Source organism: Phascolarctos cinereus, unplaced genomic scaffold (assembly GCF_003287225.1).
Source record: "Phascolarctos cinereus isolate Bilbo 61053 unplaced genomic scaffold, phaCin_HiC Scaffold_4;HRSCAF=312, whole genome shotgun sequence".
In the NCBI taxonomy this organism is placed as follows: domain Eukaryota; kingdom Metazoa; phylum Chordata; class Mammalia; order Diprotodontia; family Phascolarctidae; genus Phascolarctos; species Phascolarctos cinereus.
Genome location: NW_027555847.1, coordinates 142,557,516 through 142,629,604, shown reverse-complemented (window position 1 = coordinate 142,629,604; position 72,089 = coordinate 142,557,516). Strand labels below are relative to the sequence as shown.

Genomic DNA, 72,089 nt, shown 5'->3' with positions numbered 1-72,089 from the left:
CTGTGACCAGGGCTCCTGCTCCCTTGTGACCAACCACAAGCATTCTTCTCCCTGCAAATGCAGCCCAGAAGTATATGTGACCAGTAGAGTTGCTAATAAGTGCCAGGTGTACCTAGTACTAGCAATGGGTCCACTGTAATATCTTTCTGGCCCCCTTACTGCCTCTGGGCTGAGAACTACCAAAGTTACTGCTGCTGCAGCCACACGATGTGTGTCACATCTGTACATGCTTTCACTGAGGTGTCACAGACTTCTCCTTCATACCATCTGAATTTTCTCAAGCCACAGAAATGCCACATTCTGACCATCTGTTGGCTATGGCACTCTAAAATTTGATTTGAGGTGTTATTTTAAAGTTGTTTGGAGGTGAATGTTGAGAGAGGTCATCTGAGTTGCTGCATCTAATCCACCACCTTGCCTCTGCCCCCAAAGAGTCCTTCTTTACCTTTTACTTCCAAATCATTGCCAAGACTAGCAGAATGGTTAGATTTTTATTAACATACATGAAAGAGTGCTAATTGAATTATGATCCCAGAGCAGACATCAGTCAGTCAACAAGCATTTACTAAGTACTTAAATATGCCAGAACTATGTTAAGTCTTAGGGATAAAAAGAAAGGCAAAAATATACTCTCTGCTATCAAGGAGCTTACATTCTAATGAGGGAAGACAGCATGTAATTTGCTATGGATACGTAAGATATACACAGTGTAAATGGAAGATAATCTCATAGTGAAGGCTGTAGCGGTTAGCTAGGAACTGGGAAAACCAGGAAAGGACTTCTATAGAAGGCAAGATTTTAGTTCAGTCTTGAAGGAAGCCAGAGAAGCTTGGTGTCAGAGGTGAGGAGGGAGAGTGTGGCATCAGGGCCAGCCAGCAAAAATGACCAGACTTGAGAGACGGAGTATTGTCTGTGAAGAAAAGCAAGTAGGTCAGCGTTGCTAGATTATAGAGAGGAGTAATGTGTAAGATGCCTGAAAAAGCAAAAAGGGCCAATTTGTGAAGGACTTTAAATGCTAAACAGATAGTTTTATATTTGATATTAGAGGTAACAGGGAGCTGTTATAATTTAGTATGTTGAGGGGCAAGAGGGAATATGATTAGACCTGAGCTTTAGGAAGATCACTTTGGTAGCTAAGTGGAAAATAGCTGGAATAGAAAGACACTTGAGACAGGGAAACCTGTGAGATGGTTATTGAAATAGTCAAGGCATGAAGTAATAAGGTGATGTGAGGATGGTATGAATGGAGAGAAGGAGATGTATAAGAGAGATTTTGTGAATGTAGAACTGACAAGCCTTGTTAGCAATTTGGATATGTGACATTAGCGTGGGAGAAGAGTTAAATATGATGCTGTGGTTGTAATTCTGGGTGATTGGGAGGATAGTGGTGACCTTGAGGCTAAAAAGGAAAGTTGGGAAGAAGGGCAGGATTGAGGTGAAAGATAATGAATTGTGCTTTGTACATATTGAGTCAGAGATGCCTATGGGATGCACAATTTGAGATGTCCAAAAGATAATAATAAACAAAGGAGTAAATAACACCAAGACGATTAAAGTGTGAGACACCCAAAAGATGACTGATCTGGATTTAGAATTTATGGGGTTGAATACCAGCTCTGTTGCTTATAACATGTATGATGTTGGGTAAATCATACTTCCACTCTAAGAATCTCTGTTTCTTCACTTCTAGGGCTAAGTGCTCTTTGAGTTCCCCTCTCACAAAATTCCTATAATTCTGCTATGAATCATAGAATGAGTTACAGGGTGGCTCTAAAGAACTGATTCTTTGATTTCAGCCGGTCAGTCAATAAACATTCATTAAACACCTACTATATTTCTGGCACTACACTAAGCACTGGGGATGGCTTTTTCATTTTTTCTTTTTCCTGGAGAAGAGAAAACTTAGTCCAGACATAACATCCGTCTTGAAGCATTTGAAGGAAAATATTAGACTTTGCTTGATGACAGAACAATGCTTGGAAATGGCAGAGTGGCAGAGTTCAGCTTGATGTAAGCAGAATATAAGTTTCCTAATAATTGGACCTATTTAAAAGGTAAATAGGATTCCTCAAGGGTCAGTGTGTTCCTTCTCAATGAGATCTTCAAGGAAAGAGTGTATGATCACCACCAGATATGTTATAGAAGGGATTTTAGCAGTATAATACTTGCAATATGAATTTACTTCTAATCTCTTCTCACAACCCAGTTCTTTTTGTTAAAATATTTTTTTTGTGGCATAGGGTTAAGTTTCTTGTCCAGGGTCACACAGCTAGTAAGTATTTGAGATTGGATTTGAACTCAGATCCTCCTGACTTCAAGTCTGTTGTTCTATCCACTCACCACTTAGCTTCTCCTGCAACCAGTTCTTTTGACTCCATTTTAAAGATTCTATTTCATCTGTCATTGGGCAAAGATTCAATTATTTTTGACAAATATGAATTAAAAATTACTTTATACAAGGTAGCATACTAGGGACTTGAGATCCAAAGACAGAAATGAAAAGCAGTCCTTATGCTCAAGAGATTACTTCCTCTTGGAGGATATGAGCAAGTAAATAAATAAGAAAAAGAAACAAAATTTGAAGAAAAGGAGAATACTTACAACTAGGGGCATCAGGAAAGGCTTCCCATAGGACCTGGCGTACAACCTGAGCCTTGAAGGATGTAAGGGATTTTAAGAAGCAGAGGTGAGAAGGAAGACAAGAAGATTAACTTATTTAGAGACGTGGAAGCAAGAGTTGGGATGCCAAGATGCATCAGATTAAGGAATGAGAAACTCTGGAGAAGCAGATTTTACCATCAGGAGATTCTACCATTAAGGATCCCAGAACTGTTAGTTGTGTGATAGCGATGGGGAAGCAGTCTAGACTGTGAAGATAAGGGTCATCATCACTGTGTAGATGCTTCATGCCACCTGTGCAGTCACCCACATCTGGTTGGAGAGTCTTATTGTATAGAACAAGGAAGTTATTGTTTTTGTTGCTGATTTGCTTTTTAGGGTTAAGAATTTGGTCTGTGCTAATCTGGAAAACTTCATGAGATTTTGTTGTGTTGGTCATTTAGCTTGAAGGGCTTGGAAACTTCCCCTTGGGGAGAGTTCTCAAATCCCTAAATATCAGTCAATCCCTATGTCATGCATCTATAACATAAATTTAATTCTAAAATAAATAAATAAAATAATTTTTATTTAACAAATTTTGCCTCAGTTTTCAGCAATTCATATTGACTTGAGACTTTATTACTGTGTATAAGGCCAATTTTACTTTGGACATAAATATTTGCATAACCAACCATTTTCTTGGTATTCTTAAATGCTGCCTCCAAATTGTGCAGACTCATGACAGATATAGGGAAAAGGGTCTTTCCTTCAAGGCGCTACTAGCATGCAGGGTGATCCAGTTAGTCACGCAGTCAACAGAATTCTGTGTATTGAAAAGTGGAAAGATATTTTCCTGGAATAAAGGATTTTCTGCAGCAGCCAATGATGTAGAAAGAAATGAAAATTGTGGTCTTATGGAAAAATGCTTAGTGACTTTAGTCATTTAAAATATTTTCTGTCAGACTTTGGATAGTAGAAAAATAATCTTGCATATCTTCAAATGTTTAGTTTGTTCAGGTTTCTGGAAAATCAAAGGCAGATCTGAGAACCTGCAGACTAATGACACTTTTTAGTGGGCAAGTATTTCTTCTCAAACATACCTTTTTCATTCCATCAGATTGAGGATATATATAAAGTAGTGCCAAAATGTTTGAAGTTTATGAATGGTCAGAAAGTAGTGGGAGCCCTTCTGGACTGGCATATAGTGATGGATAAGTAAGAAAAGACTAGTGTGCATGGAAGGAAGCAGCAGAGTGGGGAGGATCACTTTCAGGTAATCCTTTTTTCTGGAAAAGGGGGCTTTATCCAAATGAAAAACTCCTTCATGGGCAGAAGTACAGGAGTCAGACTATTGTTGGGTTAAAGGCAACAGTTGGAGAGTCTGAGGGGCACATGGGGACATACTCCCAAGATATTAAAAATATGGAGAAGGCTTTTAATCCATTGTGTAAATACTCTATATTGGACTTTGGGGAAAATAGGGAAAAGAATCAATCAGTGAGCATTTATCAAGCACCTTCTATGTGCCAATTAGTGTACTGGATTCTGGGGATAAAATTACCAAAGATCCTACTCACAATGAATTAACCATCTATTATAAAGAATCTTTCTAAAGATTCTAAGCATTCTATTTAATAATAACATAGGACAACAGAGATATCATGGTGGGGCTGGAATGGACATGGGTGGAGGGATGGATATCAACACTGATTATGATGTCAATGATTTCTGAGTAAAGAATTTTCACAGTTAGCTAACTCACTAGATGTGAGATTCAGTTGTGTGTATCTACTGAAGTACTATGAGCTCTGACAATATTCTCTAAATTTTAGAAAATTAGAGCAAAGCACTGACCACTCAAGCCTAGTTACTGGTCCTTAAAAACTCTTGATTCACAGATTTCAGTCTTTCTCTTCTACATGAATGTCATTCCCAACTTATCCTCTGCTTGTCAGGGCACACATGTTATGTTGGGCTCAATCATCTTATAAAGAATTTTGCATTCTGAAATCACATTTATTTCTTTTCTCAAGCTCCCAGTTCTCTACCCATATTCTGATATTTATATAGAACTTTCAATTTTTCAGACAGCTTGACATACAGTGCCTAATTTGAATGTCACAGCAATACTGTAGAAAAGGTACTACAGGTATTATTATCCATAAAAATCACAATAATGAAACCAAGGCTTAGAGAAGTTAAATGACTTGCCTATGGACATAGAGCTAGTAAGTGTCAAAACCAGTATTTGGAGGCAGGCCTTTCTGACTGCAAGTCCAATGTTATTCATGAAACCATGTTTCTTCTCTTTTAGTGGTACCCCATTGCTTCCTTATTAAAGTCAGATATTCATGATTGTCAACAACATGGACCTAACCCTATCTCTCTGCTTTCATCCTTCGCTACTCATTCTTATATGTCTGAAGCTTTAGCCCACCAAAATACCATCATCCTGGGTTTCAGGGAACATGCCCTAAGCCTTTCTGCCTTTCTGCTCTTCTGCACTCTTTTGCCTCCTCCTCCACTTATTCCTCAACTTCTCTCTGGCATCAACCAGGCCTATATCATCTTTGCCTTCTAAATAATGTGAGTGCCAATCTACCAAGTGATATAGCCTCAAATCAGATGCTCCTTTCTTTGTGAAGTCTTCCTTGATCCACTCAGACTCCTATAGGACTTGATTTTCATTTTTCCTTTATGATAATACATTCTATTTTCCATTATTGTTATGTGTATGCATTTTTATTTTCACGTACTAGAACATAAGTGCCTCAACATCACATTCATCCTTCTATCCTTAATGGTGCCTAGCACAATGCCTTGGTCAATGACTATTGAGTGAATGAGTGAAAAGTGGTATAGGGCTGTGGAAAAAGGCACGGTCTTACAGCAAGAAGACCCAGGTTCAAGTCATTTCAAGTCATAGTTATATGATCGTGAGCAAATCATTTCTATTTCCTGAGACTGTTTCTTCATCTATAAAATGAGAATTATGCTCTTTTATTAGCTACCTCATATTGTCTGAGGAAAGAACTTTGTAAGCCCGACAGTACTATGCAGATGTGATTTGTTATCATAACTGTAGTCATCAGTGAAACTTTTCAGTAACAAACACAAATATGACCTGACATAAAGTCTTAGCCCTACCACTCACTAGCTATGTGTTTTTGATAAAGTCACTTCACTCTCTGAGTCTCAGTTTCACCCTCTATGGAAAGAGGAAGTTGGATGAGATCAGATTTAGGAGTTTTTATGAAATGTCCAATTTCATTTTTTGAATTAATTACTTTTCTCCCTCTTACTCCCTTATATCAAAAAAAAGGGAAAAGATTAAGAAATACAAAACCTTTGTGACTCAAATGAACAGTCAAGCAAACAAATTCCAGCCCTGGTAATCATGCAAACCCAAATCTGTGTCTCTTTCTGCATATTTAGTTCATCACCTGTCTGTCTGCAGGTGGGTAGCATTCTCTACCAATCATGTTGGTTCACTGGAGATGTAGGATCTACACGTCTCTAAGTTCCTTTCTAGCTTTGGCAGAGAATGAGCTTATGAAATGCAGAGTTGACTTTCTTAGTTTTAGCAAGCATTTGGAAAGAACTTTGTTTATATTTAACTTAACCCTTACTCCCTGTGTAAAATGTTAAGTAGAAAAAAAAGCCTGTAGTCCAGAGCAACCAGTGAATATCTTTTGAAACAGCAGAGGGAATTGGAAAATACTTGAACGTAAGTTTATTTTCATCCCCCACATGATATTAGATATGGAGAAGAAGCAATTAATGTCTAATCAGTTGACAGTTCTGAGGCTGATGCTTCTATTTTTCGGTTTGAACATTTAAGTTCTTTTTTGCCACTTTTTTGTGGGGATCTTTGTGTCTTCAAAGCACTTACCCTGTTTATTTCTTCTTAACTGCTGAGAAGGAAGGTCTTTGAATTAAATTACAATGACTTCTAGTAATAAATTTAGTCACACTCTTTTAAAATAACTCATTTATATAGCACTTTACCAAGTATATTACTTGCACGATCTCTGTGAGGTAAATAGGTAACTAGTATTATCTTTTTATAGATGAAGAAACTGAGGCCCATAGAAGTTAAGTGATTTCTAAAATACTTTCTTCAAAACACTGTACAAATATAATCCCTGCCTCATAGATGAGTAAATTCAGGCACCAGGAGATTAAATGATTTTTCCAAGGTCACACAGGTAGTACATAAAGAGTCAGAATTAAGACTGAGGTCCTCTGACTCAAGAACAGTACACTTTGCAACACGGGACAATGCCTATTAATGCAAGAAAGCAAGATGTTTTTCGTATTGCCACCTACAAGATCAAATATAAAGTCCTGTGTTGGGCTTTCAAAACCCTTCATAGTCTGTTACTGTTCCCTAGTTCCCAAAATACACCTTTCCTTCTTCTTACACCTTAACCCCCCTCCCCCATACTCTGCAATCCAGTGACACCGGTCTCATTGATGATCCTTGATTAAGACATTCTGACTTCCAAACAAGTACATTTTCCTTGCCTGTCTCTCATGCCTAGAATGCTCTCCCACTTTATCTCTTTCTTTTGGTTTCCTTGACTTCCTTCAAGCCTCAGGTAAAATCTTACCTTTTACACAAAGTTTTTCAAGATCCTCCCTTAATTATAGTGCCTTTCTTCTGTTGATTATTTCCAATATAACCCATTATGTATCTTGTTTGTCCATAGTTGTTTGGTTGTTTTCTCCTCCATTAGACTATGAGCAACCTGAGAGCAGAGACTGTCTTTTGCCTTCTTTATATCCCTTGTGTTTAGCACAATGCCTGGCACATAGTAGGCACTTAAGAAATGTTTATTGACTTTTGTAATAAGTGAAAAGCATGCTTCCTTTAAATCTTATTTCCCTTAGGATCACTGGTGCATATTTTCAAGATGGCAGGCTAGAGTTCAGGGTACAGACTGTGACCATGGAATAGAAAGTTTTTTTCTCTGTGCTGAGTTGGCTGAGCCTGGTGGCACTCAAACCCACAGGGTTTATCTGACCATATATCATCACCATATATGGACTGAGCCCCATTAATAAGTCATTCACATAGCTCACACTTATATGGTGCCTCATGGTTTTTAAAGAACTTAATCTTAGGGAAGACAAATGACCTATCTATGGATGTGTAATAAGTGCCAGAGGAAGGACCTTAGTGAGAATCTAAAGAGCCTTTGCTGAAAAAGGATTCCTTTGTTGTCATTCATTCATTCATTAGCTTATTCATTCAACAAACTTTTATTCAGGGCCCACCAAAATGCAAGACATAAGTATTAAGAAGTGTGGGAAATATGAAAATGAATAATGAATAAATTAAATTTTTTTTCAAATTCTCATTTCAAAAGAAATGAAAAACAAAAATAAATAAGCCATGACCCTTGACCTCATGGAGCTTATGGTCAAATAAAAGTCATGTGGCAATGTGGTGTTATGGAAAGAGCACAGGCCCAGGAGTAAGAAAAACTACAAGCATCTTTAATAGTAGTGACACTAAACAGCTGAGTGATCATGAGCAAGTTACTTCACTTTTCTTGGATTCAGTTTCCTCATCTGTAATATGAAGGGCTTGGACAAGAGAATCTCTAAGGCAACTTCCAGGTGTGAAATTATAGCACACGGAAGACATAAAGCAGGAGAAAGATCACTTCCATCTGAAAAATATCTCTAGTAGTTAACTCAAAGGATGGATGAAAATTCTCCTTCCTGAATGCATAACCTATTTCATGTGCTCCTATTTGGTCACTTACTTTAAGAGAGAAAAGAACAAAAGGGCTGATGATGATGGAGATGCTCTGTGAGATGCTCTGTCCTCAGCTTTCTTACCTTGAGAGATTCCCAAATCATCAGAGACCAAGAACTACACTTTTAGGAAGAACCCATGTCTTCTATTTGTGATCGCAGCTGCTTTGCCTGATGAGCTGGAATAGGAGAAGACATTTACTGAGGATGATCCTGTCAGACAGCATAGCCATGCCCATAAGCACAAAGGCCATGAGCTCACTGGCATGACGTCCACAAGAAATAAGGCTGAGCCTAGAAACTACCAACCTCCAGAGAAGTAAATTTAGTAAAAGTCAACAATATAAGCCATGGTATTGCAGTACTTTCATCAGATATGACATTACTAGAAGAACAATTGCTATGGGATAACATTTTTCGTTACTTTCTTAGATAGATCTAGAGGAATTATTTAAATATCCGAAAAGTCTCTGTGAATAGGCACTTTCCATAAAAATTAAATTGAAACACTAATATGAAAGAAATGATCTTGGAAAATAGTCCTGATTATGCTTAAACTACCTTCCTTGCCTTCAAATAAACCACTATCTTCTACCCTCCAAAATTACTTATTATTTATAACTTCTCATACATGTAGGGACTCCTTTAATCCTTAAAAAATTTAGTGTTCAAGAGCTGCAGAAAATAGTTTTTTGAAACCTCAGGGACAATGTCTCAGGAACTCAATTATATTCAATATTTTTATTTGGGTCTTTTTTCTTAATATCTATGTTGTTGTTTTTTTTAAATTTGGGTCAGAAATTACTACTCTCAGATATTAAGTTGGTAGTGTATAAGGTATTTTGTCACATAAATTCAAGGGCACTAAGGGGAAAAGTTATCTTCTTTTCTTTTTAGAGATTTTTTTGGATGCCTTTTTTTTTTAACACTGAAATATCTCCCACTATAACTCCCATTTTCCATGAAATCTCACTGTAGTACTTTACTTTATAACAAAGGCAAATAGTTAACCAAAAGTAACTGACAATATTATGAAATACTTATAATCTGTAGTCCCATTACAGCCCCTCATGAATATGTCATTTAAATTTTCTTTCTATTTTATTTGAAGATTCGGAATTTTCCAAAATTGAAATTTTCCAAATTTGTTGTTTATCATTGAAATTGTTCAGTTTAACCATTGTGCATCTCAGAGTTGAAAGCAACACTTTTTTTCCCCCTGAGAGTTAATTTATGGATTCCTTCATCTGCTGTTTTGTTGTCTATATTCAGAAGTTCTGGGAAGCTTTCTTATATCTTTTTCTGCAATATAGTAGTCAGTGTTTTCAATTTTTTGAAATTTTATTAATTTATTTTGATTTATCAACAATCACTTCCATATGCTTTTTGGGTTTAAAATTTTTCTCCCCCTTCCTCCCCAGCACACTCCCCAAGACTGCGCACAATCTGATATAGGCTGTACATTTACATTCCTATTAAACATTTTCACATTAGTGATGCTATAAGTAAAAATTAAAACCAAAAGGAGGAACCATCAGAAAGAGGAAACAAAACTCAACAGAAGAGAACAAAATACCCATTCACTTTTCATAGTTCTTTCTTTGGATGTGGATAGCATTTTCCATCACCAGGCCTCTGGAGATGTCTTAGATCTTGTATTGCTGGGAAGGGTTAAGTTTATCAATATTGGTCATCGCACAATGTGGCTGTTATTGTGTACAATGTTCTCTTGGTTCTGCTCAGTTCACTTAGCATCAGACCATACAAGTCTTTCCAGGTTTTTCTGAAGTCAGCCTGTTCATCATTTCTTATAGCACAATAGTATTCCATTACATTCATATACCACAACTTGCTCAGCCATTCCCCAATTGATGGGCATCCCCTCAATTTCCAACTCTTTGCCACCACAAAAAGAGCTGCTATGAATATTTTTGTATGTGTGGGTCCTCTTCCCATTTGTATGATCTCTTTGGGATATAGCCCTAGAAGTGCTATTGCTGGGTCAAAGGGTATGCACATTTTTATAGCCCTTTGGGCATAGTTCCAAATTGTTCTCCAAAATGGTTGAATCATGCATGTTTACTTCAGGGCAACAGAAGAGTCTCTTGCATTTACAGGATGCAGATACTTTTAAGAGACATCAACAAGGTGAGATGTATTTAGAGGATGAAGACTAGAATTCTTGACTCAATCTATTCCTCAAATTTAGAAGCTCCCACCATTCTGCTTCAACTCTTCTGGGTAACTTCTAGTTGGTAATTTCTTTAAAATATGCTGCTCAGACCTGAACACAATAACCCAAATGTGCCTTGATTGGCATAGAATGAACTGAGTCTACTACTTCCTGAGATATAGTACTCTACTTCATTCATTGATACAGACTCCCTTTCTTCTCTTCCTTCCTTCCTTCCTTCCTTCCTTCCTTCCTTCCTTCCTTCCTTCTTTCCTTCCTTCATTCCTTGCTTGCTTCCTTGCTTCCTTCTTTCTTTCCTTCCTCCCTCTCTCCCTTCTTTCCTTCCTCCCTCTCTCCCTTCCTTCCTTCTTGTTTTACCCCCTCCCTCCTTACATCCTCCTTCCCTGTCTCCCTTCCTTCCAAAAACACACATTAAGGTACCAACCATATGCTACCTTGTGCTATGCACTAGGTGAGATTCCAGTATAAATAATATACAATCTCTATCCTTTGGGAGTTTACAATTTGTAGGTAAAATCACACAAGTACACAGGTATACATATATGTAAACATACTCATTTATACCACAGATTCAAAAATGATTGGTATTTAAGAAGAGTACAAAATATTATGAAACCAGGTGAGATGAGGAAAAGATCAATTCTAGTCATAAGGGATTATTTAGGTCACAGGAGGCTTTGTATGTCAGCTAAGGAATTTGGACTTTCTTCTGCAGACATTTGAGAACACTAAGAGGTTCTCAGGTAAAGAAGTGAGATGATCAGGTATTAGGGAAATTAACTGGGCAGTAGCATGTATGGTGGTCTAGGCAAATCAAAGACTAGAGGTGGGAGTAGGGAGGATTACTAGGAGATGATTGAAATTGAACAAGAGGCAAAGAGGGCCTCTAAAGTGGAAGCAATGGGAGTTGACAGGAAGAAATAAATATAACCGTATTGTGGAAATAGAATCATCATACCTAGCAATTGAATCAATCTAAGGGAGATGGAGGAATAAAATATGATTCTATGGTAAAATGTCTGAGCGAACGTTTCTATTGACAAAGACAAGGAAGTCAGAAAGAGGAAGAGGTAGCTTGAAGGGGAAAGACTTAACTTCAAACATGCCTAAAATAGCATTCATTTAACAAAATTGACTACAGCAAACTATTATATTGGCTCCTACAAAGATTGCAATCTAGTAAGCTGCTTATCCCTACAATTTTTCAAAAAGATTTTTATGAATAACTTTTGTTTTTGTGTCACCTCCAGATCCAAATATATTCATCCCCAATCCCTACCTACCTAATTACCCTTTGTAACAAAAAAGTAAAAAAATCGACCAACAAAATTAACCAGCATATTAACTAAGTCTGATACTATATGTGATGTTCAACATCCATAGTTGCCAAACTTTTCAGAGAAGGGAAGGAGGTACATTTTCTCTTCTTTGGGGCCAAGACTGGCTACAAATTATAATCACACAGCACCAATTTTTTTTTCTTTTAATTATTCTTTCCATTTACTTTTTGGTAGTCATTTTATATGTTGTTTTTCTGGTTCTTATGATTTCATTTTGAGTCAGCTGTAAGTCTCCTATCCTCTGTATTCTATTCATTGTTTTTTTATGCGTAGAAAGGTTCTATTTATTGCTTTCATGTACTATAATTTATTTAGCCATTCCCCAATCAATGGGCATCTACGTTTCCCCCTCAGTTCTTTGCTGTTACAGAAAATGCTGTTATAAATACATTGATATATCTATTAACTTCCTTAGGGTATATAACTAGTGGTGGAATCCCTAGATCAAAGGCTATAGACATGTTAGTTGCTATTTTTGAAGCCTTACTACAATTTTTCTGGAATGGTTGGATCAACTCACAGCTCTATAAACAGTTTATTAATACACAACCCCTACAATGTGGACTATTCCTGTCTTTCTCCATTTTGGGCAATTTGCTGGAGGATGCAATAGGAGTTTAGGTGATGGTTGGAGGAAGAGAAATCTTTGTAGAGACACTTAACAATTTTTCTTTGTTCCGCAAACCATGTAGCATATTTGTGACTTGTGAACATGGGAGATTATTCAGGCTGAATGAATGAATTTTGTTAAGTGTTATATGCCAGTCACTGTGTTAAGTACTGGAGATATGGACTTGAAAGTCAAGATAGTCCTTGCTCTCAAGGAGCTTTTATTCAAAAAGGGGAGGAAAACATATGTAAACAAGTAGTGTCCAGAGAGGAGGCAGCGAGGTGGATAAAGTGTGGAGAGCAGATAGAGTGCTGGGTTGGAGGCAGGAAGACTCATCTTCCTGAGTTCAAATCTGGCTTCAGACTCTTCTTAGCTGTGTGACCCTGGGCAAGTCACAGCCCTGTTTATCTCAGTTTCTTCATCTCTAAAATGAACTAGAGAAAAAAAAATGGCAAACCGCTCCAGTATCTTTGCCAAGAAGACCTCCAGCAGAGTCATGAAGAGTAGAACATGACTGAAACAATTGAACAAGAGGCCAAACGGGGCTGTTGCCTTTCTCCTTTCCACTTCCTCTAGCACTTTCACGTACTCTGTGATCCAGTGGCACCTACTTGGCTGTTGTTCCTTGAACAAGATACTTCATCTCCCAAATCTGGGCATTTTTCACCAGCTGTCCCCATACTGAGAGTGCTCTCTCTTCTTATCTCTGACTCCTTGCTTCCTTGACTTCCTTCAAGTCCCATCTAAAATCTTTCTATAGGAAGCCTTTCCTCTTAGTTACAGTTCCTTCCTTCTGTTCATTGCTTCCAATTTATCCTGTAGGTCCCATGTTTGTATAGAACTGCTTTCATGTTGGCTACCTGATTAGACTCTGAACTCTTTGAGAGCAGGAACAACTTTTGCATTTTTTGTACTCCTTGTGCTTAGTGTAGTGTCTGGCGCATAGTAGGTGCTTAATAAGTGTTTACTGACTGACTGATTGATATGTCCTTTCCAGGAATGATAGTGTTATTAACTATTCCCAGAGTGAAGCAGGCATGAGTACAGCAGTATGGCAGGACATTTGCTAGTAGTAGGTCTAGTGACACTTGAATATGGTGAATTTTTACCAATCTGAAACCCAGGGCCCCAGGGCAGAAGGTAGAGTAATGGCTGGGAGGAGGGGCTGTGGAGATCAGCAGCATGGCAGGAAGATTGCTGGAGTACATTGTGGTAGGTCCAGGGGTCGCTTGAATATGATGAACTCTCAGCAATAAAGACTGAAGGGCAAGAACAGAGTCATACATTGACTCATTTTAATACTTTTGGGAAATATGTCCTATTGTCCCCTATTTTAAATTCAAAATGCTGCCAGTATGGATTTTAAACTTCTCAGCATGGCTGCTTGGAACTATTCCATTCATTAGTGAGGAAGACTATCCTATGTATGGGCCAGGGAGACTTTGATGATATCACTTGATTGGTGAAGAGTGCAATACCACCTGAGAAGATAAAGTTATTATATGCCCTTGCTGGATAATTAAAATAGTGCCACACTACTTTTCTGTAGTCTTAGGGAAGGCAGCATTTGAAGTATCTAGACAGCTTATAGTGCTATGTATAGTAGAGTCCATTCGTAGTACTCCAAATGTTACGAAGTATTAAGCAGATTCATACTCGAGTAACACTAAAAAAATGCTCCTGTTTAGTTTATTAATTCAAGTATTTGACTTTCAAATTCTGTTAGTTTACCCTTTGCATTTTTTTCTGTTGAGCTTATTGTAGGCATTTTTATTAACTTATTAATTTTTTAATTAAGAAAAGTAATAATCAGCTCATTCATTACATTTTCCCCCTTTTGTTAATATAAGCATTCATTTGCCTCTACCACTTTAGCTACATCCCATAATTTTGGTCATGTTATGTTATGTTTGTCAATATCTTTACTTATTTATTAATTTGTGATAATTTTGTCTTTGATCCAACAATTGTTCTAAACAAAACTTTTTTTTTTAAGTTAGGCAATGGGGTTAAGTGACTTGCCCCGGGTCACACAGCTGGTAATTGTTATGTGTCTGAGGCCAGATTTGAACTCAGATTCTTCCCGAATCCAGGGCCACTATACATTATGATTTATTATTTTGAATATCTGTCTTGTTACAAGCTTAGGAAGGTTCAGGATTCCAAAGTCCAGAACAATGACATATGCAACATGTGAGAAAAAAAAATAAGCCAGTTTTATTGAAGAAACAATTGTAACATGAAAGAGAATTAAGGAAGCTGATACAAATGTCTCAAGTCCACTGAAGTCCTGGGTGGAATTGGAATATCCCAAACCAGTAAAGTCTGGTGGGTTTTACAGGGTTCTTATTTGTGTCTAGCAGGGCCAGGAAGGCAGCAAGGTGGTGCAGTGGAGAGAGCATTGCGTCTGGAGTCAGGAAGACCTGTGTAACCCTGGGTAGGTGACTTAATATGTCTGCCTCAGTTTCTTCATCTATAAAAGTAGGATAAGAATAGCACCTAATTTGCAGAGTAGTTCTGAGGATCAAATGAGGTAACATTTGTAAAATGCTGAGTGTAATACCTGGCACAGAGTAAGTGATATATTAATGCTACATATTTTAAATAATAATGTTGGTTATAATATTAATGTAATATTAATATATTAAAATATTATCACATATTAGTAATATCAGCATATATTAATATGATATTCTCCATATTAATAGCAATAGCTAGGATTTGTATAGCACTTACTGTGTAATAACTAACATTAATAACAGCTAGCATTTTATATAGAACTTTAAGGTTTGCAAAGTGCTTTACAAATATTATCTTCTCGTTTTATCACCACAAAAACCCTGAGAGGTAGGTAGTATTAGTATCCCTATTTTATAGATTGTGGCAATTGAGGAAGACACTGGTTAAGTGACTTACCCAGGGTCACACAGCTAGTAAGTGTCTGAGATCAGATTTGAACAAGTGTCTAAAGCTAGATTTGAACTTAGGCCTTACTTATTACATGTTCAGGGCTCTATTCATTATGATGATGCATCAGTTGTTCAGTTGTGTCCAACTCTTTGTGACCCCACATGGAGTTTTTTTTGGCAAAGATACTGGAGTGGTTTACCATTTTCTTCTCTAGCTCATTTTATAGATGAGGACTGAGGCAAACAAGGTTAAGTGAGTTGTCCAGGGTCACACAGCTAATGAATGTCTGAGGCTGCATTTGAAGTCAGGACTACCTGACTCCAGGCCCAGGGCTCCATCTCCTGAGCCAACTAGCTGCCTCTTACTTATAACACCATGTTGGAAAAATTAGGCAAAATAGAGATATGATTTATTATTGCCACTTGGGACATCATCATATGATATGTGTACGTGGATCTGAGATGGTCATGGCTTCCGCTGCTTTACAGCCTATACGTAGTGTAAAGCAGAATTAAGAATGAAAGCTCTGGTGAAAACACAAACTAAAGATGCTTGTCTGATTTATATTTCCCATCTCCTAGCTCCAAATGAAAAGGAGTATAGAAGGCAGGTGGTACAAGTAATATAGGCCTGGGTTTGGAAATGAATGAATGGATCTAGCACAAAGGGGCAAAGGATTGAAGAGTAGAGGACAGTGTGGAGTTGAATTATTAACTATAGCGTCAAGATTGAGAAGAGAGGAAAGTAATGTTAGAGCAGGGATACCAGCCTGAGAAATGACTGAAGGGGAGGAGGGATTGAAAGTTGTGATAAGGGAAAACAATAAATATGGGAGGGGTAAGGTGTAGGGTATTTGGTGCAATAGAGGGTATGACCATCCAATTCTGTGTATTACTGAGGTGGAGTGAAGGAATAAATTATGAGATTTAAAGGAGATTAAGGAATTCAGAGGTTAGAAAGTATGAGGGAACTCCAGCATGGATGATGAAATCCTCTAGTATAAGGGTAGGAGATGAAGACAAGAGGAAGACAATGAATCAGGCACTGAACTCCGCAAGAAAGGAGCAAGAATCACCTGGGGTCTGGTACATAACATCTACCATGATTTGAATATGGTAGTAAATTTTAATACAGTGAACTTCAAAGGAGTAGAGATTGTTCAAAGATGGCAGCAAAGGAGAGTCAAAAAATTCTGAATGTTCTGCAAGTGGCAGACTAAGCTGTATTACCAGTACTAGCATGTTTGTGTGGTGGTAGTGGTGGTGTTGTGAATGAAGGTAGAGCCAGAGCTACAGATGAAGGTCAGGAATGCAGTGTTCTTTGGGGGAACAGTCATGCAAATATATATACATACACACACACACACACGTACAGATACATATACACACATATATATTTGTATATGTGTGTATATACATATACACATATCCATCCATCCATCCATGTATATATAAAGAGTATGAGAGGAAAAGATCAAGAATGGACAAGTTTGTTCATCATGGAATGGGAATTCCAAAGGGCACAGTGGAAGTATGGGAAGAGTTGGAGAGACATGGGTCAAGTAGGGATGAGGAGGATGGACATGAAGATGGAAGTGGGGATTGGAATTTTCTCCTATGTAACTGGTGATTGAGCAATGCAGACAGAGGGAGAGTAAGAAGTATTGAGAGTTTGCTAGCAATAGTCTGCTGGGAAGATGTCATGGTGGGAGGCACATGGATTGTAATGGTTACAGTCATGAAGGGTTATTGTTGTTGGGCAAGGGTAAGAGGTTAAGGGCCATAGTTATTCTCAATTGTTCCTCCTGACTCAGGCTAGCTGGGTGGTGTGGGTGGTATTGTAGCAAGTCCAGGGTTGGCAGAGGTCTCTGGGCAAGGACTTAGTCACCTGGCCTCTGCTTCCAGGTGAGTGATGTAGCTGGGTCCCCCTGGCCAGCATTGGCCACTGAGTCTGCTTGTCCTCATTGTTTGGGAGATAAGGTTGGGCCGGTGGTGTAGTTATATTTCTGGATCTGCTCCATCTCCCCCATAACTGAACAGGCAAGGGTATTGAAGCAACAGTAGAAAGGCAAACCTAAGTCTTCAATGCCAAACTCTCATGTATCAAGAAAGTGTCTCTGTGCTCATCATTTAGGAACATAGAGAAAGGTAACTGTACTTGGCAAACAGAATCTGTGGGAGTAGGTAGACAGTAGAAAGAGGATATACTATGTCATGCATGGTCATGGATGCATGCACTTTGGAGGGAGTTGTAATGGGGAGTAGCACTAATAAATCACAATAAAAGCCTATCTGAGGAAAATGATTTTAATAAGTGATTGTTGCAATAAATTAGATTGCTCGTCTTATATTGACAACTGTACAATAACAACTATGTAAAGTGACAAATTTGAACACAATTGCTCTAACTGCTTATTGGATGACAGTTAAAGTTCCCAGGGTAGATTTCTGACTAATAAAGATATGAGTCTTGATGTTCTGGGTAAATCCCAGGACAGAAGTCTCTTGTTTACCTTCCTTGCATCTGTGGGAATGACAACTCAAAATACATGACAGGAATAGGTTTTTACTTCCTCTAACTCATTCCTGAAATGGTTTTGTACACTGCTGCTGGACAAGAAGTAACTAGTGGAGAATGAATTTTCTCCCATAAAGTGATCATGTGTCACTGATGGTCTTTAGGACATTTTGTTTGACCCACAGACATCTTAAAAGCAATATTTCTTAAACAGAAGTCATTCTATCTGTCCCCTTCCCCAACTCTCTCCTATTATGATCTTCCCTGTTATTTTGAGGTCAACTTCACAGTCATACCAGTAAGCTTGGTATCATCTTCATTCACCTCACACTTCCAATCTGTGGACATATATTGTCCTCTCTACCTTCATAATATCTCTCCTGTGTATTCTCTTCTCTCTCTCCGCACATGGCTACCACTTTAGTTCGGAGCCTCACTTACCTCTCACATGAACTATTGCAATAGTTTTCTAACCTGCCTCCAGCGTCTCCCCATTCCAATCCATCTCAGCTGAGAATGTGAATTTTCTAAAGGGTTGATCTGAGCATGTCATTCGCTTCCCCCACTTCTGTTCAATGAACTCCATAGCTCCGTATAGACTCCAGAATTAAACTTCTGTTTCTCATTTAAAATTCTTTATAACCTTGCCACTTCTAACTTCCCAGTCTTCTTACACTTTACTCCCTCCCATGTACTGTATGATCCAAGTACTCTGGCCCACTTGCTATGCCTAGAACATGATACTTCATCTCCTATCTCTGTATCTCTGTATGGCTGTCTCCCATGCATAGTATACATTGTCCCTTTACTTTTGTCTTTTAGTTTCCCTGGCTTCCTTTAAGACTCAACTCAAATTCTTCCTTCTGCAGGAGGTCTTTTCCAGTTTCTGTGTCTGAGATCACCTTCATCTATTTTCAGTCTCTCTCTCTCTCTCTCTCTCTCAATATATGGCTATATACACATATATATGTATATATGTATGTACATACATTTGTGTATATGTGTATAATACATACACACACACACACACACATATATATATATATATATATATATATACCTATATGCATATATATATATATATATATATATTTGGGGGGGCATCTCCACTCTTTCTGATCTATATCTTGCCACTTGACCCAGATGGCTCTGGAGGAGAAAGTGAGGTTGGTGACCTTGCACAGCCCTCTGTCACCTAAATCCAATTCACTTGCAAGTCATGGCATCATCTTCCTGATGTCATGATCTTCTTCAAGAACGAAACACAAACAACAACAATCTGCATATAGACATATATATGCATATGTATTTATATATACCTAATTATAGAATGTTGTAAATAGCAGTATAATGTACAATGCTGCATGTACCTAGTTATATAAAACGAATGTCTCCCCTGTTAGAATACAAGTGCCTTGAGGACAGGAAGAGGTTTTGCTTTTATTGTTTCTCCAGTGCTCAGTACAGTGCCTGGCATCCCGTAAGTACTTAATAAATGCTTGCAGACTAACTAACATGTTTTCTTAGGTAACAACTTAACCTGCTTTTATCCCTTCCTTTGATGGCAGCTAACAAATAGAAGATTATAGGAACACAGCATAAGTTCAGAGTTGGAAGAGACCTCAGAGGCCATCTAACCCCTCCCCCACTTTACAAGGGAGGTGTGGGGATTTGCTCCAGGTCACACAGTTGGTAAGAGTCAGAGATGAGATTTGATCACAGGTTCTTGGACTCTGCAGATACCACCAATTTCTCCCTAGGAAACTTGTTGAGGGTGAAAGTTTTCCTGCGAAAAAGCTTAACAATCCCATTGTAACTTATTTTCACTTCTGTAGTAGCATGTAATAGGGGTGCCGTTTTTTAATGATGCCCTGTGAAATTAGGTTCCCTCCTATAGAATTAGCATTAGAATGTGGCTCTGTATTCCCATGGGAGGAAGTGAGACCCGGTATAATGAAGAGAAAGTAAATAATCATGGCTTTCTTGATTTGGGTGCCTGTTGGAGGCTTTTAGGTGCCACAAGTGAGTAGTTAGTTTGTATGAGAGTGGTAGTCTTTATTCTAAGTTGCAAAAATCTAGTAGAAAAAGTAGAAGTAATAAAAAACCCTCCTTTTTCTAAAATATCTAGAGCCTTTGAGGCTTACAAAGTACAAAACCTTTGGATGGAGGTATGCATGTCTTGTGATCCCTTATTTTTCTAGAAGAGGAAACTGAGTTTTAACTGTGCGAAAAGACACAGTCAGGATCATCAGTTTGGAGCTGGAAGGGTGATCTAGTCCAACCCCCTCATCTTATAGGTGAGGAATATGATGTTCTGAAAGATTAGGTGACCCGTTCTGTTATTCCCACATTGCTTTCCAATGTCCCATCTCTGTGCCTTTACATTGGTTGCCCATCCCCTCCACCCCACCACCGTGTCTGGAAGTGTAGTCGAACACCTACCTTGTAGAATTGCTCTGTTCCTTCAAGATGCTGCTCAGCCACCACCTTTATATGAAGCCTTTCCCGATCCTTCCAAATGTCACTCCTCTCCCTCCCTAATTACTTTCTTGTCTTATATTTATTTATCATCTATTTATTCTGTATATTCTTACATATGTCCTTGTGATACCTCCTCCCCCCCCTGCCCCAGTGGAATGTAAGCTCCTTCCTAGTAGGGATGGTTTTATTCTAGTACCCTCCTATCATTCTGGTCTTCTTACACCTTAATCCCTGCCATCTTCAGTCCAGTGACACTGACCTCCTTCCTATTCTAAGAACAAAGCATTCCATGTTTCAGCTCAAGGAATTTTCTCTGGGCTCTCCCCCATACTATAATGTGCTTGCTCCTCGTTGCTACCTATTGGCTTCATTTAAGGCCCAGCCAAAATCCCTTCTTCTAGAGGAAGCCTTTCCCAATCCCTCATCATTCCAGTGCTTCCCCTCTAGTAATTATTTCTTTTTTATCCTGTATATAGACTATTTGTACATATTTGTTTGCTTATTGTCTTTTCCATTAGATTGTCAGCTCCTTGAGGGCAGGGACTGTCTTTTCCTTCTTTTTGTATCCGCAATGCTTAGCAAGGTGTCTGGCACATAGTAGGCACTTAATAAATACTTATTGGACACTGTTCCATGCTTCTTCCTTCTTTTTCTCTCTCGCTTTGGCCTCTTCTGGTCAGTGGAGTGCCTGTTAGCGCAGGCTGTGGTGTAAAGATGGTGAAGTCTAAGAACCATGCCACCCATAACCAATCATGAAAATGGCTCAGAAATGGCCTCAAGAAACCTAGGTCACAGAGATACAAGTGTCTGAAAGGGGTTGACCCCAAGTTTCTGGGAAACATGTGCTTTGCCAAGAAACACAACAAGAAGAGGCTAAGAAGATGCAGGCCAACGACGCCAAAGCCGTCAAAGCATGAGCAGAGGCCATCAAGGCCCTGAGCACCAAGGCCTCCAAGGCCAAGCTCCTCAGGCCCAAGATCCCCAAGGCCAGTGCCCGGCATGCTGGCCATAAGATGGCCACCAAGTGTCCAGGCCCTAGAGATGGCATCAAATGGCCTGGCCCCAGGATCACGAAGCCTGACTCTAAAGTTGCCAGAACTGCTGACCCCAAGGCTGCCAAGTCCACTGACCCCAAAGCTACCAAGCCCACTGACCCCAAGGCTACCACGGCTGCCAAGCCTACTGCCGCCAAGGTCAGTAAATCTGATCCCAAGGCTGCCAAATCTGGCCCCAAACTCAGCAAATCTGATGCCAAGGTTGCCAAGTCCGATCCCAAGGCCACAAAGCCCAGTGATTCCAAGGCTGCTAAGCCTGCTGAGTCCAAACTCAAGGATGCTGGCGCTAAAGCTGCTAGTCCCAAGCCTTCAAAATAGATGCTTCAGGACAGAAGGACTTGTTTAAACCCTAAACTACCATTTCTTCCCAGTCAGGGTATGATTATTCTATTCACTATTTTGTATAAATAAAAAAATGATGAGTCATAAAAAAAATGCTTATTGACTGAATAGTCTTTATTTTTGTATCCCCCGTACCTAGGACAGTGGCTGGCACATAGAATGTGCTTAATAAATGTTGATTATTTTTCCTCAACAGTTAGTGACACAAATGCAATTTAAACTCATGTCATTGGACTTCAAATTTAGTGCTCTGATGGCAGAAAATACTAAGTTACTGATATGTTTACTGTTGATCATAACATCTGAATTCGGCTTGAGAATCTCCATCATCTGACCTCACTCCTGAGTTATTGGAGAACACCACAGAAGTTTGTTGTTTGTATCCACAGCAAATTCCTCCTATCTAACTTCAATTGAACCTTTATGGGCACTTTGATTCATCTTTTATTGATTCTCTATTACATTTTGCCATAGTAGCATTCTAAACCTTTTCTACCCACTCCTATCCTTGTAGCCCATCCCCTTCTGTCTCAGCAGATGATCTGTCCTTCTTCACGAAGGTCATGGCCACCTTGAGAAAACTCCCCAGAATTTTCTCCTCTCTTCCTCAAATAGCTCTGTTTCCACACCCTCCTCATCAACAGAAAATCACCCTGTATCTTTAGCCATTCTTTTGCTCTTTCTCTAAATTGTGGTTCTTTCTTTCTAAGGTTCCCGCTTGCCATACGTAGTTGGCTTCCTCCAAGATTTTGTATCGATTACTACCAAGGCTAACAAAACCTCTGCTATTTTTTTTAAAAAGTTTATTTATTTATTTTTTACAAGCTATTAGTATCTCTTTCACTGCCCCTACCCCAATTGAAAATAAAATTAAAAAATACCTCACAACAAACTTACATAGCCCAGTTAAGGAAACGCTCATGTTGATTTTATCTAGTAATGTATATCTCAGTCTGAATTTTAAGTGCATCACTTTTTTGTTTCTGTTTTTGTTTTTGTTTTGGTTAGGAAATGGGGTTAAGTGACTTGCCCAGGGTCACACAGCCAGTAAGTGTTATGTGTCTGAGGCCGGATTTGAACTGAAGTCCTCCTGAATCCAGGGCTGGTGCTCTGTCCAGTAAATCAGTTTTTTAGCAGGAGGTGACATGGCATGATTCATCTTCAGGCCTCTGGACTCATGGTTTATTCTTGCATTAATCAGAATCCTAAAGACTTTCAAAGTTGTTTTTATCTCTACTATTTTTGCCATTAATACCTGTCCTCTTGTTCCTATCCCTTCCTTATTCCTCTAGGACCAAGTATCCCCTTTTATTATATACTTAATCTTTTTTTCCCTCAACTTGTTTTATTCCTTCTTTCCCCTCAATTCATCACCCTACGTTTCTCCTTCACTTCACCTTCAAAGTTCTCTAAAGAGTTGTCTGCACAAAGTGCCTTACTAGAGGTCTGGCTCTGAATCCAAAGAATCTGCCATTAAATCTTGGCTTTGTGAGCAGAACCAAGAAGACTTTGTACACAATAACAGCCATGTTATGCAATGACTAATATTGTTAAACTGAACCCTTCTCAGCATTACAAGGATCTAAGACAACCCCAGAGGCCTTAGGATGGAAAATGCTGTCCACATCCATAGAAAGAAATATGGAAGTTGAATTGCTATCACTTATTTTTACCTTCTGTTGAGTTTTGTTTCATCTTTCTGATGGTTCCTCCTATTGGTTTTAATTTTTACTTATAACTTCACTAATGTGAAAATATGTTTCATGGGTATGTAAATGTAAAGACTATATCAGATTGTGTGCCATCTTGGGGAGGGTGGGGCGGGAGGAAGGAGGAGAAAAAATTTCAACTCAAAAGCATATGTAAGTGATTGTTGATAAATCAAAATAAATTAATAAAATTAAAAAATAAATAAATTTTTTAAAAAAATCTTGGCTTTGGTGCTGACTACCTATAGTGTGATATAGGCACATTTTTCAAGGACCAAGGTGCTTCACTTGTAAAATGAAGGGATTGAAACTGCTAATTAACCACCAATTTCCCTTCTACCCCTAAATCTATGATCCTATGGTCTCTATGCCACCAGTGACTTGCTCTTTAGCTTACAATTTGCCTTCTGCCCCTCCTATTCTGTCACCACATCTAGTCAATCAGCTCCTGTGTGTTCATCCCTCATGAGGTTTTTTGCATCTGCCCCACTCTCTGGGTCACCATTTCTACTATAACACCAGTAGCTCATATCTCCATATAGCCATAACATTTTCAAGTAGCTTTCCTCACAGCAACCCTGTGAAGCAGACTGTACAATATTATTGCATCTATTTTAAAGATGAAGAAACTGAGGGTCAGAGACTTTTAATAGTCTCCCCACTAGTGAGAGAATTTGGACCTGAATCTAAGTATCCTGACTCTAGCTTCAGTGCTCTTTCCGCCATATCCAACTGCCTCCATCCCCATGGTTACCAATCATCAGAGACAACTAGGTGATGTATTAGATAGAAAACTGGACTTGAAGTCAGGAAGATCTGAGTTCAAATGCTATCTCAGATGCTTATTAGCCATGTGACTCTGGGTAAGTGAAGTGACAACCTCCATTAGCCTTACTTTATTCATCTATAAAAGGGAGCTAATAATAGCACCTACCTCACAGGCTTGTCATAAGGATGAAATGAAATTATATAAACATGTATTCATATATAAACACTTATACAAACATACGTATACACACATATACATACATACATGTTATGTTATAAGTGTATGTATGTAGAGGCCTGACACATTTTTGTTGTTGTTTCAGTCACGTCTGACTCTCTGTGACCTCATTTGAGGTTTTCCTGGCAAAGATACTGGAGTAGTTTGCTATTTCTTTTCTTCAGCTCTTTTCATTGGTGAGAAACTGAGGCAGGCAGGGTTAGCTGATTTGTTCAGAGTCACACAGTTAATAGTATGTGAGACTGGATTTGAACTCAGATCTTCCTGACTCCACAGCCAGTGCTCTAACCACTATACCACCTAGCTGGCCTTGTCACATAGTAGTTGCTTAATAAACGTTGACTGATACATAAAATGCTTTGCAAACATTAAAATACTATATAAATTCTAGCTATTATTAAAAATCATCATTATCATTTTTGTTCAGGTCCGTCATACCCTGAGACCCACTTATTCTTTCAGCCTATTAATTTTGAGTGATTTAGCTGGCCTACAGATGACTAGACCAGGTGAGAAAGCCTGCCCTCTGCTCCCAGAGTGATCCATCACAGACAGAGAGAGGGTAGAGGGAAAGCCGAATGCTATTGAAGGTTTGTGGTGGCTGCTTTCTCATGATATTCCATTCTCCCCCATCCTTTCTGAGATATGTTTGATCTGTGAAGGGAGGAAATGATGCTGCTGGAGAGCACTTACCGTGGAGAAGTGGAGGCATCGATGAAGCAGGACTCAGAAATTCTGGGCTCTCCTTTTTATTTCCTAGTTGCATGGTTTCAGGTGGCCAGGATTGCAGCTGTGTGAGTGAGTCTGATGAAGAATGGGGTATGACAAACACACCACTTCTATAAAAGAATGTTGTCTTAGTCTGTGAGGCAAACTGTCAACTGCTGATTCCTTGGGCTTCCCCTGCATGTTGTTTCCCTGACTTTTTTCCATGCAGACTCACCTCAAACTTTGGACCTTTTGGATATAATTCACTCCCTGAATGGCCTTCTGAGTTGCCTCTATAAACTCCTGGCTTTCACCACCATTTTCTCAAGTCTTTTGAATTATGCCTTTTCACCCCAGTTGTTATTCAGTTGTTTTTCAGTTGTGCTTGAGTCTTCATGACCCCATTTAGGGTTTTCTTGGTTGCCATTTCCTTCTCCAGTTCATTTTACAGATGAAGAAACTGAGGCAAACAGGATTAAGTGACTTACTCAGGGTCACACAGCTCATTAGTGTCTGAAGTCAGATTTGAAGTCAGGAAGATGAGTCTACCTGACTCCAGGCCCAGCACTGTATCCACTGTACCACCTAACTGCCCCTTTCACCTCAAGTGTATATTAATTATTATATCTGAACTCTTGTCCCACAAGAGCTGGTGAGGCACTGTGGTTCAGCAGAAAGAATGCTAGCCGTGGGTTCACAGGACCTAGGAATGAATCCTTGACACTTTCCATGGACCACTTACACTCTCTGCATCTCAGTTTTCCCATCTTTAAAATAAGCAAATTGGACTAACTGACCCATTAAGGTCTCTTCAAGCTCTAAATTTATAATATCTCCAGGCCTGTTAAATATTATGAATTATCCACAGCTATTGTCTGAAGTGTACTGGAGCCAGATCAAAAAGGCTACAGAGACGTGACTGGTTAATTTTCACTGTGAGCATTTACACTTTAGCTAGGTGGATGCAGTGATAGGCACTGGCCCTGGATTCAGGAGGACCTGAGTTCAAATCCTGCCTCACACACATAACACTTACTAGCTGTGTGACACTGGGCAAGTCACTTAAACCCCATTTCCTAGCCAAAAAAAAAATTGGCAAATGCTACAGATCAGACTTTGATTTATTTGATGTTTTGCTGATTGTCTAGACTTAAGAAAATGATGGAGAAAGTGTTAATGAAACAGACCAATCTTAAAAATGAATCCTGAGTACATTTTTTTTCCCTGGAGAGGCCCGTAAAACACCAGCACATTCCTGCTTACATATGTCACAAGTAAGGGCACACAACTAATTATTCTCAATTTTCTTACCTGTAAAATGGGGATAAAATGTAATCTGTTATTTACCTTAATTATTTCCCCACTTTCCTATCTGTAAATGAGGATAACAAGGTAACCTGCAATTTAAAACTAATTATTCTTGATTTCCTTATCTGTGAAAGAGATAATGTGACCTGTAATCTAGAAAATGTAACGTAGTCTATCAAATGTGGATAATAATACCTTCTTGCCTACTTTATAAGACTGTTATAAAATCAAATGAGATAATGTACATCTTAGGAGTGATAGGACAGTATGGAAGGATGAGCTCAAATTAAAAGGCAACTAAGGGAATGAAAATGCTCATGATCAGAAAGAGGGAAAGTTCTGTGACAGCAATCATCTGAACGGTCAAAATTCTGCAAAAGTCAGAAGGTAGACTTTGTCCATTCTCACCTTAACTTTTTATTTTAATTAGACTGAATTTCTGACTTTGAAGATTGTGATTGCACATAGGTAATTTCTATGAACATTTTGGCAGAAGGACAGAATCTTACTAGTGCTTCTTCAAAGACTCATTGTAGTAAGGAGGTGACTGTGACCTTTAAAGTTAATATGTGCAGAACAGGAGCTATGGCAGGTTCTACAAGGCTGGAAAGTCTTTAGGTCTAAGCCCTTAGCAGACTGTGCCTGTCATCTGAGGACCAGCTTAGCTGAGATTGGAGAGGCTTGGCACCAAAAAGGCTGAACAGCAGATGAATGTAAGCTCTGGCAGAAAGATAACATCTTGAAATCAGGACTGTTTCATTTTTGTATTCACTTGTATCCTCAGGCTTTAATGCAGTGACCAACACATTAAAAAATTATCTGTGATTTCAACTGCATTGAGATGAAATCCCTGTATATAGAAGTCCCAGGGAGGAAATCTCTATCAAGGCAGTGCAGCAACCACTGCAATGTACAGTCTTAGAGACAGTCTAAATGAGTTGCCCAGTATCACCCACTCAGTGTATGTCAGAGGAAAGACTTGAATCCTTATTCTGAGGCTGTCACTCCATCACACCATGCTGCCTCTATATAGTAGGAGTTTAATAAATGGTTGTTGAATTGAATTCATTGGCTTGAACCAGTGAAAGAATTTTTGCCCAGCAACTCATAAAACCGTCCATGAATATGTGGAGGAGTTTAACCTGAGTGACCCACATTGATGAAATTACAGGGTTTTTTTTTGATGTATTCTGAGGTAAGAAGAAGAAAGAAAACTTTAAATGGAAAAAAAAATTTAAATTAAGGATAGAGTAGTATCACAGGACTTTTGAGGAGACATGTGTCATTGAAGTAATTATTTCAATGCCCTCAATTTAGAGATGAAGAAACTGGGGCCATAATGGGTAAAGTGATCTGCCCAAAGTATTATAACTAGTAGGTGGCACAGCTGGAATGACCAACAAACCTTGCTCTTCTGACTCTACATCCAGTGATTTTCCCAGAATAATCCTTTAAGGAGAAAAATTCTTTTGGACTATTTCTTTTGGTACACTTCTTGCTACTAGTTTGCTCAAATATATCATCTACTTCAGGAGCCTAATTTTTTCCCCTGCAGATAGGACCAAATATGTTGACCTCCCGTCACCAAATGTAATCTCATCAAAGAATACCTGAGCCAGGTACAGTGAAAACTGGGTGCTTGTGTTTGTTTTTCAAGCTTAAAAAAGTCCCTAAGTACTTTTAAGGAGGGCCATTTAATTAACAAACTAGACAAGAAAGACAATGTACTCATTTTCTGATACGCATCAGCTAAAGTGTAGGCAGGAAGCATTTTTTAATTTTTTATACTCACATCAGCAAGTGTGACTTTAATTGTGTTGGGTGTGTGAGAAGTTCACATCCCTCCTCCCCAGCCCCTGAATTTAATTGAGAGAGATAGGTGGTTATGAGGTAGTAAAAATTATTTGAAGTTCTAGTCCATGTCATCTGGCCTCAACTCAGTGAGATAAACTGAAGTTTTCTGATCATGGCTTCCTCCCTGGAATTTCCTCATGGCTTTTGTATCTTTGCTGGTGGTGTCTCTATTGCATAAAGGAGTGGTCTCAGACTCAAAGTACATGTTTGTTTTAAGTTCATAGCATTCTTTTATTGCAGCAATACTCTGTAAGTCTTTCTTCCCCTTCGTAAATACTCAACCCAATTATATATATATTTTTCTAAACAAAGGACAGAGGGCTATATAATATGCCTTAGGAAATGGCAAAGCCCATCAATGTGAGATTCCTGACTAGGAACCATGCTACAGAGTTTTCATTGAGAAGAAGACTTTTGACTGAGCAAATTTCTTAAAGCAGCTTTCACATCCTTTTCCTAATGCTATAGATGACGGATTTGCATGGTGACGACACCATAAAACATGGAAATGAGTTTGTCTGTTGCTTGCAACTTGTAGCTCCAAGAAGGTCCTGAGACTTGGGTTTTGCATACATGAAGAAGATGGTCCCATAAAATATGATCACTACTGTCAGGTGAGCTGAGCACATGCAGAAGGCTTTGCGCCTTCCCTTGGCTGAGTTCATCCTTAGAATGGTAAAGAGGATAAAGGTATAGGAGAAAAAAAATAATCAGCAATGGTAGAACCAGAAAGACCATATTGGAGACCTCCATAGTAATCACATTGAGGGATATATCGGTACAGGCTAACTTTTAAGACTGCTATGACCTCACAAGCGAAATGATTGATGACATTATTTCCACAGAAAGGTAACTGCATGGCAAGAACTGTTTGTACTCCTGAGTTCATCTCCCCTGACAGCCAAGACACTGAAGCCATCAGCATGTACACAATCTTGTTCATGATGATGGGGTATCTTAGAGGGTTGCATATGGCCACATAACGATCAAATGCCACCATGCCCAAGAGTAAACATTCAGTTGATCCCATGGCAAAACCGAGGAACATTTGTATTGCACATCCTGTGAAGGAAATGTTTCTTTTCTTAGATAAAAAGCTTACCAGGGTTGAAGGTATCGAAGTAGTTGTGTAACAGATGTCCAGGAAGGAGAGGTTACTGAGGAAGAAGTACATAAGGGTGTGAAGATGAGAATAAATATACTTGCTATTGCCAAACAGGATTACTAAGTACATCACTAGAATTAGAATGAAGAAAATGATCTCAAGTCTTGGGTAGCCGGAAAGTCCCAGAAGAAGAAATTCTGTCACTAAAGTTTTATTAATTCTTTCCATTTCTTCTCCTTGCAGGAGTTCATGGGAAGAAATAATGCAAAATTCTTGACTCACGTATTGTAAAGATCTCCAGCAATCATGTCACTAGGTTGTCACCACGGAGCTTGGTTTGAAATTATTTTCATTTCTGATCACAATGAAGAGCTTCTTTTCTTAGAAGAAAGAGGGATCAGAAGTGACTAAAAGATTCTATTTTCCTTCATCAATCTCTGTGATGCCAGGAGGCCCAGAAGTGCCATCTCTGCTGATGAATTCAGTCTTCAGTAATTGCAACACTCAGGCTTGCCATGTCTTTCAAACAGCAATGTCTAATTCTGTTCCACTTGTACAGACCTAGCTAGGGCATGAAGGAAAGGGTAACAGATTAAGCATTGGATTTTTCCGTGATGTAAATGTATTCTCTTGCCAATTTGTAAGCTAATTCATATGAACACCACAAATTCATCACACTTTTATTAAGCACTAGCTATGGGCAAAGTACCATTCTAGGCACTGGAGATACCTACTCTCAAGAAGTTTATATTCTACTGAGTGGGTACAATATATACATAAATAAATATAGTCCAAGGAAAACTGATAAAAGGGAGAGCACTACCAATTTTGAGGGGATCTGTAAAGGCTATAAAGGAAGTGACATGAATTGAGCTTTGTGAGAAGATATGGGTTCTAAAATGTAGAGGTGAGGAAGGAATACCTTCCAGGAATGGGACGTCACATATCATTTGATACCAAATTGAAAAAAAAGTCTAGAATGAGCATAATGCTTGGTTACTGTGTTACAACTAATGTCAAATAGCAAGAATTTATGGGGCAGACCCTACGTTAGTCATTGTTAGTGGAGAAAAGAGGGAGACACAATCTCTAGCCTCAAAGAATTTGAAAACTAATTTTGGAGGCAAGAATAACAGACAGAGACCAACTAATGAACAATTCAAGATGGTACACAATGACATTCTGAGCGGAGGAACTAACATGAGCAAAGACTAAAAGGTAAAATGAGATTAGGTTCTTGTGTGATAGTGAGGAGTCCAGACTTACTAGAATCAGAGGAATAAGAGGTGTGTTGGAGTCTACTGGGAAATAAAGTTGGATAGATGAGTAAAATGATGTCAGATTATATGATCCCTTGAAATCCAAGCAGAGGAATTATGACTTGGTGAAGTAGGCAGTAAGGATTCACAGAAGGCTTTTGAGTAGAAAAATGAAATGTTAAAAGCTACATTTAAGGAAAATCATCATAGCTGGTCTGATACTAACTGTGGCAACCAAATCCATTATATGTCCATCCATTCATTCATTTGACTAGATAGAATGAGTGGGATTTTCCCTAAGTCAGGTGTCCCAAAGATCAAGTCCTCAAGGTCATGGAAGGTCTGCTCTAGGCAAATGGGGTTTAAGTTCAGGAAGGTCAGCCAAAGCAGGAAATGGAAGAGGCTAGGCTAGGAGACCACTGATACTCTGTTTGGGTGAGACAGCCTTAAAATATGAACAGTTGCCTATAACAACATCCTTGCCTATTAAATAAGGAGTTCAAACTAAGTGGCCTCTAAAGAACTGTTTGTTTTAACATTCTATGAATCTATCAAATGCCTACTTTGGGCAAAGCACTGTGATCATTTGTCCTTTGCTTAAAAAATCTCTAGTCAGTTAACCCCTATTTGTGTTTATTATATGTCAGCCATCGTGGTAAATTCTGGGGATACAAAGAAAGGCAAAAAGACCATTCTTGCCCTCAAGGAGTATATACACATTCTAATGGGGGGAAATAATATGTAAATAACTAGGTTTATAAAAGATGTAAACAAAATAGATGGAGGTAATCTGAAAGGAGAAAGTAGCTGGGGGCATGTAGGGAAGACCCCTTGCAGAAGGTGGGATTTGAGCTGAATCTTGAAGGAAAAGTAAGAGGTGAAGATAAGTAGGCCAGAGCATATCAGTTGTGGGGGACAGTCAGTGAAAAGGCATGCAGCATCTCATGGGAACACCAGCACGTTGGCCAGTGTAGCTAACATTATGGAAGACGTGGAAGGCAGTAAGGTAGAGGTGAAGTGATTTGCCCAGGGCACGCTATGGTTTCAGAGGTGACATTTGAATCCAGGTATTCCGATCTCTAAGCCCATCATCCTACCAACATGCCATGCTGCCTCTGTATAAGATGCATGTAATAGACACTTTAAAAAGTATTTGTTGAATGAATGGATTGTTAGGTGCTATTTGTTATTCCATTAAAAATATAAATAAAATTGGCCAGCTAATTGGATCTACATTTTTTCCCATCCATAATCTTTTACCTTGCAATTCTGTAGCCACTTGTTCATTACGGTATCTCCTTCTGATATGCCTCTTTAGGACTTTCTCCCTTGATGAGATGTTTTGGGGCTTCTCTCACTAATGACCTTTCTCAACCCTGATCCTTCTTGATCTTTCTGTAGCATTTTATACTGTCAATCACACTCTCCTCCTCTTTCCTTTTTTCTTTCTGGGTTTTTGTGACACTGTCCCCCTAAATATGAAGGTAAGGTAATTTGTTTGCTGTGTCTCGTGGCAAAAGACAACATCCCTAATATCAACCTGTGTGTGTATGAACAGTATTGTTGTTCAGTCGTTTTTCAGTCGTGTCCAACTCTTCATGACCCCATTTGAGGTTTTCTTGGAAGAGATACTGGAGTGGTTTGCCATTTCCTTCTGTATCTCATTTTACAGATAAGGAAACTGAGGCAAACAGTGTTAAGTGACTTGTCCAGGATCACACAACTAAGTAAGTGTCTGAGGTCAGATTTGAACTCAGGAAGATGAGTCTTCCTGCCTCCAGGCCTAGCTTTCTGTCCACTGCATCACCTAGTTCCCATATTACTGGTTACAAAGGGACAAAATGAAAGGATTTGAACCTGTGCACATCCACTGTAAATCACAAAATATACACCTTGTTGAGAGGAGGCAGTGAAGTATAGAATCATAGAATATCAGAGACTGGCAAGGGAAAAAAGGGAAAGCTGAAAGTTCATATGATCCAACACCCTCAGGTTAAAAATTAAGTGGCCTTGACCAATAGAGGTGTAATGAGCATGCAATGGTCACGTTGCTAGTGGCAAAGCCAAGATTGGAACCCAAGTTTTCAGGACCACAAGCCAGGGCTCTTTCCACTACATTACACTACCTCTCTCATTGGCATCATCTTGTTATTGTAAGATAGTACATCTTTATTTTCCTATCCAGATTTTGACTCTTCTGCTTTTCATCATCACAAAAAATTGAGTGATCTAACATATTTTTCTTCCCTTCAAACACCTGTATAAAGTACTTTGATGTACATTGAAATATGTTTATTAGCCAATCCTCCAAACCCATCCTTGAGCAGAAGAACTTTTCACTCTCATGTGGAGACATTTTTCAATTTCACTTAATCTTATCTAGACTGATTATCAAATCTAGATTTATTTTAGTGTCTGAATTGGATTAATTGCATCGTGAGTAAAGCCAGGTGCACTCTGAACCTACTTTGGATTTAACCAAATTAATAATCTTCTCTTTCTTTTTTGTAGCCTTAGTTCTTTAGTTTCTCTCTTACCTAATGGTTGGATTCTGGTGTAATAACTCCTGATTTAAGTTCAATCCAACAGAGACTTGCTGAACACCAGCTGCCCACAGAGACCTTCTTGTGCTAGATGCTGGAAGAACTGCAATATGAGTGTCTCATTTCAGGTGACTGTTAATAGTGTGTTCTGAGTCCCTTAATTGTATTGTTAATTCTTTATACCACAGTCCAGACAAATTCCATTCTGCCTCATACTATAGATTTTTGTGCATTAAAAAAATGAATTCCCTGTATTGTATTGTAAGCTCTTTGAATTCAGAAGTTATTTCCTTCTTATCTTTGCATTCTCCTTCGGTGCTCTTTCACATTTTTATTGTTATTCAGTCGTTTTTCAGAAGTGTGTGATTCTTTGTGACTTCATTTGGGGTTTTCTTGGCAAAGATGCTATAGCGATTTGCCATTTCTCCAGCACATTTTACAGGTGAGGAAACCAAAGGAAATAGGGTTAAGTGACTTCCCCAGGGTCACACAACTAGTAAGTATTAGAGGCTGGATTCAACTCAAGAAGATGAGTTTTCCTGACTCCAGGTCCAACATTCCATCCACAGTTGCCACCTTGCTGCCCCAAGCTTTTTACACAGTAGATGTTTAATAAACATTTGTTTTTTCTATATCTTAGTATTTCAATTGTACAATATTTATAACATCTAAATCTACTATGTTTCCTCAACTATGTGATACAGTGGATAAAACATGGAACTTGGAGACAGGAAGATCTGAGTTCAAATTCTGCCTTAGAAACTTACTAGCTATGTGACTCTGTGAAAGTCACCCTCTCCCAACCTCAGATTCCTCATCTGTAAAATCAAGATCATTAAAGCATCATCTCAAGGGGTTTCTTGTGGGGATCAAATGAGTTAACTTATGTACAGTACTTTGTAAATCTTAAAGCACTACATAAATGCTAGTTATTATCACTCATAATAATAATAATGCTTATTATACTTTATATTATAATATCACTTTATTGTATTTTAATGTTTATATTATATTTATATCATAATATTATAATGATTATTGTATGCATAATAGTAATAATTATTACTATCAATTCCTGAGTTTTGCATGAGATTACATATTATGTGGAACAACAATGAATTCTTGCTATAAGCCTTTGTAAACAAATCACTCAGGACAGGAAACAGCTACAATTCAGAAAAATTACTAAATGATGAGTTACTAGGTGAAGTATTGAAGTCTAAAAGTAGTTATAGATTACAGTATAATAACTCAGGCTATTCATAGTCTATCTAACCAAATTCTGGTGTAGATATCATCAGAAATTGAAAAATTCCAGTGTGTCATCTGGTCGTTATATCGAAGGCTTACCTGGAGGTTTGAGGAATTATTTCCACCTCTTCAAAGAGATACCTTACTTCTTCCAAAACATCACCAAATAATTGCTGACATTAAGTTAGTCTGCATACATTTCATGAATTGCCAGATTCTGGTGGATGAATCCCAGTAAATATCTGTTAAGCAGCCATTACCCAATGCAATCAAGGCTAATCTCCAAAGCAATTTAAAGTTGAAAAGTGGAAAGTGCCGAATATAGAAACTTTCTGATGCTTCAGGGACAATGGTCCACAGAGCAATTAGAAAGAAGTTAGTGCATTCTAATTGAAGAGTAAGTCAAAGGAAGAAGAAAACATCTCTTGCTAATACAGCTTTAGGGAAGGAGAATTTTGAAGAATAGCTGAGAAATTTAAGGCTGTGGGTCAGGCAAATTGGACAATTAAGACAGAGCTTTTAATTATCTATCCATCTATCTATCTATCTATCTATCTATCTATCTATCTATCTATCTGCCTGCCTGCCTGCCTCCTGCCTGCCTGCCTGTCTGTCTATCTATCTATCTATCTATCTATCTATCTATCTATCTATCTATGTATCTACATCTGTTTACCTAGTCATCTGTCTTTCTGTCTCTATGTCTCCCTATACATACATATATATTAGGAGATACACAGGTGCATATGCATACTGTTATCATTGTTTGACTTTAGTTCTCAAAGAGGACCAAGGACATCATGAGGGTGATGTCTTGACTTTCAAGTGAATTGGATTTAAGTGAGGCAGGGCTTTACAAAGTTATCAGCCTCGATCTCTTTCCAATCATTGGAGTCCAGTGGCAAGACTTAAATTAGATCCACTGACACTGGCCCTGGGTGCAGTGGGAGAACTTGGCATTTTTAAGCTAAGGTCTTTCCCAGGTGTCAGTTTCTCTGAGGCAGCACCCATTCAGTGATTCAGGGCTAGGTTAGAATTGAGAAAAAAGACAGTTTACTTTGCCTTCCCAAAAGAATCAATCTGGGAAGAGAATACTCTCAGAGTTTCTGGCTAGGACAGAGAAGAACTGAGACCAACTCACTCGTCCAAGGCTATATGACTAGTAAGTGACAAAGACAGGCTTTGAATCCAGATTTTCCTGAAGTAAATCCTGTATTTACTGGAATGAAGAAATGAGCAGAGTGATTCAAACTAAAATTTTTTCCAATAATATTTTCAGTAAAACAATTGTTTTTGTTGTGAATTAAATAAGGGAGTTGTATTAGATAATTTCCAGTTCTAATTTTGTATGAGCTTCTGTCAAACATTTTTGTTTGGCAGCCCCCTTTCTCTCCCAATTCTGTACTTAGTCAAGTTTATAAAGGAAAAAATAAACACAAATGAGTTAGGTGATTCATCTTCAAAAGCTACTACTGAGGAACATAAATCCAGAAATGCTTTCTTTGCCCTTTGAGAGGCTCCCACCCAGAATTTTTTGTGGGCCTGAATCTTGGAGAGGAAAGAGAAGCCAATTTTGGGACTCCATGTTAACTGTTCTGCTAGGTAGCTGAGAATGAGGTGGGTGGCCCAGGAGCTGAGCCTTGCCTATGGAGTGGAGTTGGGGTTAAGGATTGAGGTCACTTAGTGAAGCCATTCATAGACTCAGAACAGACTGGAAGAAGCAGAGGAGGAATACATTAGAAATGTGGACTGGATTGGCACAAAGGTAGCAACTGCTGCCCAAGTGAGTTCAAGAGGCAGCTTGGTGGTACATAGGCCACTGAGCCTAGCCTTAGGAAAACCTGAATTCAAATCTGGCCTTAGAATTTACTAGTTGTGTGAGCCTGGGTAAGTCACTTAACTTCTCTCTGTCTCAGTTTCTACATCTATAAAATGGGAGCAGCTAGGTGGCACAGTGGATAGAATTCAGGCCTTGTGTTTGGGAGGACTTGAATTCAAATCAAGTCTCAGATGATTACTAACTGTGTGACACTGAGTGTTGCAGGCATTTGTGTCCCTGACAGTGTTTATTTTCTGGAGAGTATGAGAGAGATAAAGAGATACGCAGGCCAGGTGGGTAACAGGTTCAGAACCAGTTCCGTTTATTGATCTGAGGGCTATGGTTGTTATACCCATTCATGGGAACAGAACCAGAGTGGAAAAAGCCAAGTATCAACAATAATTTTTCTCATGGTAACAGTAACTGGGGGGAGTCCCCCCGCCAAAGTCGTCTTCTCACTTCCCGGTTATCTTTCAAGGTTTGGTGAAAATCCTTCATCTTCTAAGGGCAGGACAGTGCCTGGGAGAGGTCAGAGAGCCTACGTTCTGACCTAGGTACAGGAACAACCCAGCATGACCTAAATTCTGAAACTCATCAGTGCAAGCCCTCAACAACTGAGCAAGTCACTTAACCCTGTTTGCCTCAGTTTCTTAATCTGTAAAATAAGGTGTAGAAGGAAATGGCAAGCCACTTCAGTATCTTTGCCAAGAAAACCCCAAATGGAGTCATGAAGAATGGGACATGACTAATGGACGAAACAACAATAAAATGGAGATAATATTATAACACCTAGGTCCCAGGGCTCCTGTGAGGATCAAATGTGTGTTTGTAAAGTGCTTTGTAAACCTTACAATGTTATAAAAATGCTAACTATTACTACTATTGATTCTATAATTCTTTTCCCCCGTCTACTCAGAGCTCTCACTATAGAAACCCCCTGGATTTTATATACCTAGTCCTTTTCCTTTCCATCTCTTAGGTCGGCTGTAAGGAAAGGAATGGAGGAAAAGAGGAACCTATCAAATAATATTACTTTATTAGCGTTTCATCGGGGGAACATCGTTGTAGATTGAAACCCATCTACAACTTAGTAGACAATTCTGAGAGAGTTGGCCAAGTTTTAGGGAGATTAAATAACTTTCCCATGGTCACAGAACTATTAAATGGCAGAGGCAATATTTAAAGGCTGGCTTTCCAGACTGCAATTACATCTATATATAATAACATAATATCATATATCATATATATGATTACATATATATTGTGTGTATGTGTGCATAAGTGTGTATATATGTACATATATATTATACATACATATAATGTATATATATTCCACTATACTATTTTGCATCTCTTCAACTAGAATATAGTAAATGTTATTGACTTGCTTCAGAATCTCAAACACACAAAGGGGAAGGGAACAAGCATTTATTAGGCTCCTTCTAAGCATTGTTCTAGGCATATTACAAATATTATACCATTTGACTACAGTGGGGGTGGGGAACCTATGGCCTCTAGGCTCCATGGGGCCCTCTAGGTCCTTAAGTGTGGCCATTTGAGTGAATCCAAACCTCACAGAACAGTTTGGATTCAGTCAAAAGGCCACACTTGAGGACTTAAAGGGCCACATATGGCCTTGAGGCCATGGTTACCTACCCCTGGACTATAGTATACTTTTATTCTGCCAGAAAAGGAGATCAGAGAGCAGCATGTGGACACTAAATGTAGATAACTGAGTCTCATATTCTCTTATGAAAAATTCTATAAATGTAAACATGTTTTAGAGGTCATGTAGTTGCTGCTGTTTTACTGAGTTGCTGTGGCCAAAAAAACCCTCCAAACACCCCAAAAGATGTTGAAAAGATGAACAAACAGGCTGCAACATGTTACCAAACCAAGGCTTGAGTCCAAAACAGGAAAAAGTCTAAGGGACATTATCAAATATATTGGTTCAGAAAAGGAGGCAGGAGGGCTCTATAGTGAGAATGAAACAATGGGAGGACAATCCAAGTTATACACTTTGTGTCACTTAAAAAAAGAGTAAGGCCTCAGTTGGATTGGATAGAACATCTGCTGAGAATTTATCAGAAAACATGGACCAGACTTCTATAAGATGGGACACATGGAAGGAGGGATTGTGATCTTCTTTGTATGAGAATGTACCCCAAAATGAGGAATTCAAAGTATCCAAGTAAATTGTAGCCCTGTGTAACATAGAGCCAAACCACATCTTTCACAGTTTCCATAGGGACAGATTTCTGCTCAACACTTTTTTCACTGCAGCATTCACATCCTTGTTCCTCAGACTATAGATGATAGGATTGAGCATGGGGGTAAAAATCCCATAAAACATGGCAATCAGCTTATCTGTGGTCAGTGAGGCTTTGGACTTGGGCTTCATATACATGAGGAGGACAGACCCATAGAAGATGATTACCACAGTCAGGTGGGCTGAGCAGGTAGAAAAGGCTTTGCTTCTCCCCTCAGCAGAGCGGATCTTTAAAATGGTGGAGAGGATGAAGAAATAAGAAACAACGATTAATAGAAGAGGGGTCAAGGTGAAGATTACAGTTGCTACCAGCATGATGAGTTCATTTAGGGAGATGTCGGTACAGGCCAGGTGCATGACAGTCACAATTTCACATGTGAAATGGTCAATAACATTTTTCCCACAAAAAGGCAATTGCATAGTAAGAATGGTTTGAAACAGAGAGTTAAGGCCACCTATTAGCCAACACAAAGCTGTCAGGTGCACATAAACTGTCCTGTTCATGACAATGGGATACCTTAGAGGGTTACAGATGGCCACGTAGCGGTCATAAGCCATCACAGCCAGTAGGAGACACTCTGTAGTTCCCATGGCAAAAGAGATTGACATCTGGGCTGCACATCCTGAGAAGGACAAGGATTTTCGAGTTGACAGCCAGTTAACCAGCATTTTGGGCACAAATGAGGATGTGTAACAGATATCTAAGAAGGAGAGATTACTGAGAAAGAAGTACATGGGGGTGTGAAGATGGGAATCCAGAATGCTCAGTATGATAATGACACCATTTCCGAATAGGATAACTATATATGTGGTCATGCATAGCACAGAAAAGAATATCTCAAGTTTTGGGTATTTGGAAAGTCCAAGTAGAATGAATTCAGTTAGAACTGTCTTATTGGTCCCTTCCATTTCTTTCTCCTTTCAGCTGGAAGAAGTGAGAGGAGAATATAGAATGAAGTACCATTAGGATTTCAACAAATATTTGAGCCTTACCATATTACTATTCATGGATTATGTAATTGGATATAATTATAGTCTTGGAATCAGAAGGACCTGAGTTTAAATACTGCTTCCCACCCTTACTTTGTGATGCTGGGAAAGTCATTTAACCTCTGTCTGCCTGAGATTCCTCATCTGTAATATTGGGATAATAATAGCATCTATCTCATAGAATTATTGTGAGGGTGGTATGAGATAACACATAAAGCATTTTGGAACACTTTGTTTCCGTTACAAATTCTATACTCTTTCTTCCCTTATACCATCCAGATGATGTGACTATTCCATTCAAAATTATATATTATTTTCTCTATAAAAGCATCCACATGAAGTCACTGATTCTTATGTTGTCCATATTCTAACTTATCAATAGCAGAAATAATTGCTAAAAACAATCTTAGATGAGTTAAGAGGCTCAGTAACTCAATTTCCATATTTAGTCAAAGTTAGAAGTAATTTCACACACGCAGAGAGAAAACATGTATATTTAAAGCACTTTGCAAAACTTTAAGTGCTGTTATATAATTCTGAGAGATTTATGGCATTAGAGGAAGCAGTAAGATTGTCTTATAATGAGTTGGTTTTTTTTTTTGGTACCTCCTTAACTAAGTGATTTGTCTGAGGTACAAGTTAGACCCTGCCTTATATAGAGGGAAGGGTATCCAGGATACATTTCATTTGATATGGGAATTAAAGAAAATGTTTGCATTGTGTATGCTGCTAAAAGTCTCTTAAATTATTGTTTCCTTCTAGGAAATCTAAGATGCTAGCAGTATCAATGAAAATAATTATTATTAATTTTAGTTCAATAAATCCCTTTCTTCCATTTTCAAATATTTCCAAATAAAATTACTTTGCTTTGTTGATATTTCTCCCTATCCCTTATAGATTCATATAATAAAATTAGAGTTGCACAGGACCTAAGGGATCCTTTACTCTAGAAGATTCTTTTTCTCTGTCATGGACCCCTTTGGCAGCCTGGTGAAGCCTAAAGACTCCTTCCCAGAATAATGTTTTTTAAATTAATAAAGTAAAATGCATAGGACTACAAAAGAAACTAATTATATTGAAATATAGTTATCAAAATATTAAAAAATCAAGAACCCCTCCTCTAATCTTTTTTCTTCCTTACTTCCTTTCTTTTTTCTTCTTTTTCTTTCCTTCCTTCCTTCTTTTCCTTCCTTCATTTCATTCTTTCCTTCTTTTCCTTCCTTCCTTCCTTCCTTTCTTCCTTCTTCCTTCTTCCTTCCTTCCTTCTTTTCTTTCTTCTTTTTTTTTCCTTCTTTCTTTCTTTCTTTCTTTCTTTCTTTCTTTTCTTCTTTCTTTCTTTCTTTCTTTCTTTCTTTCTTTCTTTCTTTCTTTCTTTCTTTCTTTCTTTCTTTCTTTCTTTCTTTCTTTCTTTCTTTCTTTCTCTCTCTCTTTCTTCTATCTATCTATCTATATCTATCTATCTATCTATCTATCTATCTATCTAATTATCTGTCATCTGTCTCTAGACCACTTATATGGTTTAGAATCAATTCATAAAACAATGAACTAGGGGTCAGAGAGAATGTGAATTACTATAGAACAATACAAATATTTATTGAAGAACCCATAGTATATCAATCCCTTATTTCTAAGAAATAAAGTAAAAGAATAGTCAGGAAGTTTAGGTTGATAGGGAAACAAAGTTATGTACCTCCATTTTTCTGATGACAGAGGGCTAATTTTCTCCACAGGCCTTGGCGGTTCCATATAGGTTCATGATAGCCATATTATTCATCTCATCTCCCTCTTATCTACTGTCACTGTGTGGAATGGGAGACAAGTTTTACTTAGACTCTATTATTGTATTTATCATGAAACATTTTATTTTTATTTCACCTTCACATAAGCATGTGCTTTGTATGTAGTAAGAACTTAATACATGCTTTTTTCACTCACTTATTCATTCATTCCTTCATTTGTGGTAAACCCCTGTAAACAAGAAGTTGCAGACAACATGCTACACTCTTCTGTTGAATGAAAGAGCTCCACTGAATTTTTAATTTCTGCTGCTCCATTTAAATTTTTTCCTTTTATGCCATTATCTTCAATGGGCACAATCTTCCCTCAAAATGCATCTACCTGTGTCTTAGACTATTTTGTTATAGAGAAGAAGCTGTTGGGTTAATAGTGGGCAAAACTTCCTAAAGTGAAAGGTGCTGCCTTAGGCAAGTGAATGGATTACTGAACCTAAAATTAGAGCTGGGTTCAAGTCCTGGCCATGTCACTTACTAGCTAAGTGTTATAGTGGATAGAGTACTAGATCTCAAGAAAAATTAGTCAAGAAGACTTGAATTTGAATCCTGTCTCTAACACTTACTAGCTTTGTGACCCTGGACGAACCTCAGTTTCTTCAACTATAAAATGGGGATAATAATAACACCTATCTCATAGGGTTGTTGTCAGGATCAAATGAGATAATATATGTAAGGTACTTTTGCAAACTACAAAGCACTACATAAATCCTAACAATCACTATTATTGTAGGTGATGTGGTTGTTAGTTATATGACCTTGAGTATATCACTTTGCTTCTCTGGGGGTTGGTTTGTAGAATTCAGTTGTTTTTCAGTTGTGTCTTATTCTTTGTGACCCAATTTGGGGTTCTCTTAGCAAAGAGACTAGGGTGGTTTGCCATTTCCTTCTCCAGCTCATTGTACAGATGAGGAAGCTGAGGCAAACAAGGTTAAATGACTTGCTTAGGGTCACATAGCTAGTGAGTGTCTCAGGCTGGATTTGAACTCAGAAAGATGAGTCTTCCTGCCTCTAGGCTTGCAGTCCCTAGGCACTATGGCACCACCTACCTGCCCCTGTGAGGGAGGAGGTCATTTAACTCAGGTCAGGGAAGAGTCAACATTCACAACTTGAAAAGGTTGAGGTAGAGAAGCCCAATCTTCACCTGTAACACAAGGGGACTGCATTTTAAGACAGTGGTGTCAAACTGAGATAGAAACAAGGACCACTAAACTGTACATAAGGATCCTTGTGGGTGTATATTGACTTAGAAAACAACATATTAATGTTATCTTTATTCTATTGTATTTTTATTCATTTTGTTCAATACATCCCAATAACATTTTAACCTGGTTCAGGCCACAGTCTGCAAGCCATGTTTTTGATACTTCTGACTAAGATCTCTTGACTTTATGGAAAAGAGAGCTGATTTTGGAGCTGGAGGAGCTGTAATAATGAGAAAGTTGATGTCAATCAGCTTGAGGCTAGAGGAGGGAGGAAACATGGTCCTGTGAAAAGAATACTGGATTTGAAGTCAAAGGATCTGAGTTTCAGTTCCAGCAATGCTACTTACCAGTTGTGTGATCTTGATTCCTGGACCTCAGTTTCCTCATCTGTAAAATGAGGGGGTTAGACTAGATGGACTTGAAGGTCACATTTAGTTCTAAATCTATGGTCCTTCCAACTCTAGATCTCGTGATCCCATGGAATATTTTTTGTCTTAGTAACTTAGGTGCAATGATGCAGCGAATGATTCTGACAATACTTGTTACCCACTTGTATATCCTAACTCAGAAGATTTTCTTCTGTGGGGTCTGCAACTTTGCTTTTTAAATCTTATATTAAAACTAAATAATTCCCATTGTTAATATAATTGAAGTACAATTTACATTTTTAGCATTGAGGATTTTCTCTATGGAATATAAATTCAGTTATGTTCTGCCTATGGCTGCTCTAGTTAGAGTTTTATAACATGTGTGTGTGTGTGTGTGTGTGTGTGTGTGTGTGTGTGTGTGTGTGTGTGTAAGGTGGTCTCAGATTTGTGATTTCAATCATGTAGGGAACTCAGATGCAGAAAATTCTTCCATTAAAACATATGGTCAACTAGACTATAACTTATAGTTGCCTGGGGGGCATTTAGAGAATGACTCACGAATCCAAAAGGCAGACCATTCCATTCTTAAATTGAACCAAAACCTTCCTTTTCTTAAATCCAGTCCCTAGGTCCCAGATTTACCCTCCAGAGTCAAGCAGAAAATGTTTTATCAAAAATAAAAGTTTTTTCTAAATAATGATAATATTAATAGCAACAATGATGATCAACATGATAATAATGATGATGTGACTCATCCACAGTCACACTGCTAAGAATACATCAGAGCCAGAACTTGAATCCATGTCTACATTGCCTCTTATGAATAAATAATAACAAAAATATTCATAAAATCATGAAATCCCACTGTAATACTATTGCTGTTCTTTGTGTACATTTATAAAAAATGTACAGGGGTAGCTAGGTGACGCGGTGGATAGAGCTCCAGCCTTGGAGTCAAGGAGGACCTGAGTTCAAATCCGGGCCTCAGATGCTAACTGTGTGACCCTGAGTAAGTCACTTAATCCCTACTGCCTCAACAAAAAAGAAAAAAAAAGAAAAAAATCTACAGAATGAACTAATCAATTAGTTGAGTCCAATGGTCAAACCAGATAGTATGTGTAGACAGAGCTTCATTTCTTAGGATACTACACAAGAAGAAACTGTAGTTTTTATGTGTGCTTGATGTGTTAGAGATTTCTCCTTCCCTAACTTAAAATATCTGAACCTGCAATTCTTACATAGTTCAAATACCTGTGATTTCATTGCTGGGAGCTCTCCTTGCACCAACATGGATGACAAGCTCACCACAGCATACCAGATGCTGTGACCCAACAATTCATTGCCCTGTGCCAAGACCCTCTCCAGATTTAATTAGGCTGTTCCTCGGATGGAAAATACTGTCGGCCACAGGCTGCCTTGTGAAGCTTTGAGTTTCCTGTCTTTGGAAATATTCATTCAGAGGCTAGATGGTAATTTTTTGAGGATAGTGTATAGAAGACACATGCTTTCAATAAAGGTTGGACTAGGTGATTGATGAAATGCCTTTTAATCTGAGATTTTATAATTAACCTCCAATGTCATGTTGTAGCCCTTGGTGGGCAACATCAGTAACCATTAAGAAGCAAGGAGAACACTGAGATGCCACTAGGGAGAAGCCCTAGTTGAAACAAATACGTGACATATAGAAAATTCACAAAATGCTAATGATGCTAGAATGAAACCACTGTCACTGAGCTTTAATTTACAAAACATTGAATCATAATTTTAATTTCTTCCTAGATGTTTCTTTCTTGTAGATCAGAATTAAGTGGTTTCTTTCCTGGTTACCCTTTTGCAGGGGTGGGGAACCTACATGTGGCCCTTTAGGTCCTCAAGTGCAGCCCTTTGACTGAATCCAAACTTCACAGAACAAATCCCCTTAATGAAAAGATTGGTTCTGTCAAATTTGGACTCAATCAAAAGGTTGCACCCAAGGACCTAAAAGGCCACATGTGGCCTCAAGACCACAGGTTTCCTACCCCTTCCTTAGAATCTCTAATTCAAGTCACGTTGATTTTTTTCATAGATATTTGAATATGAAGTTCTTTGTTTCAGAGTCCTATTTCATGATAGAAGGGCTGACATAAACCCAGCATTACAGAGAAGTTTCAAACACCTCTTTAAGAGAACACTTTTAAGAGAGATATTGGAATAGAACGTTTCTGGTACTTACCCAGCAATGATGAAATAAAATCTAGTGCCTTTCAATGAATTAAAAGGTTCAGCTTAAGAGGCAGCTGAGAGTCAGGAGATCTGGCTCCTGACTCCACCCCTGATTAACCATGGGACCTTAATATACTCACTGGCTCTATTTGAGGCTATTTTCCAGTAAGAGGCTTGGATTAGACGTTTGGTCCTCTTCCAGCTCTGATGTTCTGAGATTTTATGGGCTTCCAAAGCTAAGTTTTAGGTATCAAATCATCTCATATACAAACCACATGATGGGAATTTTAGTTGATCCACAATCTCCAATTCTAATTTATGTGCAAAAAGAATTTCTAAAAGATCAGGCACTGGGGCCAGAAGATAATTGAAATCTCTTGTGTCTTTAAGAGACTTTTTTTAATCCTAGCAGCAATTTAAAGTTTTGAAGTGTGAATGTTCAGAAGTGAAGGAATACACATGAATGCTTAAGGGATCATATCCCCAATACCCAATTATATAGGACTTAATAATAAATTTTAATTAATATAGAATTCCGTAGACCAAAAAAAAAAACTCCAAAAAAACCCTCTTCCCTCAGAGAATATAGAGAGGGGCTTTTCTTGCCAGTGGGGGAGTATTCTCTACTCAGCTCTTCTGAGAGTTTTCTCCCAGCCTTCCCTGGAAGAAACTAATAGGTTCTAAAGATACAGAATGTATTGTAAGTATGAGATAATAGATGTTTAGAAAAAAGAACATTGTGTGTACCCCTGGCATATAGGGAAGGCCTTTAGTTTATCTCACAGGAAAACTGAAGTTTGGGGTGACAAAATCTTAAGATGAAAGTGGAAATGCTTAGTGTTTTTCATTGTTAAAGGTGTCAGAAATTCAGAACACAAATTGAGCTAAGAGTCCTCAAAGGAGAATTCCAAGAGAGGCTGTATGGTGCAATGCAGAGTATGGGATTTACTTTGGGAAGATCTAGATTCAAATATCATCTTTGTTACTTACTAGTTACATAGCTGTGGACCTTAATAAAGAAATACCAGTGATAGCTAGGTTACACAGTGGATAGAGCACAGGCCCTGGAGTCAGGAGGACCTGAGTTCACATCTGGTCTCAGACCAGATTTTTGATGCTTACTAGACATGTGACCCTGGGCAAGTCACTTAACCCCAATTGCCTTGCAAAAAAATAGTAAAAAAAAATACCAGTAGTACCCATTTCATAGAATTGTTATGAGAATCTAGTAAAAAAGTCAATCTAAAGGAAACTTAAAATCACTACATAAATATCAATTATTATTATTCTCATATGCAAAAAAAGAGAATGAGCTGGTCACACTGTGTGATGTGAAGGGGTAGACAATGATCTGTTCATATTCTTCATTGGTTTTCTTGAAATATCAGTGCTAGAAGACTTCCAACTTTTCATTGTATACTCCATTGGATAGCAATGTGACAAACTTACGGAAAGCCAAAGGCAAGAGTCAAGACAGGTAGGATTGAATGAGTTGTAATTTGGATCATGTGTGGGAGTAATCACATCAGTGGGATGAAAGATCTATTTGAGTGAAACCCTACTATTTTTGATGATACCATCATACTTCTAGTCAATTAGGTTTACAACCTTGGAGTCGTATTTGTTCAGTTCAGTCATGCATGAGTCTTCATGATCCCATTTAGGGTTTTCTTGGCAAAGATACTGGAGTAGTTTGACATTTCTTTCTCCAGCTCATTTTACAGATGAAGAAACTGAGGCAAATAGGGTTAAGTGACTTGCCCAGGGTCACACAATTGCCTGAGGCCACATATGGCCTCAGAAAGATTAGTCTTCTTGACTCCAGGCCTAGTGCTCTGTGCACTCCCGCGCCACCTAGAGGTCACACTTGAGTCTTCCCTTGTTCTTACCTCTCATATTTAAGCAATTGTCTTCGTGACTGTCTGCACAATATCATTCTCATCTCTGCCCTTCTTTTATCTCAGATGATTGCTCCCTTAGTTCAGGCTCTTATTATCTCTCACCTGGACCATGCCTTTCTAATTAGTCTCCCTGCTTCAGGTCTCTATGCTGTACAATTTATCCTCTGTACAGCCCTCAAAGTATAATATAATCTCATTTACAACCTCTTCAGACTCCCTCCTGCCTATCTTTTCAGACCTATTTCATATCATTCTCATTTATGTTCTCACTGAACTGGACTGTTAATTGCTGCCTGAAACCAACATTGTATCTCCTTCCTCCATGCCTTTGCGATAAGATATGCCCTATGCCTGAAAGCATCCTTCCTCCACCTTGGCTCTCAGAAACCCTGTTTCCATCAAGGTTCAGCTCATGTATCCTTATCTACCAGTAGACTTTTCCGGCCCTCCAGTTTTTAGTTCTGTCTCTGTCCTGGAATTACTTTGCCTTTACTGTATACATATTGTAACTGTTCAGTTAACTGTTCATTCATTGAGGACAGATATTAGTTTTTGCTTTTGTATTCTCAGCATCTAATGCAGTTCCTAGGGTATTTAGCAGAGATGTGCTGAATTTGAAATTCATTCAGGAGCTGAAAAATTCTAACCGAAAAATTCTGATGGTCTTAACCAATGCATTAACTGTCAACTCCAGGTTTATGCTATTGTAAATGTGAAAGTGTGTCCTTCTTTCAATTGCTGACAAAGTGTTGAACAGAATAGGACCAAGTATACAGCTGTGTAGCCCTCCACGAGGGACTTTCCTCCAGGTTGCTATTTATCCATTAATCCACACTCTTTGGATGCAGTCATTTAATCATTTCTCAGTCTACCTAACTATTGTGCCAACCAATCCATTTCTTTCCATCTTATTCTCCAAAATGTTTTCTGAGATTCTCTCAGATGATTTGCCGAAATTCCTATATGGAATGCCTGTGATATTTCCCCTGACTAGTAACCTAACCTTATTGTAAGAAAAGGATATGAAGTTATTCTGGCATGGGCTAACTTGTAGTGCTAGCAGTGAATGTTGCTTCCCTGTCTCATTGCTCTTAAACCAGCAGTGGGGCTGCAATCAAGCTTAGTTACACAGTATGATTCAAAAGTTTATTAATCAAATTAGTAATGCAAACAAGATTATGGGGACCCCTACCTGTTTAACCTGATAGATTGAAAAGAATTTTAAAAATTGTAGCGCAAGAAGCATTTGCATGGAAATTGATCCTGGTAATTACCATTAGTTTTGCCTTTTCATTTAAGTAGGTCCTCTACATGCAGGCCCTTTCACAGCCAATTAGGGCTATTGGTTGCATGTGTTGTCATTGTTTATCCTTCCTACACAAAGAAGAACAATGATGTCATGGTGTTGGGGTCAAGGTAAGGTATATTCAGTTGTGGCTGAGCAGTCCAATATGAGCTCAGAAGGCTCCACCACAGGTTAGGCACAAATTGTCTCTTTGAACATTTGGGATGGAGACATCTCTAGATTGGTGGATCTCATTTCTTTCGTGCTACTGTGATTCTGCTTTGCTTGTTAGAGCACAGTGCCTTCCTTGAGGCAAGCATGCCATACTGGGCGGGCCTGTGCCAGTGTCTCCTATGTTTCACAATTGATACTAAAGTTTTTCAGAAAGGTCTTATCAGTATCCTTCTATTGCTTCTTCCCTCCTCTCTGTGAGTGCTTGCCTTGTGTGAGTTCTCTGTAAAATAGTCTTTTAGGTAAATGTATGTTTGGCATTCTGGCTACATGGCCAGCCCATCAGAACTGTGCTGTTTGTAGTAGAGTTTGAATGCTTGGCAGTTCAGCTGTAGAGAAGACCTCAGTGACTGGTACCTTATCTTGCCAGGTGATCTTCAGAATCTTCACAAGATAATTAAAATAGAATTTTCAAGCGTGGTGCTGGTAAATTGTCTAGGTTTCATAAGCATACAACAATGAAGTCACCATAATGGTTGTGTAGAACTTCAGTTTGGTATGCAGTTCAATACCTCTCCTCCCCCACTTTCTTTTGGAGACTCCCAGATGCTGAGCTAGCTCTGACAATGCATGCACCAATCTCATTATTTATGTGGACATCCCTGGTTAAAAACGCTCTACTTTTTTATGTTGAAAATCTGAAGGTGGAGACTTTTTTTTTTGGTTTTCATGGGCCCCCCAAATCTCAGAACTCCAAGGAGCGCAGAAGTTCTCTAGTCCAAATGGTACTTGAAGAGAAATTCTCCCAATAAAAGTACTGAAAAGTGGTCATCCAGTTTTCACTTAAAGACCTCCAGTGAGAGAAAACTCATTGCCTCCGAAAACAGTCCTTTACTTTTCTTTGGATAGCACTAATTATTGGGAAGTTTTCCCTTACATTGAGCCCATGAGACAATCAGAATGAGCCTAATGCTGCTTATCCATGACTGCTCTTCAAAGTAATAATAGCTTTCATGTCCTTTTTTTTTTTGTGAGGCAACTGGGGTTAAGTGACTTGCCCAGAGTCCCACAGCTAGTAAGTCTGATGTGTCTGAGGCTGGATTTGAACTCAGGTTCTCCTGACTCCAAAGTAGGTGCTCTATTCACTGTGCCACCTAGCTGCCCCTTATCTTATCCTCAAGTATTTTCTTTTCCAAGCTAAAGATTTTCACTTCCTTCCACCAGTCCTTGCATGACATGGCCTCAAGTTGGCTTACCATTCCAGGTTTTTCATATCCATCAAGGGTGATCATGTGCCTTGCAATACTGTGAACTTTATTCTTAATTTTTACTAATTCATAATGGTATGTACCCATTCATTTATATGAGTAAGATGAAACTGTAACAAAGTGTTTCTGGGTTTGTAAATGCCTTATTGTCTATGAGTATATTCACCAGAAATCTCTTATTATTCTTAGATGGGACCACTGAGTATCAGAAAGACTCAGATCACATAAATAAAACAATAATACCACATAAAATCACGGATATAAAACTGGAAGGTACTTTAGAGGCCATCTAGTCCAACACATTCCTTATGCAGATGAAAAAAACTGAGGCTCAGAAGGGTTGAGTGACTTCTCCAAGGTCACACAAGTAGTAAATACAAGATCTGAATTTTGCACTCAGGTGCTGTGATTCTAAGGTCAGCCCTCTTTCTGCTGTACCACATGGGAAGATGAAATGATCCTTAAATGGGAGACTGAAGGACTGACCAAGAATTTTTGAGTTGAAGTTGTCCTAGAAGAGTCAGTGGTATAGGAAGATCTTCTGAGGTGTGGATTTATAGGAGAACGATCAATACCTTCATTCTTTAAAATAGGTTTCCTGTGACCCTATGGAGAATCTTTTCCCTTCTTGTATATTTTCAAATTATTCATTCGGTCTGGGTTGTTGGAAATCAAATGCTGGAGTGGTGGTAATAGTGATGGTGGAAATAATATTGGAGAAACTAGATATAAAGAAGACTTCTTTTAATGTTTTCTTTCCAAAGACACCTCTTTTACTACCAAATAGTAATGTCCCAAATGCTTCAAAGCCATTAGTATTCAATGACAGGTGAACCCTGTGGGATTCACATTAAGAGCCAGAACATCAAGAGGACTCAATCAATCAGAAAGCATTTGTTAAATGCCATTGTCAATAGAAGAATATCTATTTGCAAGGCAAGCATCCAAATGGGGGAGACAACAAATGCATGTATAAATACATAAAGGACACATATAAAGTGTGTAAATACAAGTGTATTTGAAGCAGTTTAAAAACAAGACAGTTGGGGAAGGAAGGCACTAGTAGTTGGGAGGAATCAGAAAAGGATTTGTATAGAAGTTAGTACTTGGGTGGCATCCTTAAGAAGAAAGGGACTCTGAGGTGGAAATATTGAAGGAATTCATTTTAAGTTGGTAAAACTGCCAGAGCAAAGCATTGGGGATGGAGCATTGTATGCGAGGAAAAGAGAGAAAGTCAGCTTAGCTGAAGTACAGGGTGCAGGAAAAGAGTCATGTTTAATCAGGCTGGAAGGATAGGTTGGGACCAGGCTGTGAAGAAAGGCAGAGTGGTTGTGGAGGTGCGGTGCATCCCTTTCAAGTCTTAATTAGAACTGTGCAAAAGTGGAATTGACTAACTCAAGAGGTAGTGTTTTCCTTCTCATTGTAAGACTTTGAGTAGAGGTTAGATGACTATTGTTGCTGGTTGTTTAACTAATGCCTGATTCTTCACTGACCCCATTTGAGATTTTCTTGGCAAAGATACAGGAGTGGTTTCCCGTTTCCTTCTCCAGCTCATTCTGCAGATGAAGAAACAGAGACAAATGGGGTTAAATGACTTGCCCAGAGTCATATACCTAGTAAATGTCTGATGCCACATTTCTACTCAAGAATATGTGTCTTCCTGACTCCGGGCCTGACACTCTATCTACTGTGCCACCTAGCTGCCCCTAGATGAAGTACCTACTTTCAGGGACTGTATTTTTTTGAAAAGGTAATCTTATAATCCAAAGCTTATCTGAAAGAAATTCCCTCCAAAACATGCTGTAGATGACTACTTCTCAGGTACTGTATAGTTTTCTTTTGGAATTTCTTTAAGATAAGTTTTGGATTATATAGGTACTGAGGCCTTTTCCAACCCTCAATTTCTATGATTCTGTGATTCTCCATTTGTCTGGAAGAGGTAGCCTTAAATTATAGAAACACCCAACTGGTGGGCAAAAGTGCTGGAATATGAATATGAAACTTGCTAGTTGATAGTGAATACAGTTTTAACCAATTTTTGCATGGAAAAGATAAGGGACCCATAGTCTCCTGACTTCCTTTTGGACATCTTGGTAGACAAGTCTAATATTTATTTTTAAGTACTTGATGCTCAAATGCAAACTTAGCAATTAGTGCTATTGACCCCATGCAAAACCATGCTTTTGGAAGAATCAAGTCACAAATGACCCAGAGGTCAATGGAACATGTGCATGATGTTCAAAAACAATTGAAGTATATTTCCTATGATGACTTACATGCAAAATGTCATGGAAAGGATACCACTGAGGTCACGTCTGATCAGGAGAAGAGGTGGTCATGTAAGGTATAAGTAAGGATATGCTAGAGTTAGCTTGTGTTAGCTTACAAGAATTAATAGTAAAATTTTCAGTGTGAACATTTATTCATGGGAAATCAGCAGAATACTACAAATCAGAGATTAATTTGTAGTTTTGTTGATTGTCCAGGCTGAAGAAAGTGATGGCCAAAGAGTTAACTAAGAGAGATTAAACCTAAATTTTTGTTGTGCTTATCTTTTTTTTTTTGAACTAGTTGAGAAATATTTACCAGCACATCCCTGTATATAAGAAACTCACAAAATGTCCAAATTGGAAACGATTCTAAAAGTCATCTAACTTGTCTTGTTCTGACCAAGAATCTTTACAACCTCCCCCAAAAGTGTTCATCCAGATTTTGCTTAAGGGCATGTCGAGAAGAAGAACTCATTACCTCCCAGGTCAGTCTATTCAATTTTTGGATAGCCCCAATAACAACGATATTTTTCCTTATACTGAATAAGAGTCTGTGTCTTAGCTACTTCTACCTTTTTGTATCAGCCCACTGGAGCCAAGAAGAATCAGTCTCATTTCTCTTTCCTATCACAACTCTTCAAATATTTGATGCCTTGAGAATGAAGACAACATAGTGGTACTATGGGACCCCTGATAAATATGTATATATGCATGTGTCTGGCTATATCTATACACACATTTATGTCTATATTTACATCTTCAGCTGTATCTGTATCTGTATCAGTAATTATATCTATATATATGGGGCAATTTGGTGGCATACTGGATAGTGCACCAGGTCGGGAGTCAAGAAGACTTATTTTCTTGAATTCACCATCTGGCCTCAGACACTTTCTAGCTTTGTGAGCTTGGGCAAGTCACTTAAACCTGTTTGCCTAAGTTTCCTCACTTGTAAAATGAGCTGGAGAAAAAAATGGCAAACCTCTCCATTATCTTTGCCAAGAAAACCCCAAATGGAGTCATGAAGTTGGACATGACTGAACTATTCACACACACATACATATACCTATATACACATATCCATTCATATACATATCTGTGTATATATACACACACACATAAACACCAAGAAGCAGATTTGGAGTTCATTGTGCAAATCTATTTATAGGAAAATATGCAATCTACATCCGTGAACCAAGGATCGCAGAGGTCAAACTAGAAATATTTTAAAAAGCAAATTTTTTGCGTTCACAGATGAACAAAATGAAAGCTTCTTGGTAACAATGTCAGTGATTTCTGAATATATACTTTGTAATTTTCGTATGTTTGAAGTCCAACATGAAACAATGGTATATGCTTCACGTTCTGTTGGAGAACATCACCTTTTTCACTGCTGCCTTCACCTCCTTGTTCCTCAGACTGTAGATAATGGGATTCAGCATGGAAGTCACTGCACCATAGAACAAAGCAATCAGTTTGTCTGAATCTGGATCCTTTGCCTTGGGTTTCGAGTACATGAAGAGTATAGTTCCAAAGAATATGATGACCACAGTCAGATGTGCTGAACAGGTGGAGAAGGCTTTCTTCCTTCCTTCAGCTGAGTTGAGTCTCAGAATGGTGGCAAGGATAAATATATATGAGACAAGAATGAGCAGCATGGGAGTCAATGCGACCAGTGAAACTGCTACCATCAAGACAAAAGCATTGAGGGAAATGTCCACGCAGGCCAGTTTCAGGACAGCCAGGATTTCACAAAAAAAATGATCAATGATATTATTTCCACAAAAGGAAACCCTCAATGCAAGGACTGTTTGCAGTAATGAATTTACACTCCCAACTATCCAGCTTAGGGCTGCCAACTGCACACACACTCTCATGTTCATGATGATTGTATATCTCAGGGGATTGCAGATGGCCACATACTGGTCATAGGCCATCATGGCCAGCAGTACACTCTCTGTTGTTCCCAGGGCAAGAGTTAGGTACATTTGTAACGCACATCCTGGGAAAGATATGGTTTTTCTGACTGATAGGAAATTGACCAACATGAAGGGACAAAGGAGGATGTACCAAAGATGTCCATGAAGGAGAGGTTACTAAGGAAGAAATACATGGGGGTGTGAAGGTTGGAATCCAGAATACTCAACATGATGAGAGAGGAGTTCCCCAGCAAGATGATCAAATATATCCCCAGGCATAACACAAAGAGAGCAATCTCAACATTGTGATGTTTAGAAAGCCCCAGCAGAAAGAATTCCAGCACAAGAGTCTGATTTGCCTCATCCATTCTCTTATCCTTTCTTTTACTTTTAGCATTAACTACTTGGAAAAGCACAAGGTAAATTCAAATATTCCTTAAAATAAAATCCTCCTTGCCCTATTAAGTAGCTGTTTAAAACAGGGATGACTCTTCTGGTTACATTTCATATCTTCATTTAAAGCTATACAAATTATTTTCATCTGAAAATCGAGGACATGTTCTAGGCTACAATTTAACCCTGCAAGATGATTCCTGTGTTTTAACTGTTGCTGCTTTGGTCCCAAATACTAACACTTCTACGAAGGCAGTGAAATTGTGTAACAAATACTGATTTTCCCCAATCATATTGTGAAGTGTTTAGGTGTTTTCAATGTTTCTCCAAGTTCACTTGCTTATTATTGTTGGATGGCAGCTGCTATATATTACTAGATGCTTAAGATTATGGGGGAAGAGGGAAAGAGATAATTTGGGGGGCAAGAATGAATGATTTTTCTTTTAGAAAATGACTGGCCACATAGGGGTCCCTTGACTGTATAAGGTCTTTTTTGGCTGCACATGTATTTGCTTCCATTGGGTAATTCAGATCAACCATTGTTCAGATCTTCGATATCCTCATTGTTCCATTAAGGGTTGGCAGGCTAGAGAGTGTTAAGAACCATTCACAGAATTCCACATTATCTTTTTAGGAAAATGAGCACTGTCTCTGTGAAGAGAAAATAGAAGCCATGATTTAGTTTGTTGATAGCACCAGAAGTTAATGTACCTCAATCTTCTCCTCCAGTAAGACCTGAAAAACCCTAGGAATTCTTAGCATCCACTTTGTGTATGCTAAGCTTATTCCTTCCTTCTCTATGATTCACTTAATGATTATCTACAAATTCTGCTTATGTTCTTCATAATCGTATCTGTTTCTATTCTTCCCACCTCACCATAGGCATAATTGCAATTGAAAATTATATTTGTTGCTTCTATCCTACCCCCCAATCCATCTCATAAACTCTCGGTGATATCCCTTTGCCTCCTGCAACCTAAAACAAAACTTTTCATCTAATTAATTAATTAAAATGGTATTTTTTTCTACTTATATGTGAATACAATTTTTAACTTGCACTTGTACAAAATTTTGAGTTCCAAATTTTTCTTCCTCCTTCCTAAACCTTTCTTTTTTTATCATTGTCTCCTAAATACCCAATTCAATTACATTCAATTCAGTAAGCATTTATTAAGTGCTATATGCAAGGTATGATGCTAGATGCTTGAAATAAAAATGAAAAAAAAATAGTCTTGCTGTCCAGGAGCACACATTTGACGACTTACCTTCATATGTCCTAACCTCCAGGAAAAAAAAAACAAAGAAACAAACCAAAGACTAGACTACTTTTTCTGGATTTTGGGACATTTCCTTCCCACATCTGAATCTTTGCTTATGCTGTTCCCTCCTTTTGGAATGTTGTCTCCCAATCCCTGAATCCTCTTCTCCTGTCTTCACTGTTGTCCTTTTAAATCCTATTTGTTCTTTAAAGCTCAATTCAAATGCTCGTTCTTCAATGAAGATTTCTCTTGTTTTCCACCCTCTCCCCTCCAATAAACAGCAATGTGTCATTCCTCCGAATGACTATTCTTTATTTGTATCTCTGATAATGATAACTTACTACTTTCTGCTCTGATACTTATTACATATTGTTTTGTATAATGGAGCTATTGTTTTTTATTTGGTATGATTGTCTCATTTCCCTAACTAGATTATTTTTAAGTATCTCATCGCCAGGGATCATGTCTTATTTATTTTCAAAACTGTTCCACCTGTACTCAGGCTGACCTCCCTATCTTCCTCCCATCAGAACATGGGCTCTGCCATTAGGACCCTGTTCTCTGATAGGTAAAATTTTGTCTTTTCTTTCCCAGAATCAGACCCCTAAGTCACCTGTTCCCAAATCATACTTTTGTGTGCATTCCCCTCCACCTCTGCAATTTCTAGTCCCCCTTTTATATGTTGTCTTCTCGTATTATAGTACAAGTTTCTAGAGGTCAGTCTAATTTGTATTTGTGTTTCCATAGCTTAGAACAGAGCTTTGCTACATGGGAACTACTTAATAAACGCTCATTCATTTTTATGTCCTTCCTTCTCTAATCCGTCTTCTTCAACCACCACGATGCTGATAGAGTGCCTTGTTAACTAATAGGACACACTATTTTTCCTCCCTACCTCACCCCTCTCCCCAACATTTCTGTTGAGAGCTTTCTGGTCATCTTTCTAATCATGCAGGTTTGTATTCTCAGAGTCAACCTGAATTCTTCATTTTCTCTATATCCAATCAGTTGCCAAATCTGATCATTTCTAGCTCCATATTATTTGTGTCATGGAAGGAGTTTAGTAGGATCTATTCTTTTGCTCTTTTTGCAGACAGTGTGTGTAATGTTCAGATTAATTATTTGAATATCTGATAGAATTAAGTTGTGAGTCCATCTAGTTCTCAGTTTTTTCCTTTGGGAATTTTTTTATGTCTGAGGAAGAAAGGAAGGAAGAGAAGGAAGAAGGGAAGGAGGAAAGGAGGGATGGGGAGGCAAAAAGAGAAAGGGAGGAAAAGAGGAAGAAAGGAAAGGAATAAGGAAGGGGAGAATGAAGGAAGGGAGGGAAGAAGGGGAGGAAGAAGGAAAAAAGAAGGAAAGGAAGAAGGAAGAAGTAAAGAAGGAAGTAAAGAAAAGAGAAAGCTAGGAGAGTAAGTGAAAAAGAAAGAAAGAAGAAAGAAGAAAGAAAAAAGTCTTAGAGGCTCTTGCTTTGCTCTTATTATCACTATTAATTCTGCTGATGCTACCATGCCTAGCTAACATTTATATCACACTTTGAAGTTTACAATATACTTTGCCTACTTTGGTGTTCCCCCACATCCTGTAAGGTTGAGATTGTTATCATCTCCATTTACAGATGAAGAAATTTAGAGAGGTTATGTTCCTTGCCAAGATCACACAGTTGGTGAGTCTAGGAAGAGATCTGAGCCTAGAACTTCTTGGTTCCAAATCCATTGTGCTCTTTACTGCCCCCCTGCTGCCTCTCATACTAACTGTATCCCTTTTCAGTATCAGTTACCTCATGGGATGCTCTATTTCACATAAACTTATGAATGTACTTTGTAAAACTGAAATAAAATTCAGTCCTAAATGAATTTGAGTTAATGCAATCCTAACTGTTGTCAACAATGAAATTTTCCAGCAACATAGACACACAAATTGGTTTTAAGAGGACTCTCAATCTGCTACTGATTAGTGTATGGCATTGATTCAGTCATTTCCTTCTGTGGGCCTGTATATCTTTCTCTGAAAAATCACTGGCTTGTACTGCATGGACTCTAAGTTCTTTCTAGCTGTGTTGTACTATTCATTTGTGAAATTAAAACAATTTTAGGCCTATCCTCCATCAATTTGTCAAGGAGAGTAGAATTTTGGCATGTGATCAAACAATGTATCTTGGTATATCCTAAGTAGAAAAACAGAGACCTGAGTCAGGAGAGGCCTGAAAATGCCTTTAAAATAGGAGAGAAGATTGGAAAATACTTGAACAAAAGTTCATTTTCACCCCCAGTCATTCAGAGGATCAAAAAATGAAGAAACTGGGAGTGCAAACAAATGATGATTTCTTTGACACTCATCTCCATTATTTGGCATCATTAATTTATACCGCTATGTCCATGGAGCTCTTTGGATATCTAAAATCTTTATGACTGTATTCAAAGTCACTTTCTGAGGAGGTACTTTGGATTCACTCTAGGGGACATAAAAATTAGCCTTCTTACTTTTCTAAAAAAAAATCCCAAACCCCAAACTTACAGCATTTTACAGTGTTTTCTTCATAAACATTCCCATGGCATGGGCAATACAAATGTTATTATTCCTATTCTACCTATGAAAATACTGAGAATCAGAGAAATTAACTGAATTGCTCAAGGCCACATGATTAATAACAATGACTCACATTTACTATAATATTCTATTTCTAAAGCTTCCCTGTTATTTAATGGTACTTCTTTGAGCTTATACAAAAACTGTGTTGCACTTGAAAACAAGTTGAAAAGGATGCTAGTATAAATATTGCTGGAAATCAACTGGATTCAACTATAGTGTCTTTGAAACAGTTAGCTTAGTTTGATTAGCTTCAGAGCCCAGATTCAAACCCAGGTCTTTTAACACCATGTTCTGTGCTCATTCCCCTAGGGTGTAAAATGAGGGCAGACTTCCTAAAACAGAGACAATTTGATATGTTGGAAAGAATGCTTAACTAGGAGTCAAAAAGATCTGGATTCAAATCCTGGTGCTCCATCAAGGACATCTACAATACACTTTAGGGGAGGCTGAGCAATGAGGGGGGAAAAACACATTGTCTGTGGAGTCAGAGGACATGGGTTCAAATTCCATCTCTTTTACTTACTACCTTCCTAGGTAGTATAGTGGATAGAGAGCAGGACTTGGAGTCAGGAAGGCCTGAGTTTAAATCTGGTCTCAGATACTATCTGTGTGACCCCAGGGAAATTGGTTAACCCCATTTGCCTCAGTTTCCTCATTTGTAAAATGAGCTGAAGAAGAAAACCACTTCGGTATCTCTGCCAGGAAAACTCCAAATGGGCTCACAAAGAGTCAGACACAACAGAAATGACTGAACATGGGACAGCTAGGTGGCACAGTGGATAGAGCACCAGACCTGAAGTCAGGAGGACCTGAGTTCAAATCTGACCTCAGACCAAACACTTGACACTTACTAGCTGTGTGACCCTGGGCTTAACCCCAATTGCCTAAAAAAAAAAAGACTGAACAATGACAAACTTGGATAGGTAACTTAGCCCCTCTGAACCTCAGTTTATTCTTCTGTAAAATGAAGTCATTGGACTAGACTACCTCCAAGGTCTCTTCCAGCAATAGATGTATAATCCTATGACTAGTCAGTCTGAGTGGAACATAAATATATATAGGGGGAGTACTATGCAATAAGGTAGAACATGCAGAGAGGTAAGAAAACTAAGGGAAAGGATGCAGAAGGGACGTTGAGAATGGTGTGTGGATTGAGATGGGGAGGGAGGAGAAGATCGGGGACACTTGGAGGGGTGAGTGAAGTGGTATGTGAGAGGGTGGGTGGAGAAGATATGTTAAAAGGGATAGTGTAAAAAGAAAGGTTGAGAAAGAAAATAATGAGTAAAAATAAGATGGAGGGAAATTCACCAGTAATTATGACTTGGAATGTGAATGAGATGTTTATAGCAGCTCTTTTTGTGGTGACAAAGAACTGGAGATTGCAAGGATCCCCATAAACCGAAGAATGGCTGAATAATATGAATAATAATATGTGATACTACTGTGCTATGAGAAATGATGAACTCATTGATCTTAGAATGGCATGGAAAGACTTGCATTAAATGAAATGATGAAGAGTGAAGTGAACGGGACCAAGACAGCCTTGTATATAGTAATAGCAATATTGTTTTAAGAATGACTTTGAGCAAATAAGTTATTTTAACTATTATAAATGCCCAAATTAACTGTAAAGAGCATATGAAGAAAGATGTTCTCTGCTTACAGAGAAAGATCTGATAAATAGAAGTATGTATAGAATAACATATGTATGTGTATATGTCTAATGGTAGCCATCTCTGGGTTGGGAGGAGAAAATAAAAGAAAAAATATTACACAATATCTTTGTTGTATATTTGGAGGTAATAGCAAATTTTATGAGGTAGATTTGCAGTTTCATGTGAAGTCATCTTTTTCTTATTATACTATGTTATGGAAATGCTTGTTTGAATTAAAAATAACATATTTTTTAAAAAAAGACAGTTTGAAGAAAAGATTTTCTGGGAATCATGATTACTTTATCACAGGGTTAATTTGAAAATCATATGATCATATATATTACTATTAGGCATTGTTGTTCTTGCTGTTACTGTTAATAATAAATATTTTTAGAGTTACCAGAAATGAGATGAGCTGCCTTAATGGGTAGTGCATTTCCCATCATCAGAGGTTTAAAGTAGAAGCTAATTGACCACTCATTCAAGAATGTTGTAGAAGGGATTCACTTTTTTTTTGAATTGACACTCAGCGCTCTTCTTAAAAAAAAAAATAAAAGCTTGAATCCAGATTACTTACCTCAATTCCTAAACTACTCATGACCAGAGACAGCTACTGCAATCTTCAAGGCTGAACAAAAGCATTTGTAGTCGTCAGGAAGAGCTGCTTCCATTCACATTGGTTTTGCCTAAAGAGAAAACAGGAGAATGTGTTTGCTGAGGGTGCTAATTGTTGCATCAAAAATGCAACCATGCTGATCAGCAAGGCCTTATGCACTCACAGGCCGAGGGTCCACAAGAAACTAGGATAAGTCATGATGGAACAAATAGGGAAGGTAGATTTAGAGACCACTGTGAGTGAACATGACCTAGGGCTGTACAACATTTTATTACATACGACATTACTAAGATAAATTGTAACCATGGAGTAGGTTGATATCCAATTTTCAAGCTGCTCAGATTAAGCAAAGATCTCATTAAATGTGTGAAAAGTTCATCAGTATGAAATAAATGATGCCTGATAATTCCATGATTATATTCACCATACCTTGCGTACCTTAAAATAAACTCCTTTGGACTAACCACTAAAACTACTTTATTTATAACTTCTCATGCTCTTAGGGACTTCTTTAGTCCCAGAACAATTTAAAGTTGGAGTTCTGAAGGTTATAGAAAGTAACATTTTGGTGCTCTAGGAATAGCGTCTCTCAGATACCCAATTAATCTCACTTGGTTTTTGGGCTATTTTTCTCCAGTACTTTAGTTATTCTTTCATACTAAGTTACTGCTCCTGGGAGGTAGAATGGTCTTAGTTAAATGTTTTGTTATATTTACTTATTCAGAAAAAGATTTTCTAAGATTTTAGGGAAAGTGTTTCTTAAGCCTTCTCTCTTAGCTCTCCCATGATTAAATTATTCAGGGATTAAAAATGTATTTAAACATAGTATACAATTGTCAGTTGTGTATTGTTCTGTGACATATCTTTTAAAACTGGGGAGTTGTTCTAAAGCCCTTTTTTGGTAGTCTGGTGAATCTTGTGGACCCCTTCACAGGATAATGCTTAATTTTAAATGCATAAAATAAAATACATAGGATTACAAAGGAAATCAGTCATATTGAAATATTTATCAAAATGTTTTTTAAAATATGGAGTTCAGAGACTCCAGAATGAAACCCCCTCTTTTAGAGTATTTAATTTAAAATACAATTCAGTTAGTGAATTAAAGTTAGTAATGGATGAGATTAGTTCACCTTTAAACTAGTGCCATTCCCTATTTTCCCTTAATCCTAGCTTCTTCCTCCTAAAATTAATTCCAATTTGTCTTACCTATGGTTTGTTTTTACATAAATGCTTGATGTCTTCTCTATGAGACTGTTAGCTCCTTGAAAGTGGAACTGTTTTTCCCTCCTTTTGTGTTTTTGTATCATCAGTAATCAACACAGTGCTTGGCACATAGTAAGTGTTTGATAAATGCTTGATGACTTGTTGTCTTCATTCACATTTTCTGGATATTTTATGTTAAAAAAGGTTTTGTTTTCCATTGTTAAAATTTCAGCCCAATGGGAATTCTGGAAGGCTCTGAGCTGGTTCACACTTTTCTGCTTGTTTTTCCCCCCTCAGGCATAAACCAAAGAACAGGAACAGATTACCTACAAGTAGGAGTGTGCTGGAGCCATCTCCAACAGAGAGCTTGTTAAATTTTAAGCACCAACATTTATTTACCCCTTAGAAATCTGCAAATCCTTCAAATCAGGGCTTGATTTATTGTTTTGCTGATTGTCTCTACAGGTAAGAAAGAAAGGGAGAAAATGTTAATAATGTAGATTAAATTTAAAAGTGTACATGCATACATTTCCCTCAAGAAAGCCGGTTGTTAAACATTTACCAGCACATCAGGTTCCTGCCAGTTTTAAAACTATGAACTAATTTGCAAGGGAAGGACACTGTCAATTTTTAAGTGCTTTGGAAATGTAAGCAATTGCTATTATTGCCATTTTTGTGAATGGCTTTAAGATGAAACCCTGTAAGCAGGGAAATGTGTTTGGAGACCTGCAAGCAGAAACCTGGGTATGTGGGTTTCTGAGAGGTATAGTTTCAAGATAGCAGCTCACAACTTGGAAGAGCCTAGGGATTTCCTCAGCGGTGGTGCTTAGCTCTACAGCTCTGCTGATCCTCATGAGGGGAGAGCTGAAACCCAGGAAAAAGACAGTGAGACCAAGCTAGAGACTTTATCAACAGGGGAAGAGTGCTCATCTGTAATCAGAGTTCAGGAAATGTCAGATTATTAGTAAAAACTTTCTGCTGACTGAAATTTCTTTTTACATTAAAACAGTTTATTTTTTTTCTCTTTCACCTTCCCTCTTCCCACAGAAAACAAACAAACCTTTGTGACAAATATTCATAGTTAAGGAAAACAAGTTCCCACATTGGTCATGTCCAAAAATGCCTTATTCTGTACTTAGAGTCCATCATCTCTTTGTCCAGAGGTGGGCAGTCATCTAGAATTGTGGCTGGTCATTCCATTTGTCATAGTTTTAAAGTCTTTTAGATGCATTTGCCTTTATATTGTTGTCTTGTTTGTATAGTTTTTTCTTTTGTGTATTCTCCTACTTTAGCTCACTTCATTATGCATCAGTTCATAAAAGTTTTCCCAGGTTTCTCTGAAAGCATCCGTTTCATCATTTTCTGATGGCACAATGATGTTCTGTTACATTCATATGCTATAATTTGTTTACTCACTCCCCAACTGATGGGCACCTCTGTAATTTTCAATTCTTCCCTATTATAAAAAGAACTGCTATTAATAATTTTGATCTTATTCCTTACCCTTCTATTTCACACCCTATTTCACCATGCTAGATAAGATAGATTTCTATACATAAATAAGTATGTGTATATACACACGTATGCATATATGTGTATATATACATACATGGATACATACACACACGCACACACACATTTCTTCCCTCTTTTAGCCAATGAGAGTAAGGTTCAAGCATTGCCTGTTACTGCCTTTTTCTCCTCTACTGTAAAAGCTCATCCTTGTGTGCCACTTTTACTTGAGAAAATTTTCCTCATTCTATCTCCCCCTTCCTCCTTCTCTGAGCTCATCCCTCTGTCTCCCCTTTCATTTTTTGGAGACAATTTTAATATAATTTACTCACATTTAAACCTCTGCCTTTGTAAAATCCTTTAACTGCCCTAATAATGATAGAGTTCTTAGTTCCCATATAGGAATATAAAACGGTTTAACATTATTTAGTCCCTTAAGATTTTTCTTTTTCTTTTTTTAAAAGATTTTTCTTTCATATTTATCTGTTTCTGCTTCTCTTGAGTCTTGTGTTTGAGTGTTAGATTTTCTATTTAGCTCTGGTCTTTTCATCAGGAATGCTTGAAACTCCTCTACTTCATTAATTATCCATTTATTCCCCTGAAGAATTATATTCAGTTTTGCTGTATAGGTGATTCTTGCTTGCAATCCTAATTTCTTTGCCTTTTTGAATACCATATTTCAAGACTTACATTCCTTTAAAGTGAAAGCTACTAAATCTTGTGTGATCCTGACTGTGGCTCCACAGTATTTGAATTGTTTCTTTCTGACTGCTTGCAATATTTTCTCTTTGGCCTAGGAGCTCTGAAATTTGGTTATAATATTCATGGGAGTTTTCATTTTGGGATATCCTTCAGAAAGTGATTGGTGGGTTCATTCAATTTCCATTTTACCTTCTGGATCTAAGATATCAGGGCAGTTTTCCCTTACAATTTCTTGAAATATGATGTCTAGGCTCTTTTTTTTTTTGGACATGGCTTTCTTGTAGTCCAATAATTCTTAAATTATCTCACTTCTATTTTCAAAGTCAGTTGCTTTTCCAGTGAGATATTTGACATTTTCTTCTATTTTTTAATTTTTGACTTTGTTTTATTATGTTTTGATGTCTCACAGAATCATTAGCTTCCAACTGCCCAATTCTAATTTTTAAAGAATTATTTTCTTCAATGAGATTTTGTATCTCTTTTTCCACTCAGCCCTTTCTGTTTTTAAGGAGTTTTTTTTTCAGTGAATCTTTTACCAATTTGTTAAGTTTCTTTTTATAATTTTTTTTGCCTCACTTTAATTTATTTCCCCAATTTTTTCCTCTACCATTCATCTTTTCCTTTATGCCTTTTAGGAATTCTTTCTGTCTTGAGTCCAATTAGCATTTTTCTTTTAGGTTTTGTTTGTTGCTGTTTTTGCATTTTTGTCTTCTTCTGAGTTTGTGACTTGGTCTTCCCTGCCACCAAAGTAGCTTTTTATGGACAAATTCTTTTTTTGTTGTTGTTTGCTTACTTTTCCAGCCTATTTCTTGACTTTCTACTGTATGTTACAGTCCTGCTCACCTAGGGGTGGGAAGGCATTGTGCCCAAATTCAAGCTTTTTTGTACCGTTGTTTTCAGAGGTAATTCTAGGGGTCTGCAAATTTTCAGAGCTTTCAAAGTGTTATGATCTGGGGAAAGGTATTGCCTTGATCTCCTGGTCTACACCCTGGACTTTACCTAGGAAGGGTCTCTGCTCCCCTAAAACTGCAAGCATTATCAATTCTCTTGGCCTTGGACTGTGACAAGGGCTCCTGCTCCCTTGTGACCAACCACAAGCATTCTTCTCCCTGCAAATGCAGCCCAGAAGTATATGTGAGCAGTAGAGTTGCTAATAAGTGCCAGGTATACCCAGTACTGGCAATGAGTCCACTGTAATATCTTTCTGGCCAGTTTTCTGACCCCCTTACTGCCTCTGGGCTGAGAACTACTGAAGTTACTTCTGCTGCAGCCACACGATGTGTGTCACATCTGGACATGCTTACACTCAGGTGTCACAGACTTCTCCTTCATATCACCTTAGTTTTCTTAGGCCACAGAAATGTCTTGCTCTCACCATTTGTTGGCTATGGCACTCCAAAATTTGATTTGAGGTGTTATTTTAAAGTTGTTTGGAGGTGAATGTTGAGACAGGTCATCTGGATTGCTGCCTCTAATCCAGCATCTTGGCTCTGCCCCCAAAAGAGTAATTCTTTACCTTTTACTTCAAACCATTGCTGAGACTACCAGAATGGTTAGATTTTTATTTAAAATTTTTATTTTTATTTTTATTAACACACATGGAAGATTGGTAATATTCTTCTGTTTTGTGCTTTTTGTATTATGGTCCCAGAGCAGACGGCAATTAGTCAACAAGCATTTTTAAGTACTTAAATATGCCAAGAATTATGTTAAGTCTTAGGGATAAAAAGAAAGGCAAAAAAACATACTCTCTGCTATGAAGGAGCTTACATTCTAATGAAGGAAGACAACATGCAATTTGCTATGGATACATAAGATATGCACAGGGTAATGGAAGATAATGTCATAATGAAGGCTCTAGCAGTTAGCTAGGAACTGGGAAAACCAAGAAAGGCCTTCTATAGAAGGTAGGATTTTAGTTCAATCTTGAAGGAAGCTAGGTGTCAGACGTGAGGAGGGAGAGCATTCCAGGCATCAGGGCCAGCCTAGCTATTTTCCACTTAGCTACCAAAGTGATCTTCCTAAAGCTAAGTGGAAAATAGCTAGAACAGAAAGACACTTGAGGCAGGGAAACCTACCAGATGGTTATTGGAATAGTCAAGGCATGAAGTGATAAGGTGATGGTAGGATGGTATGAATGGAGAGAAGGAGATGTATAAGAGAGATTTTGTGAATGTAGAACTGACAAGCCTTGTTAGCAATTTGGATATGTGGTGTTAGCATGGGTGAAGAGTTTAATATGATGCTGTGGTTGTAATTCTGGGTGATTGGGAGGATAGTGGTGACCTTGAGGCTAAAAAGGAAAGTTGGGAAGAAGGGCAGGTTTGAGGTAAAAGATAATGAGTTGTGCTTTGTACATATTGAGTCAGAGATGCCTATGGGACACACAATTTGAGATGTCCAAAAGATAATAATAAACAAAGGAGTAAATAACACCAAGATGATTAAAGTGTGAGACACCCAAAAGATGACTGATCTGGATTTAGAATTTATGGGGTTGAATACCAGCTCTGTTGCTTATAACATGTATGATGTTGGGTAAATCATACTTCCACTCTAAGAATCTCTGTTTCTTCACTTCTAGGACAAAGTGCTCTTTGAGTTCCCCCTCACAAAATTCCTATGATTCTGCTATGAATCATAGAATGAGTTACAGGGTGGCTCTAAAGAACTGATTCTTTGATTTCAGCCGGTCAGTCCATAAACATTCATTAAACACCTACTATATTTCTGGCACTACACTAAGCACTGGGGATGGCTTTTTCATTTTTTCTTTTTCCTGGAGAAGAGAAAACTTAGTCCAGACGTAACATCCGTCTTGAAGCATTTGAAGGAAAATATTAGACTTTGCTTGATGACAGAACAATGCTTGGAAATGGCAGAGTGGCAGAGTTCAGCTTGATGTAAGCGGAATATAAGTTTCCTAATAATTGGACCTATTTAAAAGGTAAATAGGATTCCTCAAGGGTCAGTGTGTTCCTTCTCAATGAGATCTTCAAGGAAAGAGTGTATGATCACCACCAGATATGTTATAGAAGGGATTTTAGCAGTATAATACTTGCAATATGAATTTACTTCTAATCTCTTCTCACAACCCAGTTCTTTTTGTTAAAATATTTTTTTTGTGGCAATAGGGTTAAGTTTCTTGTCCAGGGTCACACAGCTAGTAAGTATTTGAGATTGGATTTGAACTCAGATCCTCCTGACTTCAGGTCTGTTGTTCTATCCACTGCACCACTTAGCTTCTCCTGCAACCCAGTTCTTTTGACTCCATTTTAAAGATTCTATTTCATCTGTCATAGGGCAAAGATTCAATTATTTTTGACAAGTATGAATTAAAAATTACATTATACAAGGTAGCATACTAGGGACTTGAGATCCAAAGACAGAAATGAAAAGCAGTCCTTATGCTCAAGAGATTACTTCCTCTTGGAGGATATGAGCAAGTAAATAAATAAGAAAAAGAAACAAAATTTGAAGAAAAGGAGAATACTTACAACTAGGGGCATCAGGAAAGGCTTCCCATAGGACCTGGCGTACAACCTGAGCCTTGAAGGATGTAAGGGATTTTAAGAAGCAGAGGTGAGAAGGAAGACAAGAAGATTAACTTATTTAGAGACGTGGAAGCAAGAGTTGGGATGCCAAGATGCATCAGATTAAGGAATGAGAAACTCTGGAGAAGCAGATTTTACCATCAGGAGATTCTACCATTAAGGATCCCAGAACTGTTAGTTGTGTGATAGCGATGGGGAAGCAGTCTAGACTGTGAAGATAAGGGTCATCATCACTGTGTAGATGCTTCATGCCACCTGTGCAGTCACCCACATCTGGTTGGAGAGTCTTATTGTATAGAACAAGGAAGTTATTGTTTTTGTTGCTGATTTGCTTTTTAGGGTTACGAATTTGGTCTGTGCTAATCTGGAAAACTTCATGAGATTTTGTTGTGTTGGTCATTTAGCTTGAAGGGCTTGGAAACTTCCCCTTGGGGAGAGTTCTCAAATCCCTAAATATCAGTCAATCCCTATGTCATGCATCTATAACATAAATTTAATTCTAAAATAAATAAATAAAATAATTTTTATTTAATGAATTTATGCATCAATTTTCAGTAATTCATATTGACTTGAGACTTTATTACTGTGTATAAGGCCAATTTTACTTTGGACACATTTTCTTCTACATATATATTTGTATAACCAACCATTTTCTTGGTGTTCTTAAATGCTGCCTCCAAATTATGCAGACTCATGACAGATATAGGGAAAAGGATCTTTCCTTAAAGGCACTACTAGCATGAAGGGTCATTCAGTTGGTCATGCAGTCAACAGAGTTTTATTTATTGCAAAGTATGAAGATCGGCTATTTTTCTGGAATCAGGTTTTCTGCAGCAGCCAATGACGTATAAAGAAATAAAAATTGTGGTCTATGGAAAAATGCTTAGTGACTTTAGTCATTTAAAGTATTTTCTGTCAGATTTTGGATAGTAGAAAAATAATCTTACATATCTTCAAATGTTTAGTTTGTTCAGGTTTCTGGAAAATCAAAGGCAGATCTGAGAACCTGCAGACTAATGACACTTTTTAGTGGGCAAGTATTTCTTCTCAAACATACCTTTTTCATTCCATCAGATTGAGGATATATATAGAGTAGTGCCAAAATGTTTGAAGTTTATTGATGGTCAGCAAGTAGTGGGAGCCCTTCTGGACTAGCATATAGTGATGGATAAGTAAGAGAAGATAGCGTGCATGGAAGGAAGCAGCCAAGTGGGGAGGATCACTTTCAGGTATTCCTTTTTTTCTGGAGAAGGGGGCTTTATCCAAATGAAAAACTCCTTCATGGGCAGGAGTACAGGAGTCAGACTTATTTTTGAGTTAAAGGCAACAGGTGGAGAGTCTGAGGGGCACATGGGGACATACTCCCAAGATATTAAAAATACGGAGAAGGCCTTTAATCCCTTGTGTAAATACTTTATATTGGACTTTGGGGAAAATATGGAAAAGAATCAATCAGTGAGCATTTATCAAGCACCTTCTATGTACCAATTAGTGTACTGGATTCTGGGAATAAAATTACTAAAGATCCCTCCTCACAATGAGTTAGCTATCTATTATAAAGAACCTTTCTAAAGATTCTAAACATTCTATTTAATGAATAACACAGGACAAGGGAGATAACATGGTGGGGCTGGAATGAACATGGGTGGAGGGATGGATATCAACACTGATTATAATGTCAATGATTTCTGAGTGTAGAATCTCTATTCTTGCATTGGAAGTATAGAATAGAGAACAATGGTGTACGCTTCAAGGTCTATTAGAGAACATCACCTTTTTCACTGCTGCCTTCACTTCCTTGTTCCTCAGACTGTAGATAATGGGATTCAACATGGAGGTCACTGCACCATAGAATAAGGCAATCAGTTTATCTGAATCTGGATCCTTTGCCTTGGGTTTTGAGTACATGAAGAGAATGGTGCCATAGAATATGATGACCACAGCCAGATGTGCTGAACAGGTGGAGAAGGCTTTCTTCCTTCCTTCAGCTGAGTTGAGTCTCAGAATGGTGACAAGGATAAACATATATGAGATGAGAATTAGCAGCATTGGAGTCAATGTGACCAGTGTAACTGCTACCATCATGACAAAAGCATTGAGGGAAATGTCCACGCAGGCTAGTTTCAGGACAGCCAGGATTTCACAAAAAAAATGATCAATGATATTATTTCCACAGAAGGAAAGCCTCAATGCAAGGACTGTTTGCAGTAATGAATTTACACTCTCAACTATCCAGCTTAGGGCTGCCAACTGCACACACTCTCATCTTCATGATGATTGTATATTTCAGGGGATTGCAGATGGCCGCATACCGGTCATAGGCCATCATGGCCAGCAGCACACATTCTGTTGTTCCCAAAGCATGAGTAAGATACATTTGTAATGCACATCCTGGGAAAGATATGGTTTTTCTGACTGATAGGAAATTGACCAACATGAAGGGAACAAAGGAGGATGTACCAAAGATGTCCATGAAGGAGAGGTTACTAAGGAAGAAATACATGGGGGTGTGAAGGTTGGAATCCAGAATACTCAATATTATGAGAGAGGAGTTCCCCAGCAAGATGATTAAATATGTCCCCAGGCATAACACAAAGAGAGCAATCTCAACATTGTGATGTTTAGAAAGCCCCAGCAGAAAGAATTCCAGCACAAGAGTCTTATTTGCCCCATTCATTCTCTTATCTCTCTTTTACTTTTAGCATTAAGAACTCAGAGAAAGGCCCAGGACATTCACATACACAGTATTTTTTGTGGTGCATGTGAGGTATCCAAAATGAGGTTAGATCTGATTGCATTTTGCATCCTCATCTTGAACTACACAGATTTATGTCTGTACTTGAAGTAAGAGTTCTAGTGCTAGACCCAATACCTTCCCAGTCAGAAATGCCACCACTTCTATGAATCTGGGCAAATTAAGAAACACAAATACCTGAATAGGAAATGCAACAAGATCAACTAAAATGAGTTTTATCTTATAGTTTACTTACTTAGGTATGGGGTGGGGCAGTTGCTATATATTACTTCATACACTGTGTTAGAGAAGGGAAGAAAAGAGATTTTTTTCCTTAAGCCCTTGTAATCTGATTTTAGAAATTCTTGTCTTAAACCAGGCACTTCTGAAAATTTACATCCCTTTCTGCTGCAGATGCTTTTACATCCACGAGACAATTCAGGAACAGAATACTCCAATTTCTCAGTCTCTTCATAAATGTGATTTGACAATTCTAGTCATGTGAGTGTTGAGTATCATTGACACAACTGTAGTTCTCTTTGAAAATGAACATTGTTTCTGTAATGAGAAAAGAGGAGCAATGATTGAGTTAGTTGTTTAGTTTTTACTGTCTTCATCATCTCCAACATTATTATATTGAAAAGAAGTATAATTGGATATGGTAACCACCATAAGACACACCTGGGACAATATCAAGAAAGATGCCATTAAATTAACTTTTTGAGGACAAAATCATTTGAATAAAGATGAGACCTTAAACCTTGGAATACCATGTGTGTTTCAGGAGATTGAAGGAATGGATAGTCATGGCTTGAAAGGTATTACTGAATGATGAAGCAAGGTAGGTTTGGTGGAGAACTTACTTGCGTTCCTCTCATAGGGATGAGGAGAAGGAAGGAGATAAGAAAGCATTATATGGTAGTTTTCTATTTTAAGGAATTTTTATATTTAGCTAGCTCACTAGATGTGAAATTCGGTTGTGTCTATCTACTGAGGTAGCATGAGCTCTGGCAATATTCTCTAAATTTTAGGAAACTGGAGCAAAGCACTGACCACTCAAGCCTAGTTACTGGTCCTGAAAAACTCTTGATTCACAGATTTCAGTCTTTCTATTCTATGTGAATGTCATTCCCAACCTATGCTTTACTTGTCAGGGCACACATTTTGTGTTGGGCTCAACCATATTATAGGGAATTTTGAATTCTGAAATCACATTTATTTATTTTCTCAAGCTCCCAGATCTCTACCCATATTCTGATATTTATATAGAACTTTACGTTTTTCAGACAACTTGAAATACAGTGTCTAATTTGAACGTCATAGCAATACTGTAGAAAAGGCAATACAGGTATTACTGCTACCACAAAAAATCCCAATAATGAAACCAAGGCTCAAAGAAGTTAAATGAGTTGCCTATGAACATACAGCTACTAAGTGTCAAAACCAGTATTTGGAGGAAGGTCTTTCTGACTATAAGTCCAATGCTATTCATGAAACCATGTTTCTTCTCCTTTAGGGGTACCCCATTGCTTCCTGATTAAAGTCAGATATTTATGATTGTCAACAGCATGGACCTAACCCTATCTCTCTGCTTTCATCCTTCATTACTCACTTTCACATGCCTGAAACTTTAGCCCACCAAAATACCATCATCCTGGGTTTCAGGGAACATGCCCTAAGCCTTTCTGCCTTTCTGCTTTTCTGCACCCTTTCCCCTCTTCCTCCACTTATTCCTCCACTTCTCTCTGGCATCAACCAACCCTGTATCATCTTTGCCTTCTAAATAATTTCAATATCAATCTACCCAGTGATATAGCCTCAAATCAGATGCTCCTTTCTTTGTGAAGTCTTCCTTG

The 72,089-nt window shown here is 38.1% G+C and overlaps 2 protein-coding genes and 3 pseudogenes across 2 annotated transcripts; 1 reads left to right on the top strand and 4 right to left on the bottom strand.

Moving 5' to 3' along the window:
- The first annotated feature begins 21,130 nt into the window (after positions 1-21,130).
- LOC110214480 (uncharacterized) lies at positions 21,131-21,825 on the top strand (annotated as a pseudogene).
- Positions 21,826-28,794: 6,969 nt separating this feature from the next.
- On the bottom strand, positions 28,795-29,755 carry LOC110214495 (olfactory receptor 13C3-like; annotated as a pseudogene).
- Positions 29,756-38,608: 8,853 nt separating this feature from the next.
- LOC110214588 (olfactory receptor 13C9-like) lies at positions 38,609-39,553 on the bottom strand. The gene has a single exon (XM_020995575.1). The coding sequence runs from the start codon at positions 39,551-39,553 to the stop codon at positions 38,609-38,611; it is 945 nt and encodes a 314-aa protein (XP_020851234.1).
- A 13,819-nt stretch (positions 39,554-53,372) lies between these two features.
- LOC110214576 (olfactory receptor 13D1-like) lies at positions 53,373-54,381 on the bottom strand (annotated as a pseudogene).
- Positions 54,382-69,248: 14,867 nt separating this feature from the next.
- LOC110214496 (olfactory receptor 13C2-like) lies at positions 69,249-70,176 on the bottom strand. The gene is given in 2 exon segments (XM_020995461.2): positions 69,249-69,756; positions 69,758-70,176. Coding segments are annotated over 2 exon segments (927 nt in total).
- Between the last annotated feature and the right edge of the window lie 1,913 nt (positions 70,177-72,089).

What these genes read in the sequence shown, in the direction of transcription:
- LOC110214588 (XM_020995575.1), bottom strand. Translation starts at nt 39,553, where the DNA reads ATGGAAGGGACCAATAAGACAGTTCTAACTGAATTCATTCTACTTGGA.